General features: G+C 33.7%; 4 protein-coding genes across 7 annotated transcripts; all 4 read right to left on the reverse strand.

The window, feature by feature from the left end:
* Window positions 1-679: 679 nt before the first annotated feature.
* LOC124360774 (prostatic acid phosphatase-like) lies at window positions 680-15,295 on the reverse strand. Its single transcript, XM_046814655.1, has 7 exons — window positions 14,854-15,295; window positions 13,698-13,802; window positions 7,605-7,844; window positions 6,106-6,318; window positions 4,851-4,977; window positions 2,321-2,547; window positions 680-1,591 (listed from the first exon to the last, which is right to left on the reverse strand). Exons 1-7 carry the CDS (start codon window positions 14,998-15,000, stop codon window positions 1,433-1,435), a joined length of 1,218 nt encoding a protein of 405 aa, XP_046670611.1. The 5' UTR covers window positions 15,001-15,295; the 3' UTR covers window positions 680-1,432.
* Window positions 15,296-28,937: 13,642 nt separating this feature from the next.
* Window positions 28,938-38,687, reverse strand: LOC124360775 (prostatic acid phosphatase-like). Of its 2 annotated transcripts, none has more exons than XM_046814658.1 (7): window positions 38,526-38,687; window positions 36,504-36,608; window positions 35,769-36,008; window positions 34,803-35,021; window positions 32,918-33,044; window positions 31,247-31,467; window positions 28,938-29,138 (listed from the first exon to the last, which is right to left on the reverse strand). In XM_046814658.1, exons 2-7 carry the CDS (start codon window positions 36,510-36,512, stop codon window positions 28,971-28,973), a joined length of 984 nt encoding a protein of 327 aa, XP_046670614.1. In that variant the 5' UTR covers window positions 36,513-36,608; window positions 38,526-38,687; the 3' UTR covers window positions 28,938-28,970. The 2 variants fall into 2 exon arrangements, with proteins under 2 accessions (XP_046670614.1, XP_046670613.1); XM_046814657.1 differs by lacking the exon at window positions 38,526-38,687 and adding an exon at window positions 37,360-37,751.
* A 4,001-nt stretch (window positions 38,688-42,688) lies between these two features.
* On the reverse strand, window positions 42,689-53,685 carry LOC124360776 (lysosomal acid phosphatase-like). 3 transcript variants are annotated; one of them, XM_046814661.1, is made up of 7 exons: window positions 53,398-53,685; window positions 50,283-50,387; window positions 49,124-49,363; window positions 47,529-47,597; window positions 46,096-46,222; window positions 44,898-45,121; window positions 42,689-43,015 (listed from the first exon to the last, which is right to left on the reverse strand). In XM_046814661.1, the coding sequence occupies exons 1-7, from the start codon at window positions 53,563-53,565 to the stop codon at window positions 42,851-42,853; spliced, it is 1,098 nt and encodes a 365-aa protein (XP_046670617.1). In that variant the 5' UTR covers window positions 53,566-53,685; the 3' UTR covers window positions 42,689-42,850. The 3 variants fall into 3 exon arrangements, with proteins under 3 accessions (XP_046670617.1, XP_046670615.1, XP_046670616.1); XM_046814659.1 differs by having other exon boundaries at window positions 47,379-47,597; window positions 53,398-53,684; XM_046814660.1 differs by lacking the exon at window positions 50,283-50,387 and having other exon boundaries at window positions 47,379-47,597; window positions 53,398-53,684.
* Window positions 53,686-57,830: 4,145 nt separating this feature from the next.
* On the reverse strand, window positions 57,831-70,092 carry LOC124360777 (lysosomal acid phosphatase-like). The gene is made up of 7 exons (XM_046814662.1): window positions 69,644-70,092; window positions 66,616-66,720; window positions 65,348-65,587; window positions 65,027-65,245; window positions 62,674-62,800; window positions 60,656-60,879; window positions 57,831-58,219 (listed from the first exon to the last, which is right to left on the reverse strand). The coding sequence occupies exons 1-7, from the start codon at window positions 69,815-69,817 to the stop codon at window positions 58,058-58,060; spliced, it is 1,251 nt and encodes a 416-aa protein (XP_046670618.1). The 5' UTR covers window positions 69,818-70,092; the 3' UTR covers window positions 57,831-58,057.
* Window positions 70,093-72,089: the final 1,997 nt, after the last annotated feature.

A 72,089-nucleotide genomic window follows, 5' to 3' on the forward strand; every position in this document is an offset into this window, starting at 1 on the left:
TCCAATTTTAGGTCACACGCCAATCCTCTCATTGTCGACGCACCCATGACAATATACTTGTTGGTATTACGTTTATTTGTCTTACAGATACAGGTTAAATATAAAAGATTGTGTAGAGGATGAATCTACCTTTTGGGTGTTTGAATTATGTCCTCGCATTTCCTGTATTAAAGTAACCTCTGTTTCCTTTGTAGTAACATTATGAACTAAAGTAAAACAACAGCATGATATCGACCACAAACAGCATTATCTGAATGAACCAAAAAGAACAAGAAACAGTGATAACGGGGCACCTGGAGCACCCGGTGATAAAGGTTGAGATAACGATTCTACCTTATTTTACATCAGTATAATAGACCACGCAGATACAATCGATCCAGGATGACAATTAAGAAGTTTCATTAGTATACATAAAATGTTTTGAGAAATTATAAAATAATGCAATAAAACTTATTTTGTATTTTGTTCCGAATTAATTCATTTTTCTGAATTTCCTCAGTCTCGTCAAATCTGGTTTAAAGAAGCTCCAGTGTATGACTCAAACATTTGGTTGTGCAAATTGTGCTGTCAGCACGAGCAATTTATTTTTATTGAACACGAATTGTACAGAGTTGAAATCTTTCTGTTTGTAAAGTACTACTTCTCCTTTTGTAACCTGCTAGGTTTATAAAAAATACACTTTTCCAAGGATAAACGTCTGTGTTTAATACGCACAAAGACAGAATAACAGCACTGATATTGAATTAAAATATACTTTATGAATTCGATTTTTGTATTTCAATATACAAAACTCAGTATTTTACTAAGAAATAAGCTCTTTTATAACAATAATAAATGTAATTTCGAAGCCACAAGATTATATTTTGGAAAATATTCTAAGACTTACTACAATATTATTATTATTGTACTAGTAAATCCCTTGAACTTTATTCTTGTTTGAATCTTTGATTGCCATTACGAGTAGACTTTAATAAGCGTCCTACACTCATTATTCGGTTGTTTTATCGAGTAATAATTAAATATTACAATTTATCTTGTAATTTCAAATTAAAGATCAATTATAATAATTTTTAATGTAAACAACAAACAACGAGTAGTAACCACTCTTTTGATAATTCGAAAGTGGCTATGGGCATGAAATTGAAAGTTCTTGCAGAGCGGTAGTAGAATACCGGCAGACTGTCTAGCAAACTATATTTGTAAATTTTTATGCAGCAGGGAAATTAATGCATCTGTCGGGTGAAAATTCTTTCATATTTTGTTGTAATATGTTATTTATGTTTTTAAAGTACAATAATTCTCGTTGTACGATCATTATGTAATACCGTAGTTGGGAAATGTACCGAATCGTTCGATAATGACGATCGAATATCGAGTGTAGGCCGCTTATTAAAGTCTTGCCGTCATATCACTCCACTCCGAAGGCCTCTACTCAGTCCTCTATAATCTGACACTCCGACTGCCAGTTTTTGATGTCGTAGTACTTCTCCGCCTTGCTCATCAGAAGATGGAAGTCGCAGGGCGAGCCACAGCCCGGGATGTCGACGTCAATAGGTTCCAAGTCTTCAGAAGAACCGTCTATGTACACGACCTGGAACACGATGTTATTTACCATAACGATTGTTTATACCTTAGCTATAAATTATGGCCATAACTAGCGTGCAGTAAATCCCCAGATATGAGATGTATATGTCGTAGAAATTACCGATATAGAATTACATCGTAAAAACAAATTACTTCGAAACTTAATTCAATTACTATAAGAGTAACTCAAAATCGGAAGATTAAGATATACAAACAATATAATGGTGGGTTTGGATAATTTCTCAGTCGAGGTTCAGAAAAATCTTCATGGGAACCCTTCAAGAAGTTACAATTGTAGAGGTTGCGTAGTCTGTAATTTTTGGAGAACTCTATTTTTTACATCTAAATGTATGCTGGCAATGGACCGAGACATACATGGATATGAGACAATAAGCAGAGGGTTTGTTTGATGAAAAAGTTACCAAATTCATTTAGAAATGCTACAACATCAAAGGGGCCAAAGACTTTTTTGGAACGCTTTTTAGAGTCCCAAGCATTTTATAGTGCTGACGAGCACGCTAGCCACTTGTAGTGTGGGCTGGCCTGTAAAGGCTATTGTTTCTCTAAGTATTATAATACATTGGTCTTATTTTATGGCTTTATTTTGGATTGAACTAAGCAGAAGGAACATGATAAAATATAACAACCCTTCTCTAATGAAACGTTATAAATGTTAAAACATCTGTGAGTTCAAGGATGGTAGGAATAACTGTAGCATATTTTAATACTTGTTTACCTTAACTGAGTACTGACTGGTGTCCTGATCCTTGTGGAGTTCTAGTATCAAGGAAGAGCCAGTCCTGGCGTTAAGGTGGCCAGTGGGCTCATCCGCCAAGCCCAAAATGCCTTGCATGCCCAGTAGAGTGTAGTCATGGCCGGCGTAGTAGAACATTTTCCGGTCTGGGGTCAGGGTACCGTTAACTTTGGCTTTCATCAAATTCGCAACCTCTTGGAAGTATTCGCCTAAGACATTAACAAAGTTTAGTTTTAATAGAAGTTAACCACGGTTTGACACACAATTTTATGTTGAAAATCAGGGACTCCATGCAAATTTCCTTTTTAAATGACATTACAAACACTCCAGGGATAAGTAATAGTCACTGGAAGAGAATACAATCGCCTGATCCGTTTCAGATTTAAGTTTCAAGAGCTGTGCTTTTTAGGACTCTGAAGTCGGGGAGTGAAACAGTACCGTGAAACAACTGGATTTCTCCCCAAGGCTCCAGCAATTCCTGTAACAATTGAAATATTTTACGCCAGTTGGATAAATCCTAAAGTCGTTAGCTTTACACAGTTAACGCACTGGCCATTTAAAAAAATGATGGGGCTATATCAACGGCATATATATTGAAACGGAAGTAGGTATATTTTAGGTACAAATAATTTCAAAGTTTGTGGTTAAGACCTTGTGTGTGGAGGGGAATTGCAATTGACTTTGCAATTATTTTAAGCTTTGCGCGAGGATGAGCACTTCTGGTTCGAAACGAATCTATTATATTTCTTACGCAAAGGCTGAGTTTCGTCTTGTTGCTCCAACCCAGAAATTTTGTCTAAAAATATTTATGAAATTAACTACGGTCTTAGTATTTCAGAGCCACATTTGAGTTTGCTTTTTGCCCTAAAGGTATATACACAAGAAGGTCTACAAAGCCTAGAGCTGTCATAAAAGGTGGCTTTTATAACAAATATATAATGGAAGTAACTTTGTCTTTGATATGTGCATTACAATACCTATCGATCACAACATACTTAATATTTGCTCAACGGTACAGCTAAATTATATTTTTAATAAAACTTCCAATTTTATTATCTGGATAACTATATAGCTTTAAGAGATTACAGAAAAGGTTTAAATAAGAAGTGCAATTATGTTTAAGCTTACTCTATGCTTTCAAGGAATAAATTTAAACAAATTTAAAACTGTGTTTAAATTAAATGAACCTGACATGATTGTGTTGTCACATTATAATGTTTACAATGAACAGTTGATTAAATTTTAACAGAATCTATTAAATAATAACATATTTGCTATATATTTCTGCTATAGAGTTATTATGGGAATTTTCGAAACTGGAGGCCAGTGGGGTGGAGCCCTGGGGTCGCAGGGAAAAGTCCTTTGCTACTGTGCTTCTAGGGTCCAAACTAAAGTCATGTACCGAATTTCATGTACCTTTTATGGTTTATGCTGGACCTTGATGAATCATTCATTAAGTCAGCAATGAATAATACTAAGAACGATTTCTAAACGTTTAACTCTGGCGTTACCTATCTTGAAGAACTTAAAAGGTCATTTATGAATCCTCCATATCACATATTTGTATGTTTTATAACATAATATTATGAAAAAAAGTTGTGAATGACCCTTAGAAATTTGAGTGATCAGTAATACAGTACTGTCATATCAAGGAAAGTCAATCAAATTGCTTCACGTTTATAAATTTATACAAGAGTATGTTTATATATATACAAAGTTTCTAAAAAGACCCAGGATGAATGAATACTTATGGCACGATTTAAGATGGAGCTAAAAACCTTGAAACTTGGACTTACTGGACAAAAAATCTAATTTAAACACATACCCAGTGACCGGCTACTTCCTTAGGGGTACGGCCCACAAGGAGTCACAGTAAAATGTTTCATATAAGCATAGATTGGTATGCTTACAAATCAAATTAATGGTCTTCATTAGTAGAGTATAATGCCACAAACCTGACCTCAACGTACTACCGAGCCGGAAATGGCAACCGTTCAAAAGTGAGTTGTAACAAGTTTTGTAGCTCTATCTTGAGTAGTTTCAAAAATATTTATCCCTTCCCGGGACTTTTTTGACACATTGTATTGCAAACGAAATCAATTTTTAGTTTGTGAAGGTAACATGAGTGTTTTAAACATTTCCTACTGTACGATGCATAATTACAGTTGATAGTGGTTGGTCGTTTAGTGCAGATCTGTATTGTTTAGGTCTGTTCTAATAATTATAGTTTTGTTTTATTTAAGTGCATATGTTCAATGGTGATATATGTTTATTGTGACAACGTTTTATGTGTCATAACGCTATAGAACGAAATTTTTCCTTACCTAGATTTTAGTTATGTATCACTTAGATATCCAACTGAGGAAGAGTTCTCAGATTAAAGATCTGGAAATTTAGAGTTAGTAACCTTTTTGTATCATTGAACAATGGTACAACTTTTTTCAATTCTTTAAAAATCAAATGAATATCATCTTTATCAAACTTCATCATCTTTATTGTAGTTAAAACTCACCTTGCAAGTATTTGATCTGAGTGTCAGACCCAATGGCCCCCACCCTGAGTAGTTTGTCAGCCATCTCGGTCATGGGATGAGGATAGATTTTCTTCGTCCATTCAGGTAGAGGAAGGCCTTCTTCATCCTGAACAGACGCGATCACTGATATATATATATATATATATATATATATATATATATGTATTCGTTTATTTCCTCTCATGGATTTCAAGGATAACACCAATTACTCAAGAGTATGATTTGGACTGAAATCGTTAGCTCCAGTGAATCAATTTTATTACGATGGTAATATTTCAATAGTCAATGTACCCTTAAGGCTGATATACACCTGGTACGATAAGGTAGCCTGCGAAACCAACTACAGGCCGAGAGAAACCACGTGGTTATCGGCCCGAAGATGCACGTACATTTGGTCTCAGATCGTACACTTTTTGGCTTGACCCACTCAAAAGCACCCGTTAGACATATAAATAAAAGATAAATCAGCGTCAGACAACTAGATAAAGAGATTGAAGTCGCCACTTTAATGGTCTCTATAGTATATGGTTAGCTGACGATTATGTAATATTTATTTACATATCTGACGGTTGATTTGAGGGTGCCACATATTATCTGAGAACAAAAATCATTCTATGTTTTAAACCCTTAAAGAGTACCATCCAAATTTTTTATATTAACAAAATTATCTTTGCTTACCAATTTCTGCCCGAAGAAAATTTCCCTATTGATTAAAATAAACCAGGTTGTGAGCTTATACAATTGGCAAATTGGCCCTCGGCTTCAGGACTAATAAGAAAAAAAATATAAAATATGAATATTGAAAAATCAGCATAGAAATTTTGTTCGTTTTATATAAAGAGTATTATTCAAATGAGTCACTCAATTGAAATTTTGGGAGCGCTTCACCCTCTCACTATTCTGAGTGATATATTTTCAGGGAATAGGTGCAAAGTCGAACTGTCTCCTTATTACAGCCGTGAAATGTATGATTTTAAGTGGTCAGTACTTACCGGACAGAACATGGACTCCCACAGGGTGTACATCGCAGCCCATTTCGATATACTGTCATCCAGTGGCAATGTAGCCACTGTATTGATGGTCGGTGTACAGTTTTAAGTGGTCACTACTTACCGGACAGAACATGGACTCCCACAGGGTGTACATCGCAGCCCATTTCGATATACTGTCATCCAGTGGCAATGTAGCCACTGTATTGATGATCGGTGTACAGTTTTAAGTGTTCACTACTTACCGGACAGAACATGGACTCCCACAGGGTGTACATCGCAGCCCATTTCGATATACTGTCATCCAGTGGCTCCATGCGCTCGATTTCGGTGTATGGTTTTACATAATCAAAAATTTCAGTCAAGTTGGACTCGTATTCCTTTACGAATCTCAGCAGTGACTTCCTTTTAGCAGCATGGAATCTTGGACACCATCTCGTCTCCTTAGAATAAACCAGCTGAAAAATAAAGGTCTGTTTTAGAGAAAGTACTAAATGTAATAGTTATGTCCATATTACACATCAATTACATCCAATATCCAATTACATCCAATGTCCAATATTGATGTAGCAAACTCAAAACTGGTCAAAGAATGTATTCATATGACACTTGTATAAATTAAGATATATATATATATATATATATATATATATACTTTTTACGTTTCAGTAAAACAATTATTAGAAACACAATAATTATTTTGATAGATATAACTTGTCAATTACGATTTTTTATATTTTTTTCTATGGCATTACCATTTTATTGAGTAAATCAATACAATACAATGATTCACAAAGCAATTATTCAGTCAATAAGTCGTAGAAATGGATTAAAAATAGCAAAAATAGATTTACAACTAAATAAATAAGTTGAGATTGAAAACGAAATTACATAACCCTTGGGTTACCCCAAACAAAAATGATTTACAAACGATCCTAGCAAAATAAACTACTATTATGTATTATGATACATGACATCCCTAATATCTAATGTACATGCATTCCAACAATCCAAAGATGAGATTACTTAAATGGTTGTTTAATAAATTAGTTGAGTTAACAACGAGAAACTACCCTACGATCTCCCAAAAACAAAAATTTAATATATAGGCAATATATAAAAAAATAATGCTATTGTGATACATGCAATAGAGTCTATATAATTTAGTGCAATCTGACAATAAAAAAAGACTGTGCGATTACATAAACCATGAAGTCTAAAATGAATTCTCTGATAAGTAACAGATTTGGCCATGCAACAGCGACTAGATAAGGATTTCACTAGATAAGGATAAACTCTTCACTGAGGATTTTCATAACTTTCTTCCTAAATGCTGGGAGAGAAGAGATTCATAGCTAAATACTATATATAAACAATAGAGGTGGCAAACTTAATTTGCATTTAATGAGATAATAATAGATTTAATAAGATGGAATTGGTTAATGATCTCTCCGTACATCAACAGTTCTCTATTAGCTTCCAAAAGGATAGATGTAACTACATCCAGTTAATTTAAATGTTATCTTACTAGGAGACAAGCTCTCTTGTAGTTTGACAAGCGTTATGAGTGTTTCTTGAAAATCGTAACATTGACCGATTACATTAGTACTAGAACAGTCAAAATTACATCTATAATCACACTAGAAGATTCTACACATTTTTTGATAGGTAAAATAACAATTTTTTAAATTCTAAAGAACATTTTCAAAGCAATCGACCATAGTCTGTGCTTCCCAGGACTTACCTGGTGGTGATCCACATAGTTGGGGAACAGCGGAATTGCCTGCCACTGCAGCTCATCGCTCCATACCTGGTATCCCTTGGGAGGGTACAGTCCCGCCAAAAAGTGCTCCGCACTGATCATGGACCGCACATACAACGTGCTGTTGGCTCGGATATCCTCTTGTTGGTACAGTTCGTCCAGAAACCCATTATACAGTGAGCGGACCTTCTTGCCCAGCTTATACAACCGCGCCCGTCCTCTCTGAAAAATAGCATATCTTCATAGATACAGTGCCGTTATTATTTACACACAATATGCCCTAATATCCCTAATATTGGGAGTGCCGATGGCCGAGCGGTCTAAGTCGTTGGACTTTGGGTCTGTGTTAGAGATAACGCAGGTTCAAATCCTGTCTGTGACCATTGCACTTTTTATCAGTACCATTGACCTTGTACTGTATCGACTCTCCCCCTTATTCTGTTTGATAAGATCCTCGCACAGGCCAGTGGCCCATGAGGGCGGACAGAATAAGGCTTAAAAGGGGATCGGCCTCTTCTTAAAAAAAAAAAAAAAAATCAACTGTACTGATGATAGTACTCAACTCATTCAAAAAATGTAAAACCTTTAAATGTGCTTAAACTTATTAATGTCATTAAATGACAGGGAATACCAGGTATGAAAAGTAAATTCGTAATTGAAAACGAGTCTTGAAGAGAATCAGTTGTCCAATTATTTAGAGTAATGGTTTAGTCAGATGTACTAGTTTATCCGAAGGTAGATTACAAGGGCCAGATGTTCTTACCTAAACCTTTCTCACATTTACGTACATATGTATATTTTCTCGATCAGGGCAAAATGATAAAGCCAAACTATGACACCAAAAATATAATTTATTCGCAGCCGAAATGTACAATTCAAATTCTGAAAATATTCCCTCATGTGTCATGATGCCCATTTAAAAATAATGCCATTAGCTTCAAGCCTTTAATATTCAGATACAACTGCCCTCTGGGAGGCTTGTTATCTCAATTCTTGCGTTCTTTTTCATTTGAAATTGAAACACAATTTATTACTCTAACAAATCACTAACTCATTACTTATCTCTTGTGTTCAACAAACACATCAGAAAGCATTGAAGAGGTCGTAGACAATGCTACAGCATCACAATGGTGCTATTATTTTATGGCAATTATACTTTATGCGCATATCAGTCTTATATAAACGAAATTCGGATGATATTTGGCTGATTATAAATGTAAAGTGTGATTAGAAATGGAAGAACGTATTTTTTCGGTTGGCAGTTCATCGGCTGAGCTAAAGCCAAGCTTATAATTCAAGAGGCTGGAAAATTTAATTTCTCTCAGACTGTCTGTTTGTCCTGATATCTCGAAAACGAACTGTGTAGTAGACTTGAAATTGTGCACATAGCTTCATTTCTGTATGAGAAACAATGAGTTTGATGGGATTTTGCTAACGAAAACAAGTGAACGTACCGTGTAGCAATAAATTCTAGATTGATTTCATATGGAAACTTACGTGACTCTCCATTTCTACATAGACAATAATAAATTTTTTTATGGTGTATTTCCAACAATGGAATTTGATTGAGCGCCATTGACACCTGACACAGTAGGCTAAGGCAAAATCTCTTTTGTTTGCCGAATATGTTCAAATTTCCATGAATGTCTGTCGTTCTATCTGCCAATAATGGAATGAGCTGTTAACTTGAAATTGTGCATATAACAACGGCGAAGACTGCTATGCGACATGTGTGTTACCGTACTCCTACCTTTGGACAAGGAAATTGAAGTAGAAATCTTTGTTTTCACTATCTAAATTATACTAATAGCAATACGAACATATAGAACTGTATATAACTGTGAGACGACCATCACAGATAATTTTTAAAACTGTATCAGAATTTTGTACACTTTTTGTATCACAAAAATAAAATTTTGTACTAAGGAGCGCAAAATTTCCAAAGGGGAATTTCAAAAAACACTTCAGATCACCTGTACCACTGTCTGTATCAGCCGAATTGAAATATAATAGTTGTACTAATTGTAACCATACACATTTTAATACTAACTATTTTCAAATCCGTTACGTACACCTAAATGGCTTTTTAACGTTGGTTTAATATAAAACGACATTTAATTTGGTGTACAGCGCGGCCTAAGTTGCTGTTTGAAAATTTTAGTCCAGTATTTTATTTTCCTAATATGTAAAAAGTCTTCGAATTGTAAAACTGTAAGAAAGTGCATCATCACTTTATAATTTGACCTGAAAAGAAAATGTAATCAATTAGGATATCTAATAGATAAGTTTTCTCAACAATGTATAAATTATTAAATATGTTATGATAATAGACCTTTTCATGCTTGGTTAACCGTGAAGATTGCATCAGTCGGCAAACCGTATATGTAATTTTTCCTAAAACAACCAGGTTTTGGAAAGCTTTAAAATAATATATAACCTGAGCTATGTTTGCATTGTAAAAATTCCCAAAACCGATCCTCATACCTCCAAAAGTGTCATTATGTGCCTTATAAGATACTTAAAATATAATGCCCCCGAATACTTTGCAATTAACACTTTGGGATTAAATTTGAAACAAAGACCTACAATGGTCTGATAACGTTTATAATAAATAGCTGATAGTAATATCGATCTGATAACGTTTATAATAAATAGCTGATAGTAATATCGATTTTTGAATCAAGACAACAAGCCAACCAAGATATTAATACACCTTCATTTTAAAAATACTACTTTTGAAGAAAAAATAAGTTTATATCTCTTACTGTTTTCAAAAATACCAAAATTACTGCTCATGGCGTCCACGGTCTCTCTTTACATCAGTGACTTTCCCACTTTAAACAGTAAAAATTACCACAAATATTGATACAACCTATTAATCTACAGTCAAGAGTGTTTGTTAATAGACGATTGTTATAATTGGAATACAATCTAGAATGCTAGTAGCGCCTTTTATAAATTATCTATGTTTGGAAGCTAAAGTCGAGGAATGGTTGAGTAAACACAAACACTATTGCGATAAGAATAATAGCGTTGCACGTGGATCTTGATAGGGATATTAAAATGTTTGTATAGCTAAACGAGCTTTCTCTTCTTCCATATTGTTACCGTCTTCGACTTGTTTTGAAAGAGAATGGTTAAAGCCAGTAGCATATAGAGAGAATTGCTTTGAAGGGAAACACCGAGTGGTTTAGAAAGTACAAAATACACCCCAAAATAGGGACTCAGGAATCTTCCCCCGGAAAATTCTTTGGTCTTTAAGACCTCATAGATGTGTTCTGTATTAAAACAAACTAATTGGTGAAATTTAAGTTTACCTTTCAAAATTTCAGCAGATGGGGGTTTCTTGAGTCCCCCTTATAGTCCCCCCTACGGTTCAACCAATAAACGTGAGAAGAGTTATGCGGAAGCAGCGTTTTGTATAATTAATAATGAGTATACGATGATGCTTAAATATCAGGCAATGTCCTGATAGCCGATGTCCTTTATCCTGCAGAGTAATTGCTATCCAACGTCACGTGGTCTCCAGATAAAGGTTATTTATACATACTGCACTATCTGTAGTACGTGTCGTTAACTATTGTCGTCGTGAGTGAAGTTTAGAATGTTAATCTTCGTGGCTTCAGGAGACAATCTGGAAGGTGTGAAAAAGTTGCTGTAGAGTGAAATTTTTGTCTGGGTAAAGAGGTCTAACGTTTTCTTATCCTTCTCTATGGACACTATTGTAGAATAATTAGCTGTATATTGTAGCTGATTATGTAGAATAAATCATGTAGTCAGTGACCAGACTCGTTTACAATTTAATAAAACCCTGTAATGTAATAATCGTTTTAGTGGTGTTATATTACTTGAAGTGGATAACTTGACACAGTTTTAATGGTAAAATATTTTCTGGCTTGTCATGTTTATTTTTCACAAGTACAATGATATGTGTACCAGTGACTAAGTACTAATTACTAAGTTTAATAAGTAAACTAGTTTGTTTAGCACACATAAATCCAATAACTGTAGAGTTTTATAAGACTCTGTGGCCTCGGCGACTTACCGAAGTTCTCTGCTTCCCCAATAATGGAAGTATAGGCTTTTGTGAATTTCAGTATAGAATACTAGCTTGCTTAACTCATATAAACCCAACTGAAAAGGACAACATACGCCTCCGCGGTTACTTTTTGGAGTTCTATGATGGGCAAACACGAACTAAAGTTATAGACTTCTAGCATGTTGGAACCAAGACCTTTTATGCCCTCATTTTAGACCGTAGAGTTGAGTGTTCTTATTTATGCACAATAATAAAATGTATTTTTAGCTTTAAAAAGTAATCCTTCGATATTTAAGTAATGGTTTATCGTCATTCAGTTAAAGAGAGACCGTCTTCACCCAAATATATAGCGTTGTTTCAATGTTGTCGTGTTTTGTTTACATGGCTGTTGGTTGTCGTTTAGTGTTTGAACCTAAAAAACATGATTTACGAAGAAATATTTTGTGTGATATTTTTAATCAATTATCCTTTCATATCGGCCCCTTATAAATTTATTGATTTAGTTATTGGAAGCATTTATTGAATTGGCAATACACTAAGTCACGTAAATGCAATGAAAATTGGCACACGGTCCCCAAACTACAATGGTGTAAATTTTGTAGAGGTTTAGCAGAACGAATCTGTAAGACGTTTAACCACACATACCGTTAATTATTATTGGAAAATGCTAAACAATTGACAGCAACACAATTATAGTGTGCGTGTACTCCACTGGGTGATAATAAGTTAATAGGACACATTTGATTACGATATGCCGCAATTATAATAAATGACTTGTCTGACGAAGTCCATTTGTGACGAATATAGATAACATTTGACCGAAATGATCTCGTGGAAACTGATAATTGAGAAGTCAGGCCAATTGAAATATTCTGATACACTCACATAATTAACTTCGTCAAAGTTTTTATTCAACGTTTAATTCTCTTCAAAATTCGGTCAGCAGTTTTCCGGAAAACCAGTTTTTCTTGGTGAAAGATAATATTAATCTTCTCGAGCAAACATTGCATCGTGACAAATCAACAACAACTGATAGTACAAGAGAATACAATTGATAACGTTATCTGCTCGAGCCATTAGTGGTGGTGTGCAGCAGTTTAAATGCAGTAATATGTGTACTTACATTTCATTCATATGCAGGAAATTTGAAGAATGAATTCATACATGAAAAATCGGACACCTTTCACTTAAGTTACACCGAAATAAGACCCTTTTAAGCCGTAAGATATACTCGTAGATTTTCCAACATGAAACTAATTGTTATATTTTAAAACTAACGTATATTATAATACAATGTTTATGCTTTTTCACTTATATGGAATAACTATAACAATTCTATAGAGAAAATCATTTCTTAATTTCAAGAGATATATGTGCGCCAAGTTACAATAGTATAGATAAAAAATAGTTAAGCATATTGAATTAAATAGGCGCCAAACATCGGATATCGTGTAAGGTTTAAATTTACATACACCCAGTCAGTTCAACTTTTAGTGGATACCTCCATAAACACAACTGTAGAGGCTATGATTGTACTGTAAGCATATAACGTTGTTTTGTCTAGCAAGTATTTTTAATTTGCAAGTAGGTCTACAACTAATCCCCAAAAAAGTTTATTTACTACTTTTTTGAAATATTCCACTCGTATATGCAGTAACTTTGTGATAATTGATTTCAGATTGTGATTAAATATTACACTGGTAATTTGGACGATAGTTACTTTCGTGAGTTTACGTTACCCCGAAGTATTATACTCGTTTATGCCGTAACTAAATGTTACTTATCACGTGAGTTCAGATTGTTATTATTTTTGCACTTGTATATGCAGTAACTAGACGATACTTACATTCGTGAGTTGAGTTTGTCCTGATGTATTATACGTTTATATGCAGTAATTAGACGATACTTATTACGTGAGTTCACTTTGTCCTGATGTATTATACGTTTATATGCAGTAACTAGATGATACTTACATTCGTAGTTGAGTTTTTCCTGATGTATTATACGTTTATGTGCAGTAATTAGACGATACTTACATTCGTGAGTTGAGCTTCTCCGTATGGCCAGTACTTAAGGTCGTCTCTTTGGTATGGACTTGTAGGGAATGTATATATGGGTCCTCTGCTACCATGCCGGGTAAACTAAAACACCAATATAAAATTAGTTTCGGTAAACAATAAATGACTTTATAGTTATTGTTATTGCATCGTTTTTTTTCTCAAAAACTATACAATTAGAAACACAATTTGACTTTGTCTATCCGTATTTGGGACAGAAACCATAATGAAATTACAAAACCCCCATTTTTAATTCAGGCCATGCTGCAATAATGCTTTCAGAAGTTAAGCTTAAAATGATCTATGCATAATTAGTTATGAAAAATGAAGTTTGTAGTTAACTTGGGATAGAGTCTATTATTCTATAAAAGAAAAAAATATTAGATTTCTTGGAATTATTGTAGTCTATTATTATATTGTTTTTTATATTTATTTGCATTAATCCAATATGTTACGTTTTAATAATTTTCTTAATTTTGAAATAACACTATTTATACAATATCTAAAAACATACATCTAAGAACATATATAAAAAAGTATATAAAATCGGGCATATTTGTATTCTATTACTGTAAGAATCTATATTATATGAATGAAACAAATTCAGACGTTCTTTCCTAATTAGTGACCATATCCTAATTTAACAACAGATGTTGTGTACATGTAGACTACAAAAGTCCTTTAAAATGTTTAAACAACAAACACACTATTTACTTTCATAAGTTTCATAAAAAATGTATTATTATTGTAACCAATAAAGACTGTGATTGTGTACAGTGATATATGTAGTGTTTAGTGAAATAAAACATTTTTCGTCCGGAACTTTTTGTTAAGAATGATACTTCTGCTCAAAGTAAAATGTTTTTATTTTTTGAAGTAATTACTTTTTATTTTGAAATTTAATAGCATTTATTTATATAAGTTTTAAAAAATTAATTTAAAAAAGCAGCTGTAAAGTAGAGCTCAATAGCCTACAAAGTGTCTGCTATTCTTCGGTATTTCCTGGGTAAAAATCATCATATTCCTCAGGCACAGAGAAAATGATTTGGCTGCAACCCGAAAGGCTGTAGTAATGTTTAGTTGATTACAAGAGTTATAAGATAGCTATCTTATTCACAGTAAAAATTATACTTACTACGACAAGGAGTTTTAGCGTTGGCACAGCTCTTGGTCCTTCCTCAACAGGACTTTCTGTTGTAGTTGTAGTTGGAGCACTCGAGGAATAAGAGAAAAGTATTAAAAATGCTAAAGCTGGAAATAAAATACCCACAACTGTACCCATCGTATCAATACCTCGTACTAATCACAAAATATTAAATAGTTATGAAGAAAAACGGAACAACAATACATGTATGACTAAACGATTTATGGTGGAACCAAGTTAACTGGAACGTCAATACACTTAGTTGAACCACTTAAAAACGATGAATGCGTACATGCTGTTATCAGTTAACAATACAACACAGTCGCTGTCAGCAGAACGAGATAAAGCACAAACTATTTGGACTTGGTATCGCCAAGCTGACCGACAAACTGAGGAGAAGAACAAACCGGTTGTGTCACTCTATATAAAAATACAACCTGAGGGCCTCCAATCACGATGTAATTGAGTGCCCACTGAAGCCGGTTGGACGTTTGCCAGCCATAGACGTAACCAGGATTGAATATTGGGGGAAATAATGGTACAAGGGACCCCTCACAGAAAATATTTTCTTACTTAATAATTCTTTTTTTTGTGTTAACTCGAAATTTCTCCCTCTTTTAATGTGTTCGGAAGGGTCACAAATAATTTTTGGAACTGTCATTTATGTTACAAATTTCCTTCTGTTTACCTCACATCTTAATAAATTTCAGTGAACGTTAACAATGTGATACTGTATATATTTAATTTAACATATCGATAATATTTATTTTAATACTTCTTTGTGTCGTCAACTTTTAAAATTCTTTTGGGACAGCGATATTGAGTTCTCATTGTTCTACATATAGAATATACCTGCACTTGTGCACAGGTTTTATGAGCAGCAGTTTAGGGAAATTGATGTATGATAAACATTTATACGTCTTTGTTGTTTAAAAGGATAGGCACACGCGTTAACGTACTTATTCGTTCTCATTTTCTGCAGTGAAAGAAATCAAAATCCCCCCCCCCCAAATCCCTCTACTTACGTCTATGCATGCCAACAACAAGTCGATAACAGAAAGATGTTTGGAAACTCATTAAGGAAGTTACACAACGGTACGATAAGATAACATAAAAAACCCTATTTAGCAAACAAATTCTAATAATTTTGGCTTGAACCTGTTTGTGAGTGCTCTCTTCATGTATCACCACAACTACGGTCACAATTTCACATGTATTATAACGACATTATCAATGAATATAATTATGCAATTTCATTGATGGCAAGGCCAAGTTCTTGTATATGTCGATTAGATTGACTTGATCAGATGCCCAGGTGGAAAACCGGTTTGTACACAAAGACTGTAGATGATTTGTGATGATGGAGGATAGCTCGTAAGCGGGTTTGTTACCTATGTGACAGAGCTGAAAATTATTTAATAAAAACTATCCTTGGTTGTCCTGCTTATCTATAGACCATAACTAAAATTTGCGAGGGCATTCCAGAGGTGAAAAGAAAGGTCAAATGTTTCTACACAATTATCTATCTATGGTGCTCATGGTTGATTCAATGCACATATTGTGTTTTTCTAACACATCGTAGTGTGCTGGATTATGCATCTGATAAGACATCGAGGTTATTTTTAACATCGAGTTAGACCCTATGAAGACAAAGTAACAAGGAAAACTATTGTTTTGATATTTACATTTAAACTTTATAATTCAATGTTTACAAAGAAGAAACATATGGAAACACAGACTTGAATAAATACTGTAAATTGAAACGGATATTTCCGCTATTGGATTTTTCATACCTGAAATGTATTTTAAAATATTTCTATTTGGGACCAGAAAAACACATTTATTTTCAGTTGCAAGGAGCAGTCAGTAAAAAAGATTTATAATTCCCCTTTTGGACATAAAAAATACAAGGCCAGATTCTGAAATTCTCTTACAGGCCCAGATTCTCTTACTGTTTCTGAAACTTTTATTTTGAAATATGTTTGTAAGACTAGTAAATAGTGAGGAAATATTATTTCAACATAATTGACGACCTTATCTCTCCACGTGTCCACTTTAACCTTTGTGGTTAGTTGTTACTTATCTAATGGTAGAAATATTTTATTGGTCCCATGATTGTACCCAGTGATTGAAATGTTGATAGCCTACTTTTAGAAGTACGTATATGATTTTATACACAGTTATAAGTGATATTGAATTTTTGCAACAATTAAGAACCAAATAAGTGTTTGAATGGAACAGTGACCAAATGTTGGCTTCCATCCTAATAATATTATAAATGCGAAAGCTCCCTTGTTTGTTTATTTTGCTTTCATATGTAAACTACACAAACGATTGTACTAAAATTGTACATGGACATTCTTACGGTCCCTGCAATGAATATAGGCTTATTCTTATTTCGAAAATCCCTCCAGGCTATGCCTCATTGGTCTTTAAATTTAAAAAATCCCACCTTGGCCTCTACAGTTGTAAAATAAGAAGTAAAAGAGAATGTCTAATGCAATCGACTAATCTGTGTGACAATCGTTTATTACTTTCAATTTTAGGGTCTTTTTCGTTTAAGGGCCAGCACCTTACAAACATACTATACCTTAAACTAAAAAGACCCGAATAAAGTTGCAAATAACCATGAAGAATAATATATGGTGGTTATTTTTTCCTTGTAACATAGTAATGAGTCACTTAAATAAACTAGGAAAAACAATTAGTGAAACAATACTTGATATCTTATAATGTTTATAAAATAAATCAAACGGGTCTTTTTCGTTTAAGCACAAAAGACCCTAGCTTGCCTATTCAAAACTCAGATCACGCGATGCTTGCCCATTGCGCTGAAAAGTCCAAGCCCAGATCAACTCACCACGCTTTACTGAACAAGAAAACTAAGTATAACTCACTCATGAGAAAATGGGAGTAATTAAGAGCAAAACTTATTGTTCTGGAGGCCAATACAAATTGATATCCCTCCAAATGGCATCACACAAATCAACGTCTTTGTTCCTCTTCCTCCACATAAACTCACATAGATAGGAATCAACGTGAATACGACACAAAACTCAGACAGACCTAACGCAGGTTTCATTACAGGCAAAAGATATGCGGCGCGCGTTTATCACTGATAAGATAAGACGAGTTTATACTAGAAGTAGTACCTGGACTACTGACCTACGAACTAATAACACCAAAAAAAAACGATTAAATGGAATTTCAGTCAGGTATAGTATGTTTGTAAGGTGCTTAAACGAAAAAGACCCCAATTTTATAACATTTATAGTGGATACATTCTCTAAGGAATAACAATTATTTTTCACACCGTTTTAGATTTCAGCGATTCTTTGATTTCAGAGAATATATAGTCTAAATTTTACTTTACATGTACAGACTGGTTATGAAACCTAAATAAGTTGTCTTTTGACTAAAGTAGGAGCTGTGTATCCTTAAAAATTGTATGGATCGGGAAAGAGGCAAAATCAGCAAAACATCAAAGTAAATTACAATGGTCGCAAATATAAAGTTATTAAAATTATTAACGTTTTTTTGATCGTGGGATAAAATAAAACTCAACATTGGCGTCGGAAATATAATTCACACGAACCAAAAGTGTTCATACGGGTGGAAAACCTACGAAATTACATGCAAAGCCACGTTAACAGTTCTTTCTCTTCCAGTTAACTGAATAAATTATTCGTATGAGTGATTTTGACCAAATTGTTCGGTAAAATTAATAGGAGATAAAACTATTAAAAGTCGAAAAATTTTATTCTGTACAAATTCGATTCAAGAAACAGCATATTAAGTGTAGTATAGGACAAATTCCACAATTTTTAAAGATTTTAAGGATCTATATTATTGCATTAGTTTTATTGATCGAATTTGTTAAAGTAATGAAAGAATCGTATTATCAAAAACTTAAAGCTGGATGATGTGTCTATAGTGTTACAATTTTAAGTTTGTAATACTGATAATTATTTTTATTATCTGATCAAGACCAAATTAAAATTATGGAAAATAACTTGCGTCAATGGGGGAGAATTTTATTTGTAGTTTTATGTATTTTTATTCGAAACTAGCTGTTTCCCGCGGCTTCGCACGCGTCTCTTAAGCTTTGCCCGTATATTTCTTTGCCTTCAAATAGTGTGTGGCTATTTAATATACGTAACTGTGTCGTAATTGCAGTTTATAATGTGCAGGCGCTTTGATAACTTTTATATATTGCAGTACAGCCTGGTGGTGAGTTACATCAATGGGCATTGCATATAAACCTTCTACATAAAAAAATACAAATAAATACAAATTTTCATAGTGATCGGTCCAATAGTTTCTGAGTCTATAAAGGACAAACACACAAACATTAATTTTTATATATACCCGCGGCTTCGCACGCAATATTTAGAACCGAAGTCCTTATATTACTTAGTAAAAGCAATTGTGATGTAATATGATGGGAGTCCTATAACGATTTTAAAACGTACGTAGGCATACATCAGGTAGATATTAATTAAGTTCATAGTAAATAGTATCAGAGTTTAACTTAATTATTATACCATGTTTGGCACGTGTAGGAGCATTTCTGGTTCTAATTAATTATATACATAACGTCACAGCTGAATCTTCCTTGTCATCCCGGCCTTTCAGTCCTTATCATATATTTCAGGTCTAAGATATTTCAATTACCATAGTAGAGTTTGCCTTATTGTTCTGACGAAGAAAAAAATATATACTTACGTAGGACCGAGATGCCTACTTCGGTTAAAAAGTGCCTAGTTAAGACCGTTTCAAATTCACTTACCTACTATATCACAGTTTAGCTTGCCATATCGCCTCGATCAAAATACTATATACGTTCGGTTATCTAGTTCTCGCAAGTCTATTTTGTTCAAAATCGTGTTGAAATAGTTGAGTTTGCCTTGTCCTGATGAAGAAAATTTACACACATAAGTAGGACCAAGAAGCCTATTACGGCATAGGGGGAAGTCCTTCCTACTTCCTATGTACTTTCGGTAAGAGGAAAATCCGCATTAAGGTTGTGCAACGTTCCAAAATAATCATTATTAAAGTTTTGTGTCACATAAGTCTTGTTTTTTTGACTGAGTTAGGAAAGAATGAATTATTGAGGCATGTTATTATTCATTTATCTATTTTTTCATAAGCCACTTTTAAAATTCAACATCACAATGTCAAGGAAGCCCACCAGTTTAAAATACCCTATGTGAAAACATTCATGACTTTGTTCATTAAAGTTGGTTACATAACAGTGTTTAAATAATATTTAAAATGCATTAGATGATTTAAATTCGTCACTGGAGCAATCTGGAGTAAAATTTATATTTTAATATTTTTATATACTATATGCATTACACTACTGATCAAGCACTATTAAATTTACTTAATATTTGATCAAATTTAAATGTAAACATATGTTTCAGCCAATTTGTCGAAATAAAACTGAAGGTATGAACAGCTGTTTAGTCCCAGTTTAATTTGTGTTATGAAACGTAAAAACAACATTTATTCTGAATTTAAAAATGTTCCAGATAACTTTTCTTATATTTTGCTTCATAAAAACCTTCCTCGGATTTCAATGAACATTTTACAAAAAGAATTAACCGAATTGGTCCAGCCGTTATCGAGTTTAGCGCTTACCAACACATTTCGACATTCATTTTTATTTATAAGACTAGCTGTTACCCGCGGCTTCGCACGCAATCTTTAGAACCGAAGTCCTTATATTACTTAGTAAAAGCACTAATGATGTAGAGTGATGGAGTTCTATAAAAAAATTTAAACGTAAGTAGGCATACATCAAGTAGATACTATTTAGGTTCATGGTAAATAGTATCAGAGTTTAATTTAATTAATATATCAGGTTTTGCACGTGGAAGAGCATTTCTGGTTCAAATTAATTATATTTCCAACGTCACAGCTGAGCCTGCATTGTTACCCCGATCAAGAAAATACAACACACAGGTCTCGAAAACTTACTTCGGTTAAAAAGCGTCTATTTCTAGCCATTATCACATATTTCAGGTATAAGATATTTCCAGTACCATATTAGAGTTTGACTTGTCCTGTCGAAGAAAATATATACTTACGTATAAGGCCAAGAACCCTACTTCGATTAAAAAGTACCTACTGCAGACCGTTTAAATTCACTTACTATATCACAATTTAGCTTGCCGTATAGCCTCAATCAAAATACTATATAGTTCGATTATGCAGTTCTAGGAAACCTACTTTAGTCAAAATCATCTACTATGGGCAGTAGCGTAGCCAGAAATTTCGTTCGGGGGGGGGGGGTCCGAAACCGGGGATTTTGTGTGTTATTTGCCAATGAGTTCACTAGTAAAAGGTAAATACCAAAAATATGGAGCTTTAGTAACTACGCCTTATAGAAAGTGGAAAGATGTAATAGGCAAATTCAACCCTCACAGCAACTCTAGTACGGTGCCACAAATTTTCTTGTATAGCTACAGAAACTTTACGAAGTTCGATTCTGGCCGAGTAGAAGGCACCAATGTGATGTTGCGTTCACTGGATAAGAAAGAAGAAGAACAAAACAGAGCTTCACTCAATCGTGTAATTGACAAAACTATATTCTGTGGAAAAAATGAAATACCCCTTCGGGGCCACTGACGGCCGAAAGCCCTTTAGAAAAGGAGGGCAATTTTCTACGTTGCTCGGGCGCAGGTCAAACTAACGGTCGGAAAATGCACCGGAAAAACTCTACTGATTAGAAGTTCGGCTGCTTTGGATTTCACTGATTGAGTTATTTATGAATGAGTTGCAATGACGATTTTTTGTATCAGTACACTGTAGACAAGTACATAATTATCGGAAAAAATAAAAAAAATCACTTTCGGTTAGAAATAAAATACACATGAAAAACTCTAATGATTAGAACTTCAACTACTTCGGAAATCAGTGATTGAGATAAACGTGGTATTTTTGATTGAGTTAGAGCGACGATGTTTTGTTATCATTAAACTGTACTCGACTAACTATATAATTATCGAGAAAAAAATCACTTCCGTTCGGTAAATACCGAAGAAAAGCTCTCTACAGATTCAAGATTTGACGATTTTGGATTTCACTGGTTGAGGTAAAAGTAGTACTAATAATTATGTTACGACATTGATTTTAGGTATTAATTCAACGCCAACTAATAAATATATAATTATCGAGAAAAATAAACAAAAATAATCACTTTCGATCGGATATACCTACTAAGAAAAATTAAATAATACCTCAGTCAGTGAAATCCAAAGTAGTCGGTACTACTTATCAGTAGAGTTTTTCCTGTGTATTATACGACCGGAAGTGATTTTTCAATTTTTCTTCGATAATTATATAGTTATTAGTCGGCATTCTATTGATACCTAAAATCAATGTTCTAACATAATTCTAAGTACCACTTTTATCTTAACCACTCAACCAGTGAAATCCAAAATCGTCAAAACTTGAATCTGTAGAGAGCTTTTCCTCGGGATTTTCCGTCCCGAAGTGATTTTATTGTTTTGTTTCTCGATAATTATATAAGTAGTCTATTAGTCGGCGTTGAATTAATACCTTAAATCAACGTTCTAACATAATTCTAAGTACCACTTTTACCTCAACCACTCAACCAGTGAAATCCAAAATCGTCAAAACTTGAATCTGTAGAGAGCTTTTCTTCGGTATTTACCGACCGGAAGTGATTTTTTTCTCGATAATTATATAGGTACAGTGTACAGTTTAATGATAACAAAAATCGTCGTCCTAACTCAACCGAAAACACCATGTTACCTCAATCACCGAAGTTCAAATTAGTTCAAGTTTTAATCAGTAGAGTTTTCAAGTGTATTTTCCGACCAAAAGTGATTTTTTAAATTTTTTTCGATAATTATATACACGTTTACAGTTTTATAACACCTAAAATCAACGTCGTAACTTAATTCTAAGCGGTCATTTTACGTCCCCAAGACGAATTTGAACGAAGTGGTCGCTAATTTAGACTGTTCGCCGTGTTACGGTTCAGGTTACTTTGCGACGTCATGTGACCGCGCCCTATAAATACCGTGATTACACTACACTACCCGAAAGGCCGAGTCCAAAAGTATCGTTTGATACTTTATGATTTAAACGAAAGGACAATTATATTTATAACAACGGTCACTTTAATCAATTAAATCAATCAATTTAATGTGTGTAGACAAGAGTAATGATAACTCTCCTTTTTTTCTCGTGCTCCATGATAAATTTTTTAATTTCTTAAATTTCGGGGGGGGGTCCGGACCCCCTGGACCCCCCCCCCTTCGCTACGCCACTGACTATGGGCTTCTGTAACATACTTTCCGTCTTAAATATTTCCAGGGACATAGTTGGGTTTACCTTTTTTTTCCTGATGAAGAAAATATACACATAAGTAGGACTTTTTTTAATCTTTCGAGATGGGGGAAAACATTACATAGGCACCACCTAGCCCGTATTAGGTGGTAGTGTGAGATTCTTACTCACTAAAAAAACCCCTTTCTCCGCTTCACTCTGGGATCACCTTGTTGGTATTGCTTCAAAATGAAGGGAATGTTTCTTCTACTCCTCTGTATCAACCGGGTATCTCATCATACTATATTTCTCTTTTTCCTTACATTATTTTTCTTATGTAGTTGTTAACCTCCTCCCATTTTTCTTTAGAGTCTAACATTAGAGGCACTAATGTATCCACGGTCAGCACACCACGTATCACTCCCTCTAATTCCCTTTTTTCTGCAGTCCATCTCTGGCAAGCAAAAAGTGTATGCTTCGGTGTGTCTATCTCAGTGCTGTAGTCACACAACTCATCATCTGCCAAGTGAAACCTCTTTAGGTACGACTTAAAGCAACCGTGTCCGCTCAAAGCTTGCGTGAGGTAGTAGTTGCATTCTCCATGTTCTCTATCGACCCATGCTCTAAGGTCGGGAATTAGGCGTTTGTTCCATTCAGCTTTCCCTGTGTCCTGGCTCCATTCCATTTGCCATTTGGCCATGTATTCTTCTGTCCTACAACTTCCTTCCCGCTATGTTTCGGTTCTTGCCTTAGCCTGCAGATCTATTGGAAGTGTCCCCGCCAGAACCAAAACTGCTTCCGTAAAAACTGTACGATAGGCGCTGCAGACGCGCAAAACCATTCTCCTTTGAGCTCTTTTCAGTACATAAGTAGGACTGAGAAGCCTATTACGGCCTAGGGAGAAGTCATACCCATTCCCTATGTACTTTCGGTATAAGGGAGGAATCATTAATAAGGTTACGCAGCATTTCAAAATAAAAGTTTTTTGTTACGTTGAGGCATGTTAGTATTAATTTCTCTGTTTTCCCATAAGCCACTGTTAAAATTCCATATCACAATGTCAATGAAGTCCACCATTTTAAAGTAACGTATGTGAAAACATCATGACTTTGTTCATTAAGGTTGGTTTTATAACAGTGTTTAAATAGTATATAAAATCATTAGATGATTTAAATTGATCACTGGCGCGATCTGGAGTAAAATGTTGGTATTAACTTTTTATTTACTATCTGCACCATTACAGTACTGATCGAACACTGTTTACTTAATATTTGATCAAATTTAAATGTAAACAGATGTTTCTGCGTGTTTTCGATATAAAACTGAAGGTGTGAACAGCTGTTTAGTGCCAGTTTAATTTGGATTATGAAACGTAAAAACTACATTTTTTCTGAATTTCAAAATATTCCAGGTAACTTCTTATATTTTCCTTCATAAACACCTTCCTCGGATTTCAATGAACATTTTACAAAAAGAATTAACCGAATCCGTCCACCCGTTATCGAGTTTAGCGCTTACCAACACATTTCGACATTCATTTTTATTTATAAGACTAGCAATTGCCCGCGGCTTCGCATGCAATTTCCCAATTGTAAAACAGTACACTATATTCACGTATTCTTTTTCTATCACATTCTAAACATTGCGTATATAATTGTTAGTCGTTCCTTCGTGAGCCTTTTCTGCGCATTATGAGGGTATGTACCATACATAATTCCTGCCTGTATCTTTCGTGGGTTTTGCTAGGTGTTGGTAAGTTATTCAGATCAATTCATTTATATGGATGAATCTCAATATAAATTAAAGAATTAGGTTACAAAGAATCAAATTCGGTATGTTAAAATTAATTTATATATATAAGATATTCCCAGTGTCATTGAGGAGTGTGCCTTCAAGAAAATGTATCAAAGAAAACCAATTTCGATCATAAAGCGTCTTCTTTCTGCTCTTTTACCTCTCAATTACCTTATTTCCAAACATTCACGGATTTTAGAATGAGGTTGTTTTCATAATAGCGTTTAATAGTATTTTCAATGGATTACATAGTTTATTGATCATTGGTACAATCTAAATTTAAAATTAGGCAATAACTTCTTCTATGCAATCTGCATTACACTACTGAGTAAGCACTTTACAATAATTCAATATTTTCTAAAATTTAAATGTAAAAAAATGTTTCTGCCTCTTTGACGAACTTCAGTTGAAAGTATTAACAGCTGAAAGTGTCAGCTCGCTTTGTATTACGTGTCGTAGCGCAATATGCCGGATCCAATATAAAACACTTACATCAACAACAATTTATAAATAAAAAAAAAAAAATTAAATAAACTATTTAAATCAGACCAAATCATAAATCCAAACCATTCTCGAATCCCCTTCAACACACACACAAAGTTTCATCAAAATCAGTCCAGTCGTTTAGGAGGAGTTCAGGCACATACACACGAACACAATATATATATATATATATATATATATATATATATATATATATATATATATATATATATATATATATATATATAAAGATTATTCCATATTTTGTTTAAGTCTTCCTTCTACAAAAATCAATGTAAGAATTTCATCTTCTTAAACTTATAGAAATTTGTTTAAAAAAGTTTTTAAAGAATAAACTTGGAGTGTGGGTTGCGATAGATATTTAGAACAAATTAATTATATAGATCACATTATTACGTGTAAAGAAATTGTTTGCATAAAGTTTATTTTTGATAACAGGTTTCACAAATTTCCGTCGTTAAGTGATAAAAGAATAGAACACAATGTTTCGAGGCATGTAATCTTTTAAATTCTTCAGGTTACAAAAAAACAATACAAAGGGAAGCAAAAAACAATCAATAAACGCGATGAACTCACCAAAATCAAAATAGTTTTTGACGTCTGAAGTAGAGGATAGTTTACAACCCTTGAAACGTATATTGTTTAATTTTGTAAAATTTAAGAATAGAAAGTTTCCGAAATCCTGACCGAAATCGTTGACAAGAAACCATAACCAAAATTGCGAGGCATCGTACGCTAAAATCTCATGGTATATCCAGTGCATATTCAACATTCCATATATTGGAACTTTAGCAGGTACTTTCTTTGTTGCTGAGGTCTAAATAATTATCTCAGGTCTTTTTATTTTCCAAGACAAGAAACTGAGGTAACCCCTACAGCACTCATAGGCTACCTAAGAATATATGTTCTTCTGCACAGCTTCCGGAGTGACAGGATATTCAGGATGGGTATATATGGAGAATTGGAACCACCTGCTGTCGAAATCACGTGGTACAACCATCATCAGGTAGGATATTTGACAATATCTCAACAACACTTCCTAGGTTGTAGCTGTCCGCTCTTCTGCTAAAAGCGGACAGGAAAAGGATCTGCATTTCTTGTAAGAACCTGTAACAGTAAAAAAGCCCCAACCATAAAAAAAATAATCTTACGCAGTACATTTACCCCAATACCTTGACATTTCAGGGTAGTGACAAGTCAGTCTTTTACATACATTGGGCAATCCAGATTTTGGGCTGTCCAGATTTAAGTACAATGTAAGTATTTGACAGAATAAGTACCCTGTCATACTCTGCTGACATGTAAATCAGTCAGGTTTTAACCCTAGTAAGGAAAACAGTCTTCTATTGTTCACTAAACGTGACATTACATAAAGTAAGTATCGCGAGGAAAAACTAAGGGGCTATTTGACGAGCTGGTGACAAGATAAGGATAAGTGATACCAAGAATAATTTCTTAATTAGAGGATAACGGTAACATAAATTGGTAGTGTCTGGGGTTTCCTTTAACTAAATACTTTTAAAACAAAGCTATATTTTGTATAATTATATTATTTCCCGGACTGACACAAAACTATTTGTATTATTACCGTTACAAGTTTATTTTTGAAGATTGAAGGATTGTGAAGGAAAAGGGATTTTTCCGGATATTTATTGATATAATTTAACATTTAATTTAACATTTTACATTTATATAACAAGTTATAACTATTCATATCTAACCTAGTTTGTAATTATGTTAGGTTAATTATTTACTTGAAGAAGAGATCAGATTGCAGATCTCGAAACGTAATGGTACTGATTTTTTGGGTTCACTGAACGATGGAAAATGTCCGGAGAAAATCCTCTTTCCTTTACATATTTCCGTTACATGAGTACTGGAGTATTGGAAAGGCAAACAAACTAGATATTTGATTTAAAATATATGCATTTGCCTAGTTTTAAAAAAGTACCATCATTACCGTTTATGAAAGGGTTCAAAAATGATAATTTAGGCGTAAGTTTCAATTTTGGGAGGTTTTAAATAACACAAAATCTACAAAATGTCTTTTAAGAAGGAGGTGTTACTCTTAATATACACAAATTCAAAAATGCTTCGTTTAAAATATTGATATGTTTCTTTTAGTCTATGGATAACGCTAAATTGTTGATTTAAAGAAACCTACCGATCTATGAAAAATTTCAGCTTACGATGCAAAATCTCTTTCATAAATACTGTTTATTAAATTACTTATAATCCCTGGAAACATAAAAAAACAATTGCACAATTTTTTAAAATACGAACGTTAAGATAAGTTCCAGTACTTTTTCTCTTAGAGCAGCGTTTGTAATTTGACGCTGTCACAAACTGACTCCTGAATATTGATGGTTAAGTTCGTCTGAAAAGATCAAAGGAAACTCGGCGACGAAGAAGCTCAAAACAAATCTTTTGCATCGTTTCGACATCAGATACAGCTAGACTACAAAATATAGTTTAACCTATGTGAAGAGGCATCCTCACTGTCTCATCAGGTGCACAATTGTTTAAACTATGATGTTTTAAACACGATCCCAAAGCAGTGTGGAGCAACCAAGTTTTCTAATTATTATGTAACTTTGGATTAAAGAGTTGATTCAATGTGGGTGTTGGATTTAGCTCCAGTTCACCTTCCTCTTGGTATAACGTCTGAAATCTGATGTCACAGACTTCACATGAAACAATTAGTTAATGTTGAGTTGAGCTTCATTTGACCTTACGCTTATTGGAGAACTTGAAATTGGACACTATCACAGACTTGATTCCTGAAATCTGGAGTCATGTTCGTCTGAAGGGATCCAAAAAAGTTGGCAACGAAGAAGCTCAAAACGAATTTCTTGCATAGTTTCGACTTCAGAGACACCTAGTCTAGAAAATATACTGTAGTCTGAGTGAATATATATTCTCATAGTCTCATCAGGTGTACAATCAAGTTACTATTCAGAAGAACATGACTCTAGATTCCACTAGTTAAGTCTGTGACAGCGTGAGATTCCAGACGCTACACTAGAGGAAGGTAAACTAGTATTGTGTAACCGAGGTGAAAAGGAAACACCTAGGTATGGTGTTGTTTACTACTGAACCTGAGTATTGTTTACGCATCTTAGCATAATAATTGCACTGATCTCACAAAAATAGAAATAGACTTGTACATAATACTTGTTTAAGTACATTTGAGTGAGTCTTGATACTTGAAATATTAAATATTAATTCAAGCAGGGGAAAGGTATCTCTAGACCACCTATATAATTGTGTATGTAATGGTAAGGTGTTTAATAGTTCAAACTATGTGATACGGTTTGGGTAGAAAGATTAGGTTTAATACGTTTAAGAAACAAGAATTTTGCTACGTACCAAAGATTAGACCTTTTTTGAAAATTGTCTTTTACCACACCATCGCTTCTTAGATATTATATGCACCTCTAACGCAAATAATTCTGTGGTTGAGAAAAGATCAAGAATAATCGTAACTACAACTCTTGTAATTTGTTTAATTAGACATTGTTGTTTTTTCTAGCATTACATTCTTTCTGCCAATCTGTAATGTTGTAGTATTTCTCAGTAATGTCTAACATCAAATTAAAGTCACAAGAGAAGTCATAACCAGGGATGGTGACTTCCTTAGGATCCATTTCAGGAGAACCACCGTCAATGATCAGGACCTGAAACAAATAAAATTGCTTTTCTGTGAGATTGTAAAAAATATAAATAAGATAATATTCTTGTAGGCATGTTCTTGATTATGTAGAAGTCTCATACGAGTATTAGCATAAATAATATCTTTCATTTACAAATACAATTTAGTATTATAAACATATTAATGGTCAATTCATCTAATAATTAGGGTTTTAATAGTCAAATCATAACCTTCATCATAATACTCCTAAAAAAATATTAGAGATAATCAAACCATACATGTTAGGTATATAAATTTTCATTGATATTAACAAATCACCAATACATCTAAGTAGGAAAAACGGTTTGGTTAAATTTCAATTCATTATCTGTAATTTGTTAGGTTTTACATTTTATTTCATAAATAAACCAAAGGTTCTTGTGGACCCTTGTTGAACAAGACATTTGAAAATTGTGTCCTTTGGGGATTTAATAGAACGTATGTCGTAAAAATAGCTAATAAAAGTTTAAGCAATGGAACCAAAATAAAGCAAATTGCATAACAACTCCCAATAATAATTTCCCGCCATGGCTGTGTAATATTAAATGTGTAAACATTTTAAAATATACAAAAGACATAAATCTAATATCAGGTAAATATTGGTTAAGGTGTTAATCTTTTATGTTAAATAAATGGTCCATTTCACATAGGCACGCAACATACAATGATTCAACAATACATACGCAAACATACAATGATTAAGCCTACGTTTTTTTGTAGGCTTTAAAATGAAACAGTACAAAACATTGGGTAAAATTCTAAGTAATTGACTCATCCTCAAAACTAATGTTGCTTTGCACACTAATAAGCACCAATAATTATTACTGTAATTATAAAACAGTAATTATTACATTACATTCTTTGCATTAGGTTTATTATGCATTACAAGAGCCGAAAACATTTTCATAGTAGGCCTACACGTACATAAAACGGCGTTTCTAGAAATCGGTAGGGGGCTTTTTCTATAGAAAGAAATCGTCAACCACGCTAAGTTGTGGTGAAGGTTGAAGTGGGATGGCATCAAAAGAGATACAATTATAGAATAGTTATTTTTTCTCATATAATTTTTCGCCAGCTTGACAAATATAAAACAACGGTAAGACACTTATATTTAATCATTGTCAGCTGGTTGGTGAATTTCATTGTCTATATCTAGTTGTCTGATAGTGAGTGATATAACTATTATATGCATGTCAGAGGTTTAAGTGTGCCAAACTAAGGAAAAGATGATCTGCGAAAAAGATCGTTTTGTTATGATAAACTCCCATTTTGATTCTTACCAAAAACACTACTGTAGTATTGATCAATTTCTTTATTATGAAGCATTTCTTTATAGATTTCAATGAAAACCCAGTTGTGTCCTTTTCCAATGCAAATTAGTCCCCAGATCCAAAATTTTTACTTTTAAAACATATTTTATTCTCTTAACATGTCTTACATATACTGGGTGAACTAACTGTTCACGGCGTATATCGACTGAACCGAGAAACCTACATTCTTCGTTGTAACGAAAAACCAAATAGTTTGGGAAAAATAAATTTTATCACACAAAAACACCCCGAAATGGCACTTTTGAGGAGAGAGGGGTGTTTTAATTGATGTCGTTTCTTTTATCCAGGGTGGTCCAAAATGGGAAAGCTGAAAGGTTTCATAGTCTCTTTAAAAATCTCGGTAAAAATGTTAGCAAATCCAAATTTTTATCCAAACCTATGAAAGAAGTACTCTTTTTAAAAATATGTTGCAGCACATTTCCAATGTTTTAATAGTTCAAATTTAGGTTCTTTCAAAATCGTTAACCACAACATTCAAATTGTAGTATTTCCCAGTAAGTACTTTCAATCATGGAGAAGAGATCTTAAGGGCTGTAGAAAACTTGAGTTAAACAAAGAACGTACGTTTCTCGGTTCAGCTGCTGTACACCTTGCATGGGTTGTCTGCCTCACCCAGTATTCACAAAAATAAACACTGCTGTATTACACTTCCCGTGTTGTTACCATAAAAGTATCGGATTTTTATGAACATTAAACTTTTATACCCTTGATTCGATAAACCCCACTCATTTTATAATGCAAAAATCTGCGAATTTCGTAAAACCTGAACATAGAAGTGGCCACTGTGAGGATGGCGATGGAGCTCATAGATCAGTGCTGATGCAGTGTTTATGTAACCCAAGTCTTCTGCTTGCTGACCCAGTATCCTCAGCAGACCCATAAGTGTGTAGTCATGGCCGGAGTAGTAGAACATGCGTCTGTTAGGTTCCAGCGTGTTGTTCGCCTTGGACTTCATCAGATTTAAAATCTCTTGGTACAATTCTCCTGGAACACCATGAAATGAATGAACGAATGAAAAATGCCTTTATTAAAGAGGCGGAGTTGGGGCTATTAAGCCTTCTCTACCACTCAAGCTCATATTGTATACAAAACATTTACAATAGTTTACAGAAAATTGTGGTAAATTATTAACTTATTCTTTAAATGGAAAAAACAATAATGCTTAACCTATAAAAAATTAAATAATCTTAAAGTAAAAGTCTATATATTTAAATGAATGCTTAAAATACAAAAGAAAACTTTATACATTGAATAATAAATACAAGGTAATTCAAAATGAAGAGCAAAAAACAAGAAACATTCAATCACTCGTACACACCCTCTGACCACATGACTGCAACAAGCAGCATCACCCGTCACCCCCACGGGCCCCCCAGCAGTAAGCCACTAACCCCCGCCCCGAAGCGAGTACGGTCCTCAATACCATCATATCATCATCGGGGATATCATCGGGGAGAGCGTTCCAAAGGCGACAGGCCTGAACAGTAAAGGACTTATTAAAAATTGTTGAACGATGAATTGGAATTGGTAGTAATGTGGCATCATCATTCGAGTATTAGGTCAAGAATTCACGAACCACATAAAAACATTCAGAGTGACCAATCTAAATTCCTCCGTCTGGATTATGATGTTTTCACAGTCTGGACTCCTGGAATCTGGAATTTTCGTCTAAAGATATCCAAACAAACCCGGTGACGAAGAAGCTGAGCTGAGAAGTGGACTCTTTATATTGTTTCGACATCAGAGACTAGAATATAAAATATAGTGTAACTTAATTGACGAGTTATTCTTATTGTCTCATCAGGTGCAGAACTGAGACACTTTTCAGATGAAGATGACTTTATTCCAGGAGTCAAATCTGTGGCAGCGTCAGATTCCAGATGTTGCACTAAGAGGAAGGTGAACTAGCAGTAAACTAAACATTCACATTGAATCAACGCTTCCTATCGTAGGTACATTATGTGATATATTTCGGTTTAAATTCATCAGTTTTAAAAACCTAGATTCTCACTAGAAAAATATCTTGTTCAAAAAATTTAGTGGTTAAGCAAATAAGTGACTTCGTTGGTTTTATTATCATAAATGATTGGTGTTAAATTGTCGTCCAGCTAATATTAGCTGAAATTCTGTGGTTGCTAATCAATGACTGTTAGACACAAATTAGGTTGGTACAGACCGAACCATTTAGCAATAAGTACTTCGCGGGGAGGATGGCATTGCCCCCCTCAACCTACAGTAAACATTTACCCCCCTCGCGCCTGCGGAGTACAGCTCGCTCCAAAGTTCACGTGTCACTGACAACACAAGTCGCTCCACCCGTGACACTACTACTTTCGGGCTTTACATAACAATTACGTTTATATTATTCTATTTATGTACACAATCTAGATACATTTTACAATGAGTATCTAGGTGATAGCTTTCCTGAATTTACCTTCTAAATATTTAATCTGGTCATAAGAGCCTACAGCTGTGGCATAGTAGAACTTCACTACCAAGGAGGTGATAGGCTCTGGGTATATGCTGGCAGCCCAGTCGGGGAGAGTAAGATTATGGATTGCCTAGAGACATAAAAATAACATAAGAACTTATAGCTGTGACAAGTATAACTTCACTACCAAGGAGGTGATAGGCTCTGGGTGTTTGCTGGCAGCCCAGTAGGGGAGAGTAAGATTATGGTTTGCCTAGAGACATAAAAATAACATAAGAGCCTATAGCTTTGGCATAGTTGAACTTCACTACCAAGAGATTAGTGGCCCTGGTACACGCTGGATGCTCGGTCGGGGAGAGCAAGATTATGGTTTACTTATTGACATAAATATACACGTGTACTGATAAAATTTAACGTAAAATATCTCTAGTTGAGGAAAAGTTTAATTTATGTCTTTTTTAGCTCATTTACACGTAATGAATATAGTGCTATGAATGTTACTTAATACAAATGATATGGAATATGTGGAAATTCTCTAGATCATATACTGAAGGAAAAGTAAAAGAGTTTATTTGTATTTGCAACAATCTTGTGGTGACATGGAACTCCACAATCCTTCAAATTTAAACACGAGGCCTCAACTTTCCAATTTGGACGGAAAAATTAAATATTAATTAATGTGTAAGGAAATTTTAATATTCCTTACCAAATACGAAAAGCGATATAAAATAACGTTACTCAATCAATTATTAACCAACGCAATAGCGATACCAAATAAAAAAATAAAATTTACGCGACTACATGTAATAGACGGATTCCCATTAAAAATTCCTGGGTTTAATTTTAATTTAGATAAATACAGTTTGTGTTATTTAACCTATATCAGGTTAATAATGCCATGTGGACACATCAGTGGGTATATTATTTTCTCAATTCATTGTATTGATAATGCTTAATGCCTGGAATGCCCCATTCTTGTATAATTCATCAAATTAATTTAAAAGATATATGACTTATTCGCTTAAAAGGAACATGACTTTAATTTAGAACATGTTCTGTCCAAGAAGGGTTTGAGTGGTTAAGCTTTAGTGACAAACATAATATACTACTGGATCTGTCAATATCCACGCCGACCAAAAATTTTTCGACCAAATTTCATGAGATAATTTGTTGTGCAAAGGTATAACACGCTGTATGATTCATATATTTATATTAATCTGTCTATATGTTCTTTATGGAATGATTTATTATATAGACTTTTATAAATTCCAATTTGAACTAGATCTAGATACATTTGTTAATAACATTTGTCTGTAATCAGACCAAGATCTAGGAATCATATAAAAATGTAATATGTATCCTATACTAGATGATCTAAAAACCCATCTGAAAATAATGTGACGCTCCTCAGAAAAAAAATCAAGCCGGGTTTTTGACAAAGAAGTAGTTATCCAGATTTTAAATTTTTGCTTTACATCAAAATTACCAACATATTGGTAATTTATATAAAATGGTAATTTTATCTAGCTTTACCCAAAAAGGAATATCGTACAGTAAATATGAACAAATGCATGAACTATTATGTCGTTATAGTACATTTGTATAAACCTAAATTTGTATTATGCAATATATTTGCTTTAAATTGGAAAGCAACTGTAAAAACATTTAACAAGCACGTCTAAATTAATTCACGTAAAAGTGTCAGTATATTTGAGTTGCAAAGTTTATCATCAGAATTTGGAAATTTTCCGAAAAACTGAGTCAATAACTTTCAATTACTAATAAACTGATAACGGACTTAACATACAAGACCTCGAAAATTACTGAGACATTTTTCTTATAATTAAGCTCAATGAAGATTATATTAAACAAGTATCTAAGAACTTACTGCATGAACAAGTGACTCCCACACAAGAAATAACATCTGAGTTCTGTACGCAAATCCAAAATCTTTGAATACTTCATGTTCGTCTATGCCCGTGTAAGGAATGACGTAGTCTAAGAAGGTGGTCAGTGAGGAGTTATATATTTTTTGAGCTTCCATCAGAGATTCTTTTTGAGCTTCTTTAAATGTGGGACACTGACGATTTTCGTTGATCAACACCATCTGAAATATTAGTAACGTGTTCGTTAGTTAACTATGTATTGTGAAATATTGATCAATCACTTGAATTGTTGTTTACTGTTATACTCATTATCTGAAACAACGATTAATTTGCATTTTCCTTAACACTGATTAAATCGTACTTTATGTTCGACAATTTAATATTAAAATAAGATATCTGAACTTTCTTTGCAGTGCATATGTATAAAGCAATAACGTCCTATATCTAGTTTACGTTGTACATTATACACTATCCCCATAACGGTTACCATGCAAGTGTAACATTTTATAATGTTTCTTAAACGATGTTGTTTTGTTGATCAAAATTTACTTTATTATTGAATACCAGTAACTCCTGAGAGAAAACAAATTTTCTTTTATTTTAAAGTCAACATTTGAAGTACTTAAATATAATAAAAATTATTGACAGTAGAAACTTATTTTGGTTTCAATTCAGTAGTATCATTCGAAGGAGTCTATAATGATCTAGCAAACCAATAAAAAATTATATTAAGAACTACGTAAAACGTTTTCGTATAAAAATGTAAACTTGTTGTGTGATTTTTAAGCAAGACATACAACAACCGTACTCTTGATATGTGTTCGAATTGAGACAGATCATAAAATTCTGTAATTTTTGAAAAAATTAACGAAGCAAAAACTGATATTACTATGCATTTATGGAGGAAAAGCATTTTTAGGACCCAATTAAGTTCTGCATTTGTCCTTGACTGGTTTATGTTTACTAACCTCATTATGATCAAAGAAGCTGGGGAAAACTGGGACGGGTTGCCAGAGCAGGTGTTTGTTCCACACTTGGTATCCTGCAGGAGGAAATATTCCGGCCAGGAAAAGTTCAGCAGTTTGCAAAGCTCGTGCCAAAGGAGAACTGAAAGCTTTGAACTCCTCTGGTCTGTAAGCTTGGTCCAGGAATCCGGTATACAAGGACCGGACTTTCTGTCCCAACTTGTACATTTGAACTCGACCACTCTGTAGGTAATAATATATTTTGTAGTGATAGATAAGATTTAGATTTGCATTTATACAAATAATTTAAGTAAAGGAAAAGTCCATAAATCCGGTATCCTATAGTTTGGCGCTCTTGATAATCCAGCACGTCTTTGAGAAAATGTAACTTTTTTTTAATAACGCAAAACATCAATAATTTAATCCGCAACTATGTGTTTTCCAATCGTGATGGACGCAGCATTTAGTCGAGTTGGAAAAGAGGTTAGGTGCAGATTCGGCTAAATTCGTGTGATATCGATTAGACTCGAGTCACGTGACTGAGCATGGCCATAAGCTGCCTGCCTAAAAATACAGCACAAAATAGGCAAATCCACTTACAGCACCAAAACATTCTGGTTGAAAGTTTTCCCAATTACGACATTTAGTCATATTTTAAACATTGTAAATATAAATATAAAACTAGTCCTTGAGTGCAAAGAAGAAACCAAGATCATACTACAGATACAGATCACATACCTGAGTCATTTCCCCCACACCGTAAGGCCACACGGTAGGATCGTTGCATTGGTGCGGACTCGTGGGGAAGGTGAATAAGGGCGCTCTGTTGCCATGGCGAGTCACCTGCAACACGAGTAGAACAGCTTAGCTTTGGTACAGGCTCGTAGGTAAGGTGAATAAGGGAGCTCTGTTGCCATGGCGAGTCACCTGCAACACGAGTATAACTGCTCAACTTTGGTACAGACTCGCGCAGAAGTTGAATAAAGGAGCTTTGTTGCCATGGCGAGTAACCTGCAACACGAGTAAACAGCTTAGCTTTGGTACAGACTCGTGGGGAAGGTGAATAAAGGAGCTCTGTTGCCATGGCGAGTAACCTGCAACACGAGTAGAACCAATAATTTATATACTAGCTACTTTAACCCTCAATAGGCACATTTTAAATTACGAGTACTACAAAATATTTTAAATATTCTATGTAATAGTTTATCCATGTGGATACGCCAAGCTGTTGCATGATCAAACATTTACTTAAATCCGACCGCTATTTATATTTTATTAATTCCATTAATGGTCTCAATGTTATGTTTTGTTTTTTACCTCAAAGATTCTATAAGATGGTTGGTATTTTGTAATTTTCTCTCTAATTGTTTTAAGAATATCGACGTTTTAATACAAGATAGTTAGGTTTCAATATTTTATTTCAATATACCTCTACTAAACAGACCCAAATATTAGTACATTATCAAACGTAAAATACGCTCGTTCTGATTAAATACTCTCGTTTTTCTCTTACTACAACTATCAGGTATATTATAAGTTTTAAAACTAATTAGGATGTTGCGACAGTAACATTAATTTGCTGTTTTACACTTACAACAGTAACTAACTGTAAAGTTGGTACTGATCTGGTTCCTGTCGAGTTGGTACCACTGCGAGCTGCATAGTCTTCAGGGTTGGCAGACTTGTGTTGGTCAACTATTCCTGGTTTGTTGGTTAATGTAAAAATAACCGCTAACACCACAACCACCGCTGTCGAAAGCCAGAATAAGCCTGTCGGCATTTTATCACTCACTGAGTCTTATCACAGACAATGTTTTAACATGGTTTTATACAAGGTTTAGTGAATTATGAAATTCTGGAGTGAAGAGTATTAACTGCCGCAGTGCTTTACAAAATAACAGAGTTATCTCGTTGGTACAAAACGTTACGGGCTAATCTAACCTCAATTACTGGCGAAAACAACACAGGGTAAGATAAGGAATAAAGGAGTTTATTTTGTAGAAGAATTTATAAATCATTAGACACCACAAATGTCTGACTTTGTCTCTCGTAACTCTGTCGCTGTTCAAAACTTGCCTCAACCTAGGAAAAATTAAAAAAAAGTTCTGTTTGTACGGTTAACTTATTTTTTACATTATGAGTATGAGTAATACAACAATGTAATGAATTAAAATCACTTGGTACATTATTGTTAAATGAGAGGTAAATTTTTATTTTAAATACCAAATAATATTCAGATGGGAATGTCCTATTTAAACTTCCGCTTAGTGCTGAATTTGAAATCTGAAGGTTACAGTGTACCGTTATTATAGTACATATATTATATTACTTTGGAGCTAATACTTTATAAATCAAAACAACTTTTCGGAAATACTTGATTTATTCCGAATTAAAGTTCACCCAAAATTTTAACAAAGTTTACAAACTTTAGATTTGATTTTCTTCAAAAACTTCTCACAATCGATCAAATCTAATTAAGAGTCTGATTAAAAAAAAGAATTAAAATTAAAATGAAACTAAAAATGTATACTTCTCCAAAATGTTTAAATTAACAAAATAAAATTAAAAGTTCTCTTCTCAAAATATTCAAAAAATCAATATAACACAAAACTTGATATTAACTTTACGAGCAAAATTTAATTCACAATACTTCAAAAAATTGAATTAATTCTCAGACTCTGTAATATGGGAAACTTTAGAAATTTAATCACAACAGTATAAAAATAAAAGATATTAACTAAACGCTGGTACGGGACTTACTACTTTGAAGACTATGGAGGCTGATAGGAAACTAAAAACGCACTAAAGAAAATTAAAACTTGATTTAAATTTACACCCGATAAAAAGAATTACTCTAGATCCCAAACTATAGGATTAGAGGAAGAACTACTGCTTCTCAGCTGGACGTCTCTACCCTGTCGTTGTCACTTCAACACTGGTCCCCCTCTCTCCGGGAACGTATCACCGTAGACATCTCGATCAGCTTATTTACCGGTCTAACCAACAAACAATGTCTACGCACCGCGTCTAGTTAACAAAAGAGCCTACTTCCTACCGCGATTCAGCATAAATAATTACAACTACGGTACAACAGACTTAACTCCTGGAATTAAGTTACGTGTATTGCGTTATTTATAGAGTAACCATATATTCGGTCAATCGATGCTATATATGAAATATCGATTTCGATACTATCTACCTAACCAATGCGTAGTTTCTTAATTTGCTTTAATTTTAGCGCATATTTCTGGTAACTGGGAGTATCGATTTTTAACCATGGTGTTTTAGACTTTGATGAATAGATCTCATAATAGAAACATTACGGAATGCATTATGTATACAAATCAGGCTTATTAATTTTTTTTTTATTTAGAAACTAATGTGAGGCTAATTGTGAAAACTCTGCATTTAAGAGCATATGTTCACACATTTCAATGAATACAACATTAAGCAGAAGAAAAGTTGTGACAGTTATAAATCACAACACAAATTTAATATTTAAAACACAAGTTGTATGTTTTAAAATTTTTTTGTATTAACTAAATGTTTTAGAGTTAGTGAAGTTCACACAGTATGGTGGTTGTAATTCTTGACTTATGCTTGTCACAGTGCTCTGGTATGATTTGTTTGCTTTAACCTAATTTGTAATTATATGTTAGGTTAGTTATTTACCTGAAGTAGAGATCAGGTTTGTAGATATGGAAACGTGGTGTTATTGATTTTTGTTGTATCACTGAACGATGGCAAATGTCCGGAAAATCCGGATAAAAAATCTCGGTCTGGTCTGAGTTCATGTTCATTGAAATTGGTTTATCTGCTTCGAATGTCCTATTGGTCGGTGTGTGCTATCGGCCTCTCAGAATAAGTCATCTGAAATTACGTAAAATGATTGAATAGAAACAGTAATCTAGCGATTTGTGGCGCAATGTTAAGAAACTTAGACTGGACAAAGACCGCGCATCTCCTCTGATCCAATTCCTTAAATGATCTTAATAACAATTTTTCATGTTTTCAGACTGTCAATACAAACCTAGTTACGGATTAGGCCAACGAACGTCTAAATTTGCTTATCACTCGGCAAGAACTAGAAAAATGTATTTTAAAACCTCTAATACAATCCGACTTTGTGTTGAAAGCCATTAGCCGTATTGGCAGAAAAGCTGAAGGGTCTGACTGCATAAAAATTGATTAATACAAAACATTCCTTTTGCAACTCTGCCAATAATCACATACAGTTTCAACACCTCACTGAGATAGAGTGTTTCCCCTTCACTTTTGAAGTCTGCTATTGTCCGCATCTTGAACAAGACCTCAGTTCTAACATCTTACGCTTAAGCTTCAGACGAATAGTATTCTTCATGCTCTATCTAACGGTCTCGAATAAATTTTACACGGCCAGATTACTGATTTTTGTACTCGCAACAACGTTCTAAATAATGTACAATCAGGAATTCGAAAATTACATAGTACTGAAACTGCTTTGCTGAGAATCACTGACGATATACGATTCGCCATGGACCAAAAACTAAGCACAATACTGACACTCCTTGATTTATCAAAGGCTTTTGAGTATGTAAACTATACACTACTATTGAAAAATTGAGAATCATAGGTTTTTAAGAAATGGCTGAGGTCTTATCTGTCTGGCAGAAGGCAGTGTTTACAGGTAGGTGACGTAAAATCCGACTGGCTGAGTGTTGGGTGTGGTGTTCCTCAGGGTTCCATACTTGGTACTCTCTTGTTTGTATTAATTACTTAACGTTACTGTAAATAGAACTATACTGCCTTATTATGACAAAGTTAAGAACTTAAGACTTACAATAACTGTACTCTAAGTTGGACTGATACCGTGACAGATACTTGTAAGGAAAGTTTTGCATCAATACATTCACTGAAGAAACTGCAGAGGTTTTTGCCGCTTCACATAAACCTCTTGTTGGTCAAAGTAATCATACTGTCTCATTTTTCTTACTGTAACAGCGTGATGAAAGCTATAACTGTGACTTTGGTTGAAAACTCTAGAGAATCCAACATTATTTTATGAGATATGCATTTGATCTCAAGAGAGATAAGCTTATAACACCCTATTAAATTAATTCAAAGGTTTTGAAGGTAAATGATCTCAGATAATTAAAACTTTTAACATTGGTTTGTTCAATTTAAAATTCTGGTTTTCTTAATTATTTCTTAAACGGTTTCCAATTTGTCTCTCAAAGTATTTAGGATAGAGCTCGCTCTGGTTCGTCTGAGCTTCGCATGATGTTGCCCAGATCTGCTATATATTACACGTCTTTTGTAGTAACGGCATGTCGTCTATGGAACTCTCTTCCTCGTACCAAAACATCCTTAAAGAGTCGTCCTCGTTTCGTGGCTTCGGTGAAGGAGCACTATCTTAGGCGGATGGATGGGGCGGGGTCGGCATATGTCTCTTCGCTGCATTGGCATGGGTAGGGGTGAGGATAGTGTTTTCCTAATATACATTATATAAGAGTATAGTGTTATTGTCTTTTGTGTGAGTACGTGTTCATAAATGTTCATAATGATGCCCTTTTTATTATTATAAGACCTTTCTAGTTTACATTCTTCAATAAAGTTGTACTTTTAGCTGTTAAAATTGAAAACTTTTACAGTAAAATGTGTTTTTTTATTGTTACTTAAAAATTATAATATGTTGTTTCAACAGGATTCCGAACATTTGCCATTGTTATAGTTAAAAAAAAGCATAAAACAACGTTTTTTAGGATTGAAATCTGTCCTCCTCGTCAGGTGGGGGAAGTATTAGTACATAAAAAATAGAGAACGGAAAGATGAAATGAAGGGAAAAAGGGTTCAAACAAAAACTGCTTGCAGTTTAGTCCAAGTCCCGAACACAAGTCACGAGTGCGAGAAACACCAACACACATCACACCGGCATGGATGACCGTGACGAAGAGGATAGATTCCAATCCTCGAAACGTTATGTTGTAATTTTTGTTACCATAACGATGTAAAATATCAGAAATCCTGTCGAACCTTCCATCGTCAAAAACGATCTTTAAAGAAAGAATTTTGTTTTATTCTCTATATGAGGTTAAATGTAAAAAAGAACAATGAGGTCATAATTTCGCCTCAAATAAAGAAATATTTCATTTTACCTGCAGTCATACCCCGAGTAAACAGTACAATGCATCTGTCTGATGTCAACGTCTGATCAGCTTTGGACTGCATCAGACCGACCATCCCTTGGAACAGTTCTCCTGGTATTGATTGTATTAAAAGATGGATAGGAATGTTAGCAAAAGATAATAGCTTTGGCGGAGTATCAATAATTTCTTTTTGATGATAAACTTGAGTAGATATATGTCTTATCCATTTGGACTGGAAAACATACAAATAGTTTCAGTAACATATATCTATCTCCTTGTAGTCTTGAGGTTCACCACTTCAGAGTCAACTATGGTGCTCATAGATCTATTCAATGGCTGTATGAGGAAAGACACAATGGATATTAATACTCAGTTGCAATTTTGAACGAATCCCGTCTTTTTGACACTTTCACTTATAAAGTGACGCAGACTGGGAGGCACTTTTATTATGGTGAAAAAGTAGTTCTGAATGTGAAGTCTTATCTTAGAGGAGGAAATTAGGACACATTAATCGAGAGAATGACATATATGACACTGTCCTATGATACGATGTTATTCTCGTGAAGGAATCCTCATTTTGTAATTTTAATTTAGTATACTTTCTACTGTCCTAAGCATATAAAGTATTAAATGTGTAGCTGACAACATCATCATATATTAAATACATAAGACCTTGATTATCAGCAGTGAATAATTTACTGAAAATGTTTAAAGCTAAATGTAGACCAATACATTTTAAAATTCAAGTACACCGGAATTGTAGTTTATTTTATTTTCAGGGGAAATAATAAAAAATTATTCTGTATTGTTCTATAATCTCGTATTTTACATATATATTATCTCCCTAAATACCAAGCACATTATATCTATTTAGTTAATTATTATTACAGCGCAGGATCCAAGACTTTTCTAATGAATTTAATATTATTGAATATAATAAAGAAGCCATAATATAAAAGTTTACGCTGTCTTAGATATAAAATTGCATTCTTCCTTCCAATTTGTGATTTTGTAATATTTCTCGGTGATGTTCAACAACTGGTAAAGATCACAAGGTGGATCACAGCCTTGGATGTCGACATCCATGGGTCCCCACTCTGGAGCGGCTCCGTCAACGAACATCACCTGAAAAAAAAACGACTTACTTAAATTTTAAGGAATTTAAAACACATTGAACATTGTACAGAAACTAAGTTTTAGTACATCGTAGTTATCTCTTAGTTTTTACGTTATGTAGTTATACAGAGAGATTACAAATTTCATGTTATAGAAGTCTATATTATGTATACTGTATTTCACATTTTATGCATTTAACAATATATTATTTCTTGGAAATGTACTGTCAGTAGTTGTCTCAGTATGAGGCCTCCTTTTGTGCAGTGTAAATAGTTCATTTCTCTATAAGTAAAATTCAAACAAGAACAAAAAAGTCACACACTTGTGCTCGGGACTTGGCTAAACTCCAAGCAGCTTTTGTTTGAACCCTTTTTCCCTTCTTTTCTTCTTTCTGTTCTATATTTTTTATGTACGAGTACTAATACCTCCCCCACCTGACGAAGAGGATAGAATCCAATCCTCGAAACGTTGTGTCATACTTTGTTTAACCATAACGATGGCAAATGTTTAAAATCCTGTTGAAACAAAATATTTAAATTTTTAAATAACATTCAAACAAAATATTTTACTGTAACAATTTTTCAATGTTAACAACTAAAACTCTCAAGTTATTATTTATTAAGGTAAGAAAATGGGTTTTTATTTTCAATTTCAGTAGTTTTCTAAGGGTTTTAAAAGGATTATCAAAAACACTTTACAAAAGAAACGATGATGTATTAAATTACTAGCATTTTCTATCTATCTCAATGTAAAAGTTGCCCCAAAAGTCTAACTAAGTACTGGCTTAGTGATAATTCAAACTAAGAATACTGATTTTTGTCTTAAGTTAACTAAAAATGCAGAACATAGTGAACCATTTATATTGATTAATTAGACATAGCCGTTTTGATGAAGTCAAAAACGAAGCTGCACATATTTTTCGGGATATTTTTACAAAAATGTTAAATGTGTGGTTGTGGTATTTAAACGGTATTAAATTAAGCATGCATTATTAGTTTTGGCCTTTTTCAACGATTGCCCTCATGGCAGCACTTAAAACTTCTGCATAACTTAGGCACCGAACATAAACCCCAAAACAAAAGCCTACCCCGGTCAAAATTGTATATACATATAAAAATATATGTGTGACTTTTGCATATGCTGTAAAATTCCACTTGCATAAACGATAAAAGATCCAGAAAACCCTAAACTAGTTGAAACTGGGGGAAATCGGTCTTATAAATATCACGGTCTAAGGACGTCAGTCAGTTTGGTACCATGTTTTGTTCCATTATGGCGGATGTTCAATCTTAAAAAATTACAACTTTGTTTCCTTATAAGGCTAGAGTAGAATTGTGTTCTTGAATGTTTATTTCCTGAAAATTTTCTTATAAACAGTGTTTTTGCATCTTGAACGTTCTCGAGATATTGAGTATATTTAAATCCCAAGAAAATAAATTAGAATTTCAGTTGTTTCAAAATCTATCTACCCCTTCCAACTGAGCCGGAAAGGCAAATTTATTATAATTTCGCCTAACGCTGATTATATAAAACATATGTAAACACTGAAAAAGCATATTAAAAATTGAGATAAGCTTTATTTGCATTTCCGTGAGGTTAATCATTTGAATGGTTCCAATATTCTTGTATACTTTTCACAATTATCTGCAGCCAAAATTGTTATAACCCTCATATAAGAAAAAAATCAAATATTTGCCCTGCTTATAATTCTTTAGGTATAATTATTCTTTCCTCAACTTATAACAGCCTAGGTCAATAATCATCACGTGCTTCCATCACAAAACAAAAACCCTCTGGATATATTTAATTTTCGTTCTTAATTACGCAAATAATTTAATTTTAAATTTAAATTGCTTGGTGAAAATCTTGTGTTTGACACCCTATAATTCACCTCGATGTAGAATTGGTTAGTGTCCGGATCTCGGTGGAGCTCGTAGATCAAGGCAGAACCAGTGCTCACGAAACCAATCTCTTCCAGCGATCGCTGCCCCAGCATCGCCAGTAGGGCCAGTAGCGTGTAGTCATGGCCGGAGTAGTAGTACATGCGTGTGTCCGGGCTCAGCGTGTTGTTAGCCTTGGACTGCATCAGGCCTACCAACTCTTGAAACAGTTCTCCTGGAAATTGAGTTGCATTTTAAAATCAGATAAACCAAAATAATCACTAGCTCTTATAATTTGATTAAAGTCAATTTTTAAAAACTTATAAATAATGTATTTGCCTACTTTATATAGAAGTAGATTGCCATACGTCAATTCTTGCTGTTGAAGAAAATCTTAGCGTTGAAATCAGCGCTACTTGAGTAAAACCCCCAAAAATATTAATGTTGAATTTGATAAAATACTAATCTAAAATCTGTTAAAAATGAAGGTAGAATTTTTATAGTGAAATTAAATTTTTTTAATAAACTGAAATTTGTTTGAGTTTGAATTAAAATTCTCATTCTAATAAATTATATCAAAATGGAAAGAAGATGCTGTTGAATGCAAATTATGTTTTCAATGAATGTAAAATTTAAACAAAGATATTTACTCTACATAATTAATTTTAATACATTCTTTATCTTTAATTTAAATGTTTTCATCAACAATCAAATGTTAATATTATTTTTTCTTACTTTCTTTTAATCTTGTATCATCCAAAATTAAAAAAATATGTAAATGCACTTAAAGTATTATAATGCTGATATAATGGCAAACCGTACGGTATACATTCAGAGTTAATTATTTTCTTCTAACTAATTTAATATCTCACATTTAAATCTCAATTCTCCACCTCATTATAATTGTCCATTTAATAGGAAAAATATATACCGACGCATTATCTAAACGTTTATATTTCTATTTCTACAACTAAGATAAATAGAGATTACTTCATTTTATTGCACAACTATTTACGATATTATGTTTGTGATTATAAAAATTATTATGGTAGACAAAAAGATTTTTTAATTATTAAAGAATATATTTTGAAATTTAGAAAGTGTGCATATAGAATATAAATGCTATACGTTATTAAATTTATATAATATTATTTTTTATAAAATAAAAGGTTAAACTTTCTCTAAATTATAGAACGTGTCTTCATTTACCTTCCATATACTTGATCTGGTCAAGAGAATCTGTAAAGAGTGCCTTTGCTATCTCAAACCACAGAGAAGATATCGGTTCTGGATATATCTTGTTGGCCCAGTCTGGCAGAGGAAGTCCATTATTTGACTAAAATAACATCTACATTAATTACAGGACATCATGTTTCGCCCGAGAATTAACAAAGTTATCATTATGTATCAGTAGTAAAAATAGTCAAATCTAAGTGTCTGACAACATGTTATTTAGGGAACAGACTGCTGGAATGTTCGACTACGTATTGACACGTTGAAAAGAACTTTCATTCTTTGGAAGACCGGTTACTATAAGGGAAACTATTACAAAAACATAATAATGTGATAGAAATGTCTAAAAAGCCCTTCAACCAAACTAAGTATTTAATTAGAGCCTTATCATGACCTTTCTCATCCTATCAATCATTTATATTCTGTACAGAAAATTTTGTATATTATACATAAACTTTTGCAAAGGAGTATAATGGTAAAATCTGTAAGTTGAGCAATAAAAAATATATTGTGTGAGTGTATGTGTGTGTGAAATGAATATGAACAGAAAGACCGGAAACGAAAAAAGATATTATAATTTAATAATTTTGATACAAAGCTAATTAACTACGTGATCTGAGTTTGTAATTTCAGGAAGCCCTTTTTAAATAATGTGCTTAATATTGTATAATTTAGAAAATTAAATTAGGGCTATAATGAAAATCAGCTGTTTGCTGGCAAGAGACTGATTATTTTGAAGTTGTAAGAGATTGGTAATGTATATTACATGTGATTTATAGTTAGATTTACCCAAATACATTTCTGAGTAAACATAAAAGGAGCCACAAACTAGTATGTTCCTATTATACTACTGTCAATATGAAACTTGTTGTGCTGTAAAATATAATAACTTCAAACAAAGTCATGCACCACATGTTTAGTTTATTAAACCTAGAAGTAATTAAAGTGAAAGCCCACGCCCTTAAAATCTTTAAACCAATCGTCACAAACCCATTTCCTGGAATTAAGTTTTCCAAAATATAAATACTACACAATGGAGACAAAATTACTCAAAAAGACAAAGACACCATGACTCAGTCTCCTGTTTTCGGTCCTTTTTCTACCCCACTCCCCATATCCGATTCAGCGAATCCTTGACAGATCTGCATGCGTATGGGCTTGCAACAATACAATGCTGAATACAACAGCACAGGCCGTATTGTAGGCACCACATTCTTAATAATAATCTTGTTAAACACGGACATTGTTTAAGAACTTACTGCGTGTTCCAAGGACTCCCACACAAGAAACACAGTTTGTATCCTGTATGCTGATCCAACATTTTTTACCAATAGACGTTCGTCTATGCCCGTGTGAGGAAGGACGTAGTCTAAGAAAGTGGTCAGAATGGAGCTGTACACTTGATTTACCTTCATCAGGGATAATTTTTGAGCCTCCTTAAACTTTGGACACAGATTGTTTCCATCAATTAGCACCATCTGAAATATTAACTAATATTAACATTACGCCATATATTATTGGCATCATTAATCTGTGAAATTATGTTTATTAAGGAGAGTTTCCTTCTTCGAATAAAATATTCATTTTCTGTAAATCTAATAAATGGGTAAAGTAAATTGAGGTAGATCTTCATAATAAGATATCAGAAATCTTTTAAATTGGATTCTCAATAAAGCAGAAGCACTTTATTTTCTATTTCTACAATACAGAACTCACTAGTAATATTTTAGTTGCCATATTTAACTAATGCAAATGGTTTCCTCTTGTCGCCAAATCTGGTTTAATTTGAAAAACTATGTTCTACTTGGGTGAATAACAATAACAATACCACTCTATTTTATATTTCTCTACAGTTAACACTAGTAATATTTTAGTTATCATATGTAACTAATACATCGAATGGTTTCAGATTTTTCGTCAAAATCTCGTATTTTTTTTGCTGTCTTCAACATTTATTTTTCAGGCTACGTTCTTGAAAGAAATCGGGTGATTGGATTCTGTAAAAAACCAAAGGAAGGCTACTGACAAAAGAAACCTCTCTTGATTTTAATATTCTTCGAAAGGATCTATATTGATCAAGGAAAACGAGTAATTAACAAAACTATATTACGATGTAAAATAAGGCCACCAAACATTGTTATTGTTTGTTTATGACTCTAAATTAAATATGCAGGACCAGTTATATTCCTAGATAGTCTAGTTCAAGAAGATAAAGATATATTATATTTTTCTTTATATACGTATTCTTTGGGTGGAACTATAGACAATCTGAGTTGGTATCGTTACTCAATTTGATTTTTGTGTACATGAGGATTGCCGAAGAATAGTGCATGCGTTGGCATTAATTATTTTTGGCTTGCTCGGATTTATCTGGTAGGAAAAGCAGCTGACATGTTTCTTAGTTGGAAATTCCAAGAGTAAATATTCTTTCCCGTTTAGTCGGAAGATAGGTATATTTCCTTCATCTGAAAATAACAACTGAAGGAGGTTTATTACGAGCACATATAAAATGTTATTGTAATTGATTACAACCTAGTATTATGCTTTCTACATCCTCGTACTTTGCTTGAGTAGCAGTTATCTGTATACAGTGCGTTGTGTCACAATGACGTTATCACGTTTTCACAGATTTTTTCTGATGTCCGTCATTGCAAAAATTGAATGATTGAAATTATTTCATTAAAGTACAGGTCTGAAAGTCGGATATTACTATAAATATTACATAATGACTTTTATACTGCATTTTAGGAAACATGTTCAACAAACGACAATGAAACAGTGACAACAGCGTATTTGGAGATTTTAAGTGATACTAACTATGAGATACACACTTTGGCCATCTGTCAATGTGTCGTTATAAGTCTACACATATGGTGACATTAATCAGTACAAAATTAACTTTGAAAAATTAAATTGTCGAAAAACCTGAAGCTTTTAATGAATATTACGTAAGAAACATAACTTGCTTGAGCTTATATACATTTTATATCTTCATATAACTAACCTCATGATGATCGAATAAACTAGGAAAAACCGGGATGGGTTGCCAGAGCAGGTGTTCGTTCCACACTTGGTATCCTGCAGGAGGAAATAGTCCGGCCAGGAACAGCTCGGCACTTTGTAAAGCGCGTCCTACAAATGAACTTGAAGCCTTGAATTCATCCGGTTGGTAGGCTTGGTCCAGGAATCCGTCATACAAGGACCTAATAATCTGTCCCAACTTGTACATTTGAACTCGACCAATCTGTAGACAGTAGTCGGTTTTGCAATAATGTTATAATGGTCAAACCAAAGTAACACCCCTAAGGTTATTTCTTATCGTCTTTAAACAGTTTAAGTATAACTGTAACAATATTATGATCTGCTAAAAAAATAAAGGTTTATTAAAGATTTCCTGCCTAATTATTTAATATTTTTCAAGTTATTTTAAGATTTTTTTTGTTTTCTCCTTTGAGTGAAGTAGACGTCTAAAACCTAAACGAGTAAATAAAAGGAATTTTGATTTAAGAGACAAGATACAAGTTGATAGATGTTTTTATATTCAATTAAAGTGGTAATGAAACTTTAAGTACAAATTCTCGTTAAATACCAAAGATATAATCTATTTTTAGATTTTCGAAACACTTTATGCAGTGTACAACATAATTAACGTTAATATAGCTTTTTATTCACGTTTTAATTCAAACTTAATTAAAACACTTATACTAAGAATATTTTAAATGGCCCATGTAAAAATAAGTATGCATTCTGTTAGTCAAACAATATTCTGAATGCAACAAGATTTTACATATTTTTTATTTTATCTAGTGGAATAAGGATTTTCATTGTTTTAAAGAAAATCGTGTTTAAACACCTAACAAAAAATATCAATTCCGTACATATAAACAATAAGGGAATAACGCAAGTGACCGCAAATTATTGCTTTGTGTATTTTTTACGCAATAACAGAGAAAGGAATAAGATTCATTGGAAAATAGTGAATATTATTATTAAATGAATCAAACACATTTATCTAGAAATCCACTTTACATCTTTAACTATTACATAGGTGAAAGGTTTTGCCGATTACGACCTTCCTTATTACTTTACCCGTTGTAAATGTAAACGTAAAACAAGCCTATAAGTGTAGTGAGGAAAATACAATTAAAAAATGAATGCCATACTTGAGTCAGTTCCCCCTCACCAAAAGGCCATACGCTTGTGTCATTGCTTTGGTACAGGCTCGAGGAGAAGGTGTTAAAGGGTGCTATGCTGCCATGACGAGTAACCTGCAACACGAGTAGAACTGCTTAGCTTTGGTACAGGCTCGTGGAGAAGGTGTTAAAGGGTGCTATGCTGCCATGCCGAGTAACCTGCAACAAGAGTAGAACTGCTTAGCTTTGGTACAGGCTCGAGGAGAAGGTGTTAAAGGGTGCTATGCTGCCATGCCGAGTAACCTGCAACACGAGTAGAACTGCTTAGCTTTGGTACAGGCTCGTGGAGAAGGTGTTAAAGGGTGCTATGCTGTCATGCCGAGTAACCTGCAACACGAGTAGAACTGGTTAGCTTTGGTACAGGCTCGTGGAGAAGGTGTTAAAGGGTGCTATGCTGTCGTGCCGAGTAACCTATGAGTCACCTGCGACACGAGTAGATCTGCTTAGGTTTGGTACAGGCTCGAGAAGAAGTGTTAAAATGTGTTATGCTACCCTGGTGAGTCACCCGCAACACGAGGAGAACTGCTTAGCTTTGGTACAAGCTCGAGAGGAAGGTATTAAAGGGTGCTATGCTGCCCTGGTTAGTCACCCGCAACACGAGGAGAACTGCTTAGCTTTGGTACAAGCTCGAGAGGAAGGTATTAAAGGGTGCTATGCTGCCCTGGTGAGTCACCCGCAACACGAGGAGAACTGCTTAGCTTTGGTACAAGCTCGAGAGGAAGGTATTAAAGGGTGCTATGCTGTCATGCCGAGTAACCTGCAACACAAGTAGAACTGCTTAGCTTTGGTACAGGCTCGTGGAAGAAGGTGTTAAAGGGTGCTATGCTGCCCTGGTGAGTCACCCGCAACACGAGTAGAACTGCTTAGGCTTTGGTACAGGCTCGAGGAGAAGGTGTTAAAGGGTGCTATGCTGTCATGCCGAGTAACCTGCAACACAAGTAGAACTGCTTAGGTTTGGTACAGGCTCGTGAAGAAGGTGTTAAAGGGTGCTATGCTGTCATGCCGAGTAACCTGCAACACAAGTAGAACTGCTTAGGTTTGGTACAAGCTCGAGAGGAAGGTATTAAAGGGTGCTATGCTGCCCTGGTGAGTCACCCGCAACACGAGGAGAACTGCTTAGCTTTGGTACAAGCTCGAGAGGAAGGTATTAAAGGGTGCTATGCTGCCCTGGTGAGTCACCCGCAACACGAGGAGAACTGCTTAGCTTTGGTACAAGCTCGAGAGGAAGGTATTAAAGGGTGCTATGCTGCCCTGGTGAGTCACCCGCAACACGAGTAGAACTGCTTAGGTTTGGTACAGGCTCGAGGAGAAGGTGTTAAAGGGTGCTATGCTGTCATGCCGAGTAACCTGCAACACAAGTAGAACTGCTTAGGTTTGGTACAGGCTCGTGAAGAAGGTGTTAAAGGGTGCTATGCTGTCATGCCGAGTAACCTGCAACACAAGTAGAACTGCTTAGCTTTGGTACAAGCTCGAGAGGAAGGTATTAAAGGGTGCTATGCTGCCCTGGTGAGTCACCCGCAACACGAGGAGAACTACTTAGCTTTGGTACAAGCTCGAGAGGAAGGTATTAAAGGGTGCTATGCTGCCCTGGTGAGTCACCCGCAACACGAGGAGAACTGCTTAGCTTTGGTACAAGCTCGAGAGGAAGGTATTAAAGGTGCTATGCTGCCCTGGTGAGTCACCCGCAACACGAGGAGAACTACTTAGCTTTGGTACAAGCTCGAGAGGAAGGTATTAAAGGTGCTATGCTGCCCTGGTGAGTCACCCGCAACACGAGGAGAACTACTTAGTTTTGGTACAAGCTCGAGAGGAAGGTATTAAAGGGTGCTATGCTGCCCTGGTGAGTCACCCGCAACACGTGTAGAACTGCTTAGCTATGGAATATACATAATACTGCTGAAAGGATGATCTGGAATATCAGGACAATGTGCAGGAATCTTATCTTTCAGGACGGCTCCAGTGTATCAGGTCGGGTCAGTCTCAGTAGACATGGAGACCATTCACTCGTGGAGTCCCACAGGGTTCAGTCCTTGGGCCACTTCTAGTCTCACTGTAATTAGATAACATTACTAATCAAATTAATCATTCAAATTTTCACTTATATACAGGGGGTATAACAGTTGGCCGCTTTGGGATGTAGTACTTGTGGCAATAGAATGGAATGCAATTTGAATGAATGCAAGCGTGTTTTGAATTAATAGTAGTGTAAATATGGATAAAGTTATATTAATCAATGATGCCTGTTTTTTAAGGTAAGATTAAATTTTATATGTAATTTAAATAAATGGATTTATGTTTAGTTATAAATGTATGTATGTTAATTTAATTTTTTATGAGATTAAGTGGTAGTGAGGACTTTATAGTCCTAACTTCGACTCTAATAAAGACAGTTTTCATTTAATTTCATTCTGCTCTGAGTTCGAACGAAAAAGAGCCTGATTTAACAAACTATAATTGAAAACCCTTACTTAAAAAAGTTTAAGCAACATCTTTCCGCAACATCTTACCAAGTTTAACAACAGGATTCCCTCATACGTTTTGCATAACTGTATTATTTGTATTAGAGTATACTATTAGAGTATTGTATTGGTAAACAGTAGTTCCTGCAGTAAAAGATTAATCTACGCCGATGTTTTTCTTCAATAAATTTTTAAAATTATACTTGAACTTTTCCTGGATTAGGTATTTAATCTTTATTTAAGCGTTGCTACTCATTTTAAATATTAAAGCAAATTTATGGAATAACTGAAAATCTAATTACGCTCTGTTTTTATGGATTCGAAGTGGAGATTAAACCACAAATTACAAAAATTATCAGTGTATTTGTAACATTTTTACGCGATGGTAACTTGCTAAAAATGTTAAGCAACTTACATAAATTGTTTCTGTTTTACTAATTGGCTTCTTATAAATTCTTATCGTTGCCAATCATTTACACAAAACCCATAAGAAAAACCGTAAGATTGAGCAACATGTGGTAATGCAATCGAGTTCTGTGGTTTAATATTCGTAATTTTCATACAGTTCGTGATTATGTTTCTGCCGGATTATGAGAATATAAGATATAAATAAATATTATACTCACAACAGCAACAAACTGTAGCGTCGGTACTGATCTAGTTCCTGTTGAGGCACTTCTGGGAGCTACGTATTCTTCAGGGTTGGCTGAACTGTCTAGGCTGGCTAACACCACAGCCACTATGGTAGATAGCCAGAGTAAGTATGCTGGCATTTTATCCGTGAGGCCTGTCATTGATGCATTACATTTAATAAAAGTTTTAGTGAAATCTGTTGATGGAATTCTGGAACGGTCAGTATTCACTACTAGCGCGGTGCATTACAAACCAATACGCTATCTCGTCAATACATACAATTAAGAACTAATCTAGCCTAATTAGTGGCAAAGTCAACGCAGGATAAGATAGCAACCTGTAAATTTATTAATTACCTGAATATACCAACGATTAGACCAGGAATGATTTTTATGGAAATTGATAAGGGTGTCCTAAAGTAAGCGATAATATTCAAAGTGGGGATAGGCAACCCAATGACCTACCCAAATAACAAAAACATGATCCTAGTGTAGGTCGTTTAGTACTAGTACTAGTTTACTAGATATTGACACTTTTGTAAACTACAAAGACGGCTATTTAAGATGAATTATTTCATGCACTACTGCTACAAAACTATGAGTTTTATTATAATTCTTCTTCAAATTACAGTTTAGTTCAACTGAAAGAAAGGTCAATAACATCACTGTTTTTTAATTTACCTAAAATGATTTTGGCATTAAAGGCAAACATCTTACTGAACTGGCGTACTTGTGGTAAATTTTGGTGTTTCGGTGCCACTATATAAATATGAGTATTTTAAAATTGTATTATGTAATCAACACTTTCAATTCTTGTTCAGAATTTTAAAAGATAATGTAGTGACGAAAGGCCAAATATTTCTGTAACTACTAAGTGATTTAACCTGACATTGACCTTATGATACACTACTAAGTGATTTAACCTGACATTGACCTTATGATACATTTTCAAACTCTCGTATATCATCGTATACAGGTCGTCCACAAGGATCGTTTGGCTCTTCTAGCTTTTATGAAAACATTGCATTCTTGAGCAACGTGAAAAATACCTTGCCAAAGTTTATCACTATTATGTACGGATTCTGCGTATTCTTTCTGAGATAATATCAATAGTAAAAATCCAGTGGATTTAAGTCAGGGGACCTGGGAGGCCACAGAAGGGGACCTAGTTTGCCGATCCACCTGTCTGGGTCACGCACCAGCCTTATATAATGAAATGGAAAACCATCGTACTGAAACCACATATGTGCCGTGTTGACAAAGACTCACTATCCAACAAATTTTGAAACTAATTTTCCAGAAAACTTCACCATTTAAAGTACCTTTTATCTGGTAAGGCCCGATGATTTGGTAACTAAAATACCCGTCTCTAAATTTACTTTAAATTGATGCTAACCCTGATTGCTCAGCAAGCGATGGTTTGCAGTTGCCAAATTGTATAGGTTGTGTATTTTTACAAAACTATCTCTCTTACTTGAGCTTTCATCTGATAATAATATATTATTCCAAAACTTTGGATATTCTTTAACATTCTTCGAAAGAAACATGCGCTTACGCCATAATCACAAGATAGTAAAGTCTGCTCTCGTTGCATCTGTACCCTCCAGGCTTTCTAGTGGATTGCTTATAGTGTCACTATACTCTTTGTAAAACTAATTTGAAAGGCTTTGCCTGTTTCCTTTTATAATTGTTTTACATACTTCTAACAGACTGTGATTTTTTAATATGTGAATATGACTGTTTTTGTTTTGCTTTCATTGTTTTGATTTGAAACTTTTGAGGTGAGTCCAAATATAAACGACAAATATAAAGACTTAACAGTGATACTTCAAATAGTAATCTATCAGTGAATTTCAATTCCGTGTTTCAAGTATTTAGTGTTTGAGTGTTCCTGGAACAATGCATCGTTCTAAAAGAACCTTTTTGAACGTATCAAAAAAGGCAATAGGTTTTTTATGACTAATCCTTTAGCTTTAGCTTTTCTCAACAAGTAGGCTTACTACTAGGGCTAATTCAGTGCAGCAAAGTGCATATAAAAGAAAAAACATTCTAGTGACATAAATTTGATCATTTTGAGGGATCAAGTGAGAATAATATTGTTAGTACTGAAATCCATGTTTGAGAAATTAGCATGTTAAAGGTTCGGAAAACCTATTGTTTTATCTGATCATGTGGCAGACTAGGATGGCATGGTGAGTAAACTGATGTTCGTCATGGAATAATGAAGACTTTTTGGACATCTGAAGCTAACCTAAAACTTGCAGGCACGATTGACACCTACATCCGGTTTTTATGGACTATGAAGCAAAGGCAAAAGCTAGAAGCTGGAAAAATGTTATATGCCATACTGAGCCGGCCTGCACTAAGGACGGCAGGATACATTACATGCCGATAGCTTCTTAGGCTTTACGAGTTTCTGAGGAATCTATGGTAGATCCTACTAAGACTGCTATAGAAGAGAATGAAAACATGAGGAACATGTTTCCTAATCGAGGAACAAGTCTGGTATGTTTTAGTAGTTTTCAAAAGCGAGGCTTTCGCTCTAAAAACGGCTTCGCTTCGTGCCGAAGTCAACACAGTATAAAATAAGAAACACTTAATTGCCAGAATTTATAAATGGTTAGACCGGAAACGATTTTTTAAGAAATTGCTACCTAATTATATATTAAATTATGTTTTTATTCAGGGAACAAAGCACCATTACGTATATAGGAGTTTGATTCTTTATGAAAATGTACTGACGATGAAATGTTATTTTACGGGAAACTGTTATAGAATAAATCTAGATTAGAATAATCCTTCAGATGGTAAGTATTAACCGTGGGAATTAGCAATTATTTTTTTATCACAAGACAGGCCAATCTCCTTTTAAGCCCTCTTTTGCTTGATCTCATTGGGAACTGGCTTGTGTGAGGATCTTACCAAATAAATTAAGGAGGTGATTTGATATAATACAAAGTTTTTAATTTAAATTTAAAGTTTCTCAAGAAAAATATCTTAAAGTACAACATTTAAATCAATCATAATACTTACACAGTGCAAACAAAGTACGATTACGTTTTAAATTTAAAAATAATAAAGAAAAAGACATAGCGAATCAACAATGTAAATTAGGAAAAGATTAGATGAGGAACATATGCATGAAAAGCCAATTAGATGGAAACTATACATTTAACTAGAAGTTAAAACAACAGAAAATAGCTTATTGAAATGTTGGTTTTTTAACTGCTAACTTGTGTAATGATAAAGCAATCTAACAATAATATCAAATTAATTTGCAATAGAGATGGAGATCGTAAGTTTTATTATATATATATATATATATTTTTTTTTTTTCACGTATAATATACAATGAACATCCTCAAAATAAATAGATGAGAGAGTTTATTTAACTCTCAACGTTGTTTTATATATGTATACTATGTAATGTAGGCCTAGATTTTATTGATGGTCTTTATTAAATGTGATATGGTAGGTTGTAGAGATGTGGTTTCCTGCAAGTATCAATAGAAGATCTCAAGTATGAATAAAAATATCGTCATCCATTATCTGAGGTTGCCTAATAACATATTTATTTTATGTCTTAAGTGAAATGTGTTGGGTTACCAGAATGAATATTAAGTATAAACTGAAGGAAATCATACCTATAAAGATGGTGCAATACATAATTTCAATAGCGAATTTATGGTGTTTTTATGATTTAAAGTTTTATGGTATATGGTATTGCCGATGGCGTAGTGTAGCGGGTACGACGGTTATCACAAGATAATCAGATCAAGCAATGTCGAGCGTGGCTGCTGCTTGGATGGGTGACTGCTAAGTGATCCTGTCCTTGCAAGCAGCCCGCCTGCCCAGCCATTGGTGGTGGTACTGAAGCCACCTTTAAGCCGTTGGTACCCAGGTTAAGTGTTAGAGAGGGCTTCTTAGCCCTAACTTCGACTGGTGAAATAAGACATCTTTACTTTACTTTCAAAGATAGTGTAGGAAATCAAGATGGGTCGAAGATAAGTCGATAGTTCCCAATATACATAATTAACTCAGGTAGCACCTCACCTTCTATGTTGACCTGGATTAATTTGTGTATTCTGTATCTGATGTGGGTTTTAACTAGTATTAAATTCAGTTTACTATAGCATATCAAAATCATCATCTAGTACAAATGTTGCGATTCCCGGACGTACACTACGGTCTACAAGATAAAACCAAGGATTTATATATATATATATATATATATATATATATATATATATATATATATATATATATATATATATATATCAGCTGTTCCACTTGCTATCTAAATATAAGTTTTTATAAATTAAGAATTTATTTTTATCTTATGTCAATAAATGTCTAGTATATTACATCTAGAAGGGTTGTTACTGTGTTCAAGATACCAGGCATTCATAAATAATTCACAACGCAGGTTATAAAAGCTATGTTATATTGAACATTTGATTACAATACAGGATAAGTGGCTTGTGCTCTACCTTGGATCATGAGTAGGAGGTTATTGATTTGACTGAAAACTAATAAAGTTTTATGGTTTTTGTAACTCATCTTGGATATTTTAATCTTTAGTCAGTATCTATTTAACCTTTCTTTATGATCCATAGTTTGACAAAAATCCCATCCAGTTCTTATTTACAACTGCTTAAGTTGTCGCGGGTCCCAAGTGGCATTCTTCCAACCAGTTTGTAATGTTGGAGTACTGCTCGGTGGTCTTCAAAAACTGTTCAAAATCACAAGGTGATTCGCATTCGGATATGTTGATTTCTATGGGTACCAAATCTCCATGTCCGTCAATATAAAGCACCTGTAAAATAAAATATACTATTTTATCTGAAGTAATCTATACATAATGTATGTACTGTTTGAAAATTGTACAAAGTAACATTTGGTCAAATGAATCTGTATTGGTATGCTGGAAAAGTACCTATATTACTATAAAAATTAATTACAGTATTTTAATACACATCAGTATGCTTTATTAACAACCGCAGGTTGTTCGGGAAGAATAAAATGCCAACTAAATTTGAGCTTAAATTAATTTATATATTTTTTGTAATGTTTAAGATATAAAATTAAAAAAAAAACTCAAACAGAATACTCCACCCTCCTAAATAAGCAAAACAAATTCAATAGGTTATTATTGATTGTAATATCATCACTAAAGTAGGTTATTAACAGACCTAACTGTCTAAATGAATCTATACAAATTAAATGGACGAAATTAGTTAAAACACTTATATGCTATCATAATCCATACATAGATTATACAACGTTGTAGTTAAAGTCAGAGCATTGCTGAAGACTTGTCATTTGAGGTATTTTTAGTTTCGTGTCACATCGTTTACGATGTAGCAGAATGTTTTGTGTTGTGCTTGGTCTGTTACTTTACATTATTATTGGATAGCACGTAGTTTCAAGCTATTTTCAACCATATTCAATGGTTGAACCTGAAAGCGCAGAGAGCTTTTATATAACAGCAGGAATTGAACAGAAAAACATTGTCAGCAGCAACTTGAATTTTAGTTGCCGGAAATGTGTGTGCTGCTATTCTGAAATGTCAAAAGGACTTATTCATCAACGGGCCTCTGATAGAAGAGTGGACTTTTGTTCGGAAGTAATTATAAATTAAGAGTCAAATAGAGTGTCTTCTCTATATTTTATCTTAAAAATCAGTAAATAGCCACAGCGTTACCAACAAAATTACCAAATGAATACCAAAAAATCCTCATATTGGTAAAGAAAAGTTATTAAAGTCGCAGAGCATTTCAGTTTGAATAGCCTTATCAGCTAATGGCGATCTTTCCTACAGAACTTTTGAGAAGATAATGATTGAAGATAAGATAAGATAATGAAGATAATGACTGGACTAAGGGACCATGCATTTTTGAGCTTTCACGTTATTACACACTATAAAGCAAACGTGCAGATTTCAGCCGATTAGGCCGCTCCTTACTCTAGTTTGGTCTCAAAGCGATCATTGGACGTAAAACTTTTGGATTATCCAAAATAAAAAGTGTATTCCCACAGCATAAAAACACATTACCTGAAAAGACTAATTGAATAGGAAGTACTTAACATCGCTAGGGAACTCCTCATAAATGCCCGCAAGGCTTTGAAACGATGCTGCTATCCGTGCAGAGTGAAAGGTAAGTTTCAAACTAAATAAATTCTTTTTCCATAGGAGAAATTGTACCCGTTGTAAAATTGAGTACCATAAGCTGAAACTGGTTTATTGCAGCAATTAAAAGTAATACCAATAATAATTAAAATCTCTCACAGAATAAAACATAATTTTATTGTCAGTAGTACTTCGTTAATTAAAATAAAATACATTTGTATGTATTTCCTTCCTCTGTCATAGTATTTAGAGAAAACAGGCCATTGTGGGGAAGTTCATTGGATGAGAAATCGTAACAGGTCCTAGATATTCCCGAATACGCTTAACACACTACGAGACAACCAGAGGAGAACACTTTGAACACCTAATTTGAAATTATTTCACTCAAATAAGTACTCACACACACTGTTAACTTGTAACAGTTACAGTATTAGTTATTTATTACGTAGGCTACAATGTATTAAACATTTTTTAAACTTTAAACATCAATTTCTTTCGACTGGATTAACCTTTTGAAGTCCGGGGTTCGGCATTGTTTTCAGTTCAACTATACTTTTAAAATGATGTACAACTGAACACAGGCTGTAATTAATAAATTTCTTCTTACTCCGGACGAGTCGTCTCTCAAAGATGACATCCGATCACCCCGTACTCAGAAAAATAGCGTACTATGGACCAATAATGGTATGCCAAACTTGTTTGTGATATCTGTTGTTGTTTAAAAATTATATAATTGCCCTAAGACTGAATTGTATTCTGTGCAAACTTTCGAGCCTTGAATTAAAATTTAGAAAATACTTTAGTAATTCAAATTTATAATCACATAATAATAACGTGTAAGCTGTACAAGAATGTTGGATATGTTTGTATCGATAGCATGGTTATTCGTTTAAAGCATTGCCTAAATACTACTTATTTAAAAATGACGAGTAAAAAATAACAGTAAATCTGATGTATTTGTAAAACTTGTTAGCAAGTATGCCTAAAACGAAGATTTTTTGAATTTTCATAACAGTTTATGATGTGTGGGCTTTGGTTATGATATGAGAGTCGCGATGATTGCTATATTGTATGCAAATATGTACAAGCTATTTCTATGCTATTGTACATTCAGTAGCTCACCTGGATGTAGAACCGACCGGTGCTCGCGTGACGGTGGAGCTCATAGATTAAGGCAGATCCAGTGTTCACGTATTTCACCTCATCCACCGCCTGCTGACCCAACATCGCCAGTAGGGCCAGTAGCGTGTAGTCGTGGGCAGAGTAGTAGTACATGCGTCTGTTAGGGCTCAGCGTGTTGTTAGCCTTGGACTGCATCAGGCCTACCAACTCTTGGAACAGTTCTCCTGGTAATGAATGAATTGAAAGTTTAATAGTTGGAAATGTTACCAAAAGATAATAAATTAGCTCATACATTTGGCGAAGGTATAGGACTTTAATTTTGATGATACACTTGTGTAGTACACCAAATTCCTAACTATAGTTCTTATGACAATAACCGAGCATCTTTGAAACATCCGATTCACACCACGATGTAGACAGTCACAATATTCACAAAGCTACTAAATTACAGGAGTGGGTGAACAGACGATGGATTTTATAGATATTAACACAATGAATAATGAATGTTATTAATTAATTTTCACATTTGAAGCTATGTTGAAAATTCTATTGAGCGTCAATACTAATTAATAGCGTCAGTAATCAATATTATTCTTAATATTGGTCTTTTCGATTGATCTTAATCGATCTATCTTCTCAGATAAAGAAGATAGATCGATAGTGGAGAATGGGAATCTATGAATGGGAATTATTTTTCTCACTTTCTGTCTTTTCATACTATATACTTTATACTCTCCATCCCAATAATATTATGTGTGAAAGTGTCTTTGTTTTGTAAACTATTTTCCCAGTTGTACTGAAATTTTTCATGGACATTCTTAATGTCCTGGGATGAATACACCCATATTCTTATTTCAAAAATCCCTCCGGGCTATGCCTCACTAGTCTATAAAGCAGTGAAAGATTCTATATTGGTCTCTAAAGTTGTAAAGTATTAGATAAAAGAGCTTGTTATATATAGTCAACCGTTCCGTGTAAATACTATTTTAGGACAGCGTGACGATAGGTTTTATTAATTTAACCACTATTTTTAGTTTGTTTACATTTAAAGAGTGTAACTTTAAGTCTCTAAGAAGGAACCATTGGTTTTCACACTATTTTAGATTTCAAAGATTAAGTAAGTGATAATTTATTTTAGAAAATTTCCTAATACATAGGATGATCAGAATTTGATTCCGATGATTCCCTTTAAAGAAGTTGGCAAGAACCATACTAGATGAAAGTTCGATGGACTGTGCTTTTAAACTAATGTACCAATTCCAGCTCTAAGTGTTGTAAAGTATTAAAAATATTTTTCAGTTTATTAAAAAAAACGCATAAATAGTGTCATTTTTAATGCATTTTTAACTGTATATTTTTAGCAAATATTAAGCATTAGATATAAAAGAAAAAGTTACTATCTAACTGTTACTAACAATTTTAAGACTGTTATAATATTGTCTTGTAACAGAAGTAGGCTTTTCTAAACTGTTACATATATTTTATGGATTGGGAAGTAAGAAAAATCACCTAGAGAACAAAAAAATAATAAGAACAAAGTAAAATATAATGGCCATAAATATACATATTTTACGTATTCTTTATCGCGGGAACAAGGTGAGGTTAACATTGGCGCCGGAAATACAATTAACTCGAACCATAAGACGTCAAGCCGGTGCAAAACCTACGACGTTGCGTGCGAAACAGCGGGTAACTGCTAGTATGTAATATAAATAGAAGAATTTACAAAAATAAACTTATAAACAATTTGCTAACAACATTTTAGTTTTGTTCTTTAGTTGTTCTTTAGGATATGGCTAAATAGAGTTTTATAGATATGTTTATACCAAACAACGTTTGTTATTTTCTAACCTTTAATGTAAATAAAAAAATTGTTATTTAATGATTAATACAATAAGGTCAACGTAAATCTTTGAAAACATATGTACTAACTGCTTTAAAAAAAAAGTCATTATTATTTATTTTAAAATTGTTTTAGACAATAATTTCCTTGTAAAACTCTAGGAGGATCGTTTTACCTTGCAAATATTTAATTTGATCTGCAGACCCTGCAATAATCACCCTCTGGAGTGCCACATACAGTGAGGTTAGAGGTTCTGGGTATATCTCGGAGGCCCAGTCTGGGAGTGGAAGTCCATTCTCTGCCTAAAGATACATCGAAATTACAAAGGCAATAATTCAGGTCTACAAGCATCTATCTCTACATGTCTGCTCCATGCCTAAGAACAAGGCTGATTGTGAGGAATAATTAGAAAGTTCAAAATTACCCTATTAAAACTTTAAACCTGTGTTCAATCAGCATTCATATAAACGCGTGTGTGATTAGTATTTCAGAGAGACGGACCACAAGTAATAAAAAAACTAGTAAGCATCATGTTGAATATCATACTTCATAAAGGATCAACTCTCTGATGTGCATTTAAAAGTAAATTTTATATTGGAAAATTACTATGGATAAAATAATTTGAATGACAAGAAGAATCCTGAAACTCCACCTTCATGTTGCAGCTATATGAGGAACTAGTGAAGATCCACATATAATTTTTACTGAGTGTAATTTTGATAAAGTATTACATCTTAACATTGCCAATTTGAACTGCAGGAGTAGCTTAATAGTATAAAGTGGCAATGTTACTTCGCTTTGTATTGTATATTGGACCTTGCCGATAATAACCCAGCGAGCGATTGTATAACCTTCGTTGGTAATAGACTTGTATGGAAGGTCACATGATGTATAAATTGCAACGGTATTATAAGTTAAAATACTGAGTTACTAACATCAAAGTTTTCCTGCTCACGCTGAGACGAAATACTGCTTTAAAAATTAACGTTTTGAGATATTTCGGTTGTGCAGAGCCATTTTCAGTCTTATCTCGGTATATTTTAAGATTTTAATTGTAAAAGCAAATTTGATAATTATAAAATTATTTCTTCGTCATTGGTGATTTCTTACCTAAGCTCATGAGAACACAAAAATGTATATGCAATAAAGTTTATATGTGTGACATTATCTCAAGTTAAATATTATCTTAAAGGGTTTTCTAAAATACTGATAATGGTATGAAAAATGTGAAATTGGCATATGACCTAGACTAAAAAAATACCATGGTGACCATGAAGGTTTTTCAATATGTACTATATATTCAAAGTGGATAACTAACTAAACGAATTAAGGTATTAGAGTAGAGCTAAAAATATATACTAAAAATGTGGTGTCCCAAAATATTTCAACACTTCTTTTATGTATTCAAATCAACCCATAACTTTAAAAAACTTTTCTACAAAATAAGGTTTAGGAAAGCCTGATGTATAAAACTGTGCTTATGTCCTGCGTATAAAACTAACTGTTATGTTCCATTTGCGAACTCTAAATGGTTGCCGATTTTTAGAACTTTATCCAAATTGCAACTTGTCCTCCTCTGGAAGCTTGGGGACCAGGGTTACCTTAAGTTGATCTACGTTCTGAACAGCTCCCATCCACAATTAATACTGTACAACAAAAAGTACACTGTCTTTTCATCTTTAGTGCAGTAGTGGCACTAGTTGTAAAAGGTAAAGAACATCTTATTTTACCAGTCGAAGTTAGGGCCAAGAAGCCCTCTCTAACAATTAATTAAGGTGACTTCAGAACCACCACCAATGGCCGGGTGGGCGAATTGCTTGCAAGAATAAGATCACTCAGCAGCAGGCCTTACCAGCTACAGCGCGACATTCATGTGCTATACATATTTGTCTACGGTTTTTAGTAACTAATATCCTCATTTAACTGTACATGTGGATTAACACATTTAATTAACAGTGACGGCTGTGTTAAGTTTGCTGCTGCTGTGCCGTTTGTTGTTCAAGGAGTCATTCATGTCTTATCGAAATTGGTTTGTGGCAATCTCATTTGCTTCAAGAGTTAATTAGTTTCCGATGTAAATATTTGGCTCGGAATCGAATCGAATTTTTCTCGGTTCAGGTCAGCTTTATCTAACCGTGTCCAAACTGTTCGAAAAAATGTTTAAAAGTGGGAAGAGGTTGGGTTCAGCTTTTCAACTGCCAGAGGTATTGCTGCTGAGTTTTCTGAGGAATTAATATGACTATTAGTATTAGAGTTTGCTTATTCTTTCCCCTTATGTGACGTGGGATAATTAACTGTTTCCGTTTTTCCTCTAGTATTTTCAAAGTTTTCTTCGTTTGTTTCAGTTTGTTCCTGGAAACGTAAAACATGTCAATAATGAAATTATTTAATGGTACACAAATTTCTAAGATACGGTACCATTATTTCTGCTTTATCCTTTTGTCACACAATGGTTGAGTTAATCTCATAACCTTCAGTAAAGATATTAACTACCATTATTATCTATAAGGATAAACATACAAGCTTACCTCATTGTTCAAGGATTCCCATAATAATATGACTATTTGCAACCTGTATAAGTTGTCGTAACTCTTTCGAACTGTTTCTTCATCGATACCCGAATGGGGAAGGACGTACTCGAGAAAGCTGGTGAGAGACGCATCGTATAGTTTATCAAATTGCAGCAAAGAGTTTGTTTGAGCTTCAGTGAATCTCGGGCATTTGCTGTGTCCTTTTATAAAGACCATCTGAAAAAACATATTGCATATTATGTCCTAACTTTACATCACTACACAGATATTGAGTTAAACTCCATTTGTGTAAATACTACAATAAATGATTTTACTCACCTTATAATGATCTAGAAAACTAGGGAAGACCGGTATGGGTTGCCAGAGCAGGTCCTGATTCCACACCTGGAAGCCATGGGGAGGAAACAGCCCGGCCAGGAATAGTTCTGCACTCTGAATGGTACGTCCTGAAGGAGAACTCAAGGCCTTGAAGTCCACTGATCGGTATGTACTGTCGAGAAAGCCGTTGTACATGGATCGCACATTCTCCCCCAACTTGTACATCTGGATGCGACCTCTCTATAAATAGATATAGTGTCTTTTGTCGTGACCATTTATGATCAATACTTGCATACTCTATGTGTTAGAGTGTGAAACCCATAGAAGGATCTGCATGTACACATCAAATCAAATCAGTTTTATTGCAGCGACAATACTACACTGTATAGCAAACGTTATGGATATCAATCTAAAATTCCTTCAATTCATATTACAAAATTCTCATTCACACGAACAATTTTACAATTATGTACCTTTCATTCTTCGCCAATATAACCCACTTTAAAAAGCAGAATCAGTCGTGTAATTGGGCGATCTCCCAGTTAAATACTAAAACCTCCCCTGCATTATAAAATGCCTGTGATGATCCTGTACCATTGATATAAAGCAGGAAAAGCACAGGACTGAGAATGGATCCCTGGGGAACACCGTAACTCAGTTCTATTGGTTTTGACGATTAAATTGATATTTGGAAAACTTGGGATCTATGACAGAAATTAGCTAAGCCATTTAAGGGGAAATGAACTTACAACATGAACTTGTCCAGGCTCTGAGATTGAGGCTTTGGAAGTATTGTACAAAGTTATTTATGTCAACAAAGGCCTATTGTTCTAACAATTCACTTGATATTGCTCTAAAACAGAGAGTCTTATCATTAGCATACTGCACTAGTCCTCCATGCAGAAGTGATGATCGTATGTCGTTGATATAAAGCAGGAAAAGCACAGGACTGAGAATGAATCCCTAGCGAACACCGTAACTCAGTTTTATTGGTTTTGACGGTTGAGTTGATATTTGGAAAAATTGGGATCTATGACAAAAATGAGCTAAGCCATTTAAGGGCAAAGAACGTACAACATGAGAACGTCCAAATCCAGGAAATTTAGCAGTTATCATCAAATTTTCCAAGAAAAAAGGAAAATTGGCGTAAAAAGAGTGTGAAGTCTTCAAATGCTTTAGTAAAACATCCCCGCTAGTAAACTAGGATATGTTAAGGTGCTATGAGTACTGAGAAAAGAAGAAATAAAGTAAGATACTTAACTCCTTACCTGGGTAAGCTCCCCAAAACCGTGTGGCCACACACTCCTATCATTGCTCTGGTACCGGCTTGATGGGAAGCTAAAGACAGAACCCCTGCTGCCGTGACGGGCCACCTATAACATGATGTTGGCTGGGGGTTTATAAATCATTGAACATCCATCAATAAAAATAATAAAGTAGCCTACGTAATAACATACTATATTATTCGTTCATTGAGTATTATTATGTTTTTCTCAGTTCATGAAATCGTGAAATTGGATGAATAGTATTACTTTGTTCCAAAGCCAATCAAATAAATATATTCTGACAAAATTAAACTATTTCCAAGACTATCATCCTTAAACATTCCATCATCTTCAACATTTAACAAAACAAAATACTGTAAATAGGTACTAAAAATAGTATTAACTATTGTAATGAGTAAAAACATAAGTTTAACAGTACTGTAGAACACATTCTGAAGTTCATAAGGATCTTATTGACTAATAAAATACAAATAATGCTTAAAAGATAACAACCTTGAAGACTTTGAATGTGTTGTAATTTTTTAATGGTGTAAGTTTTACCCCCTACTTCTAACGCACCTTCAGTAACTGTAAATAGCAATGAAGTTATGAAGTATTTTAATTTAAGTTATTTTGAAACATAGTAGGTATTATTTTAACTTTACTTCAATTTTAATTTTCATATGGGTCGTAAATAATTGTATAGTACATTGTTTCTCTTATTTACATGGATAGAAACAATGTGCATTCGTTCCTATTTTAAAAATCCTGTAATCTAGGTTTCTTAATTTTAGGCGATTAATAAATATTGTATCCAACTGTATCTTTTAGCAGAGTTGTAACAATTGTAAATTTTTACGATTAACCTTTTTTTTATTTTTCTAGGTGGTCTGAAGTAATAAAGTGGAATCGTTATTACGGTTAGGCATAGATGATTGTTTATTAGCATGCAAAAATTTCGTGCCCACAGTGGGATTCGAACCCAGATCCCTGAGGTGATAATCGAAAGACTAGATAACAGGGATGGTGAGAACTATCAATTGACACTTTTATTGTTAAATTTTTACGACTTAGTTGCTATTTCTTTACTTACTGGTATATCATTGTGTTAACCCGTTTTTAATGTTTAGGCTACGTCATCATCATGACTTGACTTATATAGGGAAACATAAATGTTTCCCTTTATACTGACTTTGAACTATGTTCATAAATTAAAAAAATATATATTGAGTGTAAAGACCGTCATTTTCCATCATTTAACTGAATGGTGTATAACAGAGAGAATAACTGCTTCAAATTAACATAAAAGTCCGTCATATTGAAACTGATTGAAAGTATATGAATCACTCACTAGTCTAAATACTATGGTAAATTTCTTGAAAATAATCGTATTTATTTCTTTAATTATTATTTTATTGTATTTTCTTGTCTAATTACTATGGTAAATATCGTGGAAATAACCGCATTTATTTCTTTTTCTATGATCTTATTGTATTCTCTCAATACATTGTATGGCCTCCATCCTGGAAGCTTACGAAAATCTATTCGAATATTTCATGAAAAACTTTTTTTTCAAATGAAACCAATAGTTTTATTAACTTCCTAATAAATGTTATGCCAATTTTTTGTTGTTGTAAATACCTGAGGGTTTTACGTAAATTCTCATACATAGCACTAACATTTTTTATGTGATGTTAGATTCCCTACAGTAACTTATAATAGATTCCATCTTAATACAAAAAAAATAAAAAACTGATATAACTGCAAATCGTTTTTATACTGTAAGGAAAGTATCAATTTAATCTATGAGATGTAATGGGTAGCAATATATAAAAAAATTTGAGAAAAAAAAATCAAATGAACTACACATGAAAGATTATTTGTTTTCGTGTAAGTGTGGTTCGTGCAAATATCAATGAAATACAAAATAGGATACAGTAAACACGTTAATCGTAATAGATTTTTATACAATTATGAAAAAATAGCAAATAATTATTTTTAAATAAACATAATAAAAACGAGTGTATTTAAATCAAAGAGTATCGTAATTGCTGATCATAATATAGTACAGTGTTACTGAATGATATAGCTTCCAACGTTTTAAAGAAAGTTGACTGCAACAATAAAACTATTATTTAGACAAAATGTCTAATATCCAAGTAAATCCTTGAAAGGCTATTAAGAATTGATATAATTTGTTTTTTGATTACACAGACCACCTTTCATTACGTGGATGTGCACTTAATTATTTTAAATTCAATTTGGTATGAAGTTGAACACTGTTGCCTCAGTAGATGTTTTGTACGATATTTAAATTTATTATTAGTATCATAAAGCATTCTTATAATATGTTTACCAAGTTTAAGTTCAATAGATTACAGTAAACACTTTTAAAATAAAAAAATTGCTTTTTATAATACGAAATATATTTGGACAGCAAGGAAACCATTTAGGCCTTATCTTTAATTTAATTTGTTTTCTATTTATTATTTTTATTTGATACCCTGAGTCAGCTTATAAAGTATTATTACCAGTGACGGAACATCCAGTATTCTTAACAAAATAATTGTAAACAACAACGTAAAACTATCTTTACAAAAAACGTGGGTGGTTATACAATGTGTTTTTATTAGCGAATTATAAAGTTTTCGAGAAATAAATAACGAGACTGACTGCAAAACAAGTCAAAATATATGCCAAAAACAAAACTAGTCACACATTTTAGTGGTTGGCATATTGAAAATTTTACACAAAAATTTTAATGATACTAATTTCACGACTCTTTGAGTATTCATTTTGCATGCTCTAAAAATGAAATGACAGGCGTTACGAAATATGGTGAAGAAAATAAGTATGAAGACTAATTTCATAATTTGTTTTTCTAAATATTCCTGCAAACTAGTGATCTTGAAATTCAGAAAACACATCTTACATCTAGATGTATATAATTTACACGTGAAAAGTCTTCGGAAATGACAACTGCCACTTCCGTGATTATCATTGGAAACAAAAAAAGACTGAATGTGCTTACCAAAATAACAAATTGTAACGTGGACACTGCTCTAGTTCCTGTTGTGTTGGTAGCATTGATCTCTGTCAGACTGAGACTATCATTGTATTCGCCAGTAGGCCCGTACGTTTGACCTTGAACAATGACCAAAATTGTGATAGCCACAATAAAGCACAAGAACAAGACACGTGGCATCTTAAACTTTAACTAAAGTTAGTTGAGATATTGAAATATTTTATGACACCTGAGACCCTCCAACACCACAGTAAAATATTTAGAACTACTAAACGACCGACCTAATTTAGTCGTGTAAAAACAAAACTAGGATAAGATAATCCAAACCGTGATACGCGATAGGAACATTATATCTTTTACGCAACAAACTAACAAAGAAGCTATTGTTTTTCCTCTAACGATAACTGAAATATAAGTGTACTTATTTTAATTGTCTTAAAAGGAAGCAATAACATCAGATTCAAAAATCAAATAAGATTAGAAGTAAAACTTACCTCGTTCTGTTGATTAGATGCTTGAACTTCTAGTTAATAATAAGGAAAATGATACCGTAGAACTGCACATGCTTTAGGTTTTACTATCAGGTCAAATAGCTGTATTTGCATTGATGCTGATATCGTATTTGCAGTACATGTTTCATCGTTGTACAGTCTGGTGCACAAGAGTCTTCACTTAAGACCGTGGCCAGCATAATATTGGCTTTAACTTTGTGAACAAAAGTATTATATACCTACATATACAGGGTGTTTGAAAAGTATGGGTACGGCTTAATATTTTAAAAACCATAGGAGATAACATCTATAAACTTTGCACATTGTTATATGGCTATGTAAACTATTTTTCCTTGCTATTACCATGACATGCCAACCATGGGGGGACGGCCCACAGAGGAAAACATGGAAATCTTAAATTGAAGCATGGGTCGAGTGATACCTCATTTGAAAGAGCTCACTTAGTAGAGTTGAATTCCGCAAACCGCATCTCAAAAGGTTTATCCAATCAGAAATGGCGGGTTGTTTTAGGTACACATTGTGAAGTACATTATGCCCTGCCATTTCTGACTGGATCGTCGTATTCTGATGCGGTTGGCGGCGTTTCACTCTAATAACCAATGTGTTTGCACTTGTGTTAAAAATTTACGACATAATTTGCTAATTAAAAGAATTCAGTGCAAACACATTGGTTATTAGAGTGAAACGCCGCCAACCGCATCAGAATACGACGATCCAGTCAGAAATGGCAGCGCATAATGTACTTCACAATGTGTACCTAAAACAACCCGCCATTTCTGATTGGATAAACCTTTTGAGATGCGGTTTGCGGAATTCAACTCTACTAAGTGAGCTCTTTCAAATGAGGTATCACTCGACCCATGCTTCAATTTAAGATTTCCATGTTTTCCTCTGTGGGCCGTCCCCCCATGGTTGGCATGTCATGGTAATAGCAAGGGAAAATAGTTTGCATAGCCATATAACACTGTGCAAAGTTTATAGATGTTACGGATATCCTATGGTTTTTTAAAATATTAAGCCGTACTCATACTTTTCAAACACCCTGTATATATATATATATATATATATATATATATATATATATATATATATATATACACGTACATTTTACTTACATTTGTATAAGCGGCAATAACCTCATTAAATTTTCAAATCAAGAGTGGATCACAAAAAGCACTTGCGCCGCGCTAGGACTCGAACCTAGGTCCATATGTTAGTTTGGTTATTTAAAAACATTTGTGACAGAAGCAAACAACATTAAAAAACAATGTATATTTATATGTAATTTTTTATTTACTTCTTAACCTAATATAATATTGAAACGAGAAGGAGTAAAATATGTTACACACATTATCAAATACGCAAATAAATTGATACATTTTTTTAAAATATATGTATGTGTGTGTGTAGTAGTTTTTTTAAACATTCAATGCATTGATGTCTAAGCACATTAATAAAATTAGAATAAAACTAGTGTGGCATAATAGATTATTACATTATCAATGCTATATTTGAATATTCGGTTTGTACTTAAATACAATGGAAACTAAAAACAAACATGTCTTAGTTATAAGAAAGCTGCGTTTTTCCTCTTTATCGTGTTTTAATAAGATATAAATACTTTTAGTTTTATAGTGTATTACGTACATAGCATCATCGCAAAACGGAAGGATGCAGAAAAAGCTATTTTTAATTGTTTTATACTTTTCAGAACCTATAACGACGGCAAATGTCCGAATTCCTGTTATCCTTTGTAATCTTCTATCGTCAATAACAAGCTTTATACAGCTTTAAGAATATTGTTAGTGTCGTAAGCTAAAAACCTGCTCTCCGTATTTTTTTATCTAGCTCCATAAGAGTGCCCCTTTGTCTGAGGCATCAATCAGGCCGACCGTTCATATGTACACGATAGTAAAGCGTTTATACACGGCAGCACAAAC

Source organism: Homalodisca vitripennis, chromosome 4 (assembly GCF_021130785.1).
Source record: "Homalodisca vitripennis isolate AUS2020 chromosome 4, UT_GWSS_2.1, whole genome shotgun sequence".
In the NCBI taxonomy this organism is placed as follows: domain Eukaryota; kingdom Metazoa; phylum Arthropoda; class Insecta; order Hemiptera; family Cicadellidae; genus Homalodisca; species Homalodisca vitripennis.

Coding starts and splice junctions, on each gene's coding strand:
- LOC124360777 (XM_046814662.1), bottom strand. CDS start 69,817: ATGCCACGTGTCTTGTTCTTGTGCTTTATTGTGGCTATCACAATTTTG. Junction 65,588..66,615: donor GTTTTGGGGAGCTTACCCAG/GTAAGGAGTTAA, acceptor ATCTATTTATAG/AGAGGTCGCATCCAGATGTA. Junction 65,246..65,347: donor GTTTTCTAGATCATTATAAG/GTGAGTAAAATC, acceptor ATGTTTTTTCAG/ATGGTCTTTATAAAAGGACA.
- LOC124360775 (XM_046814657.1), bottom strand. CDS start 37,545: ATGCCGACAGGCTTATTCTGGCTTTCGACAGCGGTGGTTGTGGTGTTA. Junction 35,022..35,768: donor GCTTCTTTGATCATAATGAG/GTTAGTAAACAT, acceptor CTAATATTTCAG/ATGGTGTTGATCAACGAAAA. Junction 33,045..34,802: donor GGGAGTCACTTGTTCATGCA/GTAAGTTCTTAG, acceptor TTATGTCTCTAG/GCAATCCATAATCTTACTCT.
- LOC124360776 (XM_046814659.1), bottom strand. CDS start 53,565: ATGACAGGCCTCACGGATAAAATGCCAGCATACTTACTCTGGCTATCT. Junction 49,364..50,282: donor GTGAGGGGGAACTGACTCAA/GTATGGCATTCA, acceptor TACTGTCTACAG/ATTGGTCGAGTTCAAATGTA. Junction 46,223..47,378: donor GGGAGTCCTTGGAACACGCA/GTAAGTTCTTAA, acceptor ATGTTATTTTAG/TCAAATAATGGACTTCCTCT.
- LOC124360774 (XM_046814655.1), bottom strand. CDS start 15,000: ATGGGTACAGTTGTGGGTATTTTATTTCCAGCTTTAGCATTTTTAATA. Junction 7,845..13,697: donor GAGAAGCTCAACTCACGAAT/GTAAGTATCGTC, acceptor GCTATTTTTCAG/AGAGGACGGGCGCGGTTGTA. Junction 6,319..7,604: donor ACTATGTGGATCACCACCAG/GTAAGTCCTGGG, acceptor TTTATTTTTCAG/CTGGTTTATTCTAAGGAGAC.